A 72,089-nucleotide genomic window follows, 5' to 3' on the forward strand; every position below is an offset into this window, starting at 1 on the left:
ATAAAATAACAACTTTATTATTGCCTCTAGGTCATATTTCCTTCACCATTACCTCGCTCTTTGCGAAGTTTATTGTAAGCCCTAATATCTCCTGGAAACAAAGGAGCAAGAACTTGAGGTGTTAAATGTCCTCATCCGATCCCTCCACCATCATCAAGATCGTATCGTCCGCATACTACAGGTGTGTGAGCCCTCCATCTCTAGTGAGATGGGGACATATACCTCTAATGTGGCAAGCCTGCCTGGCCAAGTCCAAGATTGTAGCCAAGGCATCAACCACCAAATTAAAGAGGAAGGGGAGCGAGGGTCTCCCTGATGCACCCCCTGACCAGTAGGAATGTAAGGCCCCACCTATCCATTAATATTGATCGCCATGCATCCACTAGTCACTAGTTTCATCACGTGCGCAACCCAATGAGGGTCAAAGCCCCGCTTCAACATTACTTCCCGAAGGAAAGACCAGTGGACTGAATCATAGGCCTTGTGAAAGTCGATCATAAAGAAGACCGCACAGAGGCGTTTATGCCAAACTTCATGCGGGATTTCGTGAAGGACTAGGATCCCATCTAAGATAAATCTGTCCTTAGTGAAGGCCGATTGGTTGGGGTGATGGATCCTAGGGGCAATAAGGGCCGCCCTAGTGGTGTACCCCTTAGCCAAAATCAGAAAGATTATGTTGAGGACCGTAATCGGTTGAAATTGCCTAATATCCGAAGCCCCTCGGATTTTCGGGATCAAGGAGGTGATCCCATAATTAAGGCGGGCAACATCAAGGGTTCCTCTAGGAAAATCAAGGAACGGGACTAAGAGCAACTCCAACGGGGTGACCCATTTCGTCCGCTGGCATCCGTTTGGGTCGGCGCGGACACAAAAGGCGGCCCGACGTGCCGACCCAAACGGACGCATGTCCGCTTGGCATCCGCATGGCGACCCATTCCCGGCCCAATTTTGAGCCGAATTTGTGTCGGCGCGGATGATAACCCGCAAGTATAGGGGATCGCAACAGTTTTCGAGGGTAGAGTATTCAACCCAAATTTATTGATTCGACACAAGGGGAGCCAAAGAATATTCTCAAGTATTAGCAACTGAGTTGTCAATTCAACCACACCTGGATACTTAATATCTGCAGCAAAGTGTTTAGTAGCAAAGTAATATGATAGTAGTGGTAACGGTAGCAAAAGTTAATGATAGCAAAAGTAATATTTTTGGTATTTTGTAGTGATGATAGCAATAGCAAAGGAAAAGTAAATAAGCGAAGAACAATATATGGAAAGCTCGTAGGCAATGGATCGGTGATAGAGAATTATGCCGGATGCGGTTCATCATGTAACAGTCATAACCTAGGGTGACACAGAACAACTCCAATTCAACAATGTAATGTAGGCATGTATTCCGAATATAGTCATACGTGCTTATGGAAAAGAACTTGCATGACATCTTTTCTCCTACCCTCCCGTGGCAGCGGGGTCCTAGCGGAAACTAAGGGATATTAAGGCCTCCTTTTATTAGAGTACCGGACCAAAGCATTAACACATAGTGAATACATGAACTCCTCAAACTACGGTCATCACCGGTAAGTATCCTGATTATTGTCACTTCGGGGTTAACGGATCATAACACATAATAGGTGACTATATACTTGCAAGATAGGATCAAGAACTCCCATATATTGATGAAAACATAATAGGTTCAGATCTAAAATCATGGCACTCGGGCCTGAGGGAGTCCTGGATTAGGGGGTGTTCGGGTAGCCGAACTATACCTTCGGTCGGACTCCTGGACTATGAAGATAGAAGATTGAAGACTTCGTCCCGTGTCTGGATGGGACTTTCCTTGGCGTGGGATGCAAGCTTGGCGGCGCGGATATTCAAGATCTCCTACCATTGTAACCGACTCTATGTAACCCTAACCCTATTCGGTGTCTATATAAACCGGAGGGTTGTAGTCCGTAGGACATTAACTCCATATACAACAATCATACCATAGGCTAGCTTCTAGGGTTTAGCCTCCTTGATCTTGTGGTAGATCTACTCTTGTACTACCCATATCATCAATATTAATCAAGCAGGACGTAGGGTTTTACCTCCATCAAGAGGGCCCGAACCTGGGTAAAACATCGTGTTCCCTGCCTCCTGTTACCATCCGGCCTAGACGCACAGTTCGGGAACCCCTACCCGAGATCCGCCAGTTTTGACACCGACATTGGTGCTTTCATTGAGAGTTCCTCTATGTCGTCGCCTTTAGGCCCGATGGCTCCTTTGATCATCAACAACGATGCGGTCCAGGGTGAGACTTTTCTCCCCGGACAGATCTTTGTCTTCGGCGGCTTCGCTCTGCGGGCCAATTCGCTTGGCCACCTGGAGCAGATCGAAAGCTACGCCCCTGGCCAACAAGTCAGGTTTGGAAGCTTAAACTACACGGCTGACATCCGCGGAGACTTGATCTTCGACGGGTTCGAGCCACGGCCAAGCGCGCCGCACTATCTCGAGGGGCATGATCTAGCTCTGCCTCCGGACAGTGTCCTGGAGGCCGCACACGCATCGGTTCTAACCCCTAACTCGGAGCCTATTGCACCAATCGAGGACGAGCGGTTGGACGTCACCTCGGGGGCTGCGATCTCAAAGGCGATCGAGCCGAACGCTAGCCCCGCACTCTGCATGACCGTTGACTCCGAGGATCCGGACTCCTCCCCGGACTCCAAACCCCCCGCGCCCCTGCCAATCGAATCCGATTGGGCGCCGATAATGGAGTTCACCGTCGCAGACATCTTTCAGCACTCGCCTTTTGGCGACATCCAGAATTCTCTTAAGTCTCTCTCTTTATCAGGAGAGCCCTGGCCGGATTACGGTCAGCGAGGGTGGGATACGGACGATGAAGAAATTCAAAGCCCACCCACCACCCACTTTGTAGCCACTGTCGATGATTTAACCGACATGCTTGACTTCGGCTCCGAAGACATCGACGGTATGGACGACGATGTAGGAGACGAACAGGAACCAGCACCTGTAGGGCGCTGGAAGGCCACCTCGTCATATGACATATATATGGTGGATACTCTAAAAGATGGAGATGGCAATGGAACAGTGGGGGACGACACCCCCAAGAAACAGCCAAAGCGCCGGTGTCAGCGGCGCCGCTCTAAATTCCGCCAAAGCAAAAACGGTGATTCCGGCACGGGAGATAATACTACCCCGGATAGCACCGAAGAACACCCACCTCAGCAAGATTCGGCACAGGAAGATGGAGAAGCCAGCCCTCATGAGAGAGCGGCAGACCGAGAGGTCGAGGATGATAACTATACGCCTCCCTCCGAAGACGAGGCAAGCCTCGATGACAACGAATTCGTCATACCATCAGACCCCGCCGAACAAGAGCGTTTCAAACGCAGGCTTTTAGCCATGGCAAGCAGCCTCAAGAAAAAGCAGCAACAGCTTAGAGCTGCCCAAGATTTGCTAGCTGACACATGGACTAAAGTCCTTGCGGCCAAAGAGTATGAACTCGAACGCCCCTCCAAGAGTAACCCAAAGTGCAGGCCGCTACCCCGGTCAGAGGAGGAAGCACCTACATCACCAGCGCATGACATGGAAGACCGGCCACCTCGCGGCTGCGACAGAGAGGCCTCTCGGTCCTCCACCCAAGCCATGCCCCGACGCCGCTCAACTAAGGCACGGGAAAATGCGCCAGACCTGCGAGACGTACTGGAGGATAAGGCAAGACAAGCAAGATCGATCTACGGATCACGCAGGCGCCCTACGGCACGTAACGATGATCTTCACTCCGGATACAACAAATCCGGCCGGGCCGAACACAACAGACATAGCTCTTCCGAGCTGTGTCGTGATATAGCCCAGTACAGAGGCGCCGCACACCCGCTATGCTTCACGAATGAAGTAATGGATCATAAAATCCCAGAGGGTTTCAAACCTGTAAACATCGAATCATACGATGGCACAACAGATCTGGCGGTATGGATCGAGGATTATCTCCTTCACATCCACATGGCACGCGGCGATGATCTACACGCCATCAAATACCTCCCGCTCAAACTTAAAGGACCGGCCCGGCATTGGCTTAACAGCTTGCCAGCAGACTCAATCGGTTCTTGGGAGGACCTGGAAGCCGCATTCCTCGACAACTTCCAGGGCACTTACGTGCGACCACCGGATGCCGACGACTTAAGCCACATAATTCAGCAGCCATAGGAATCGGCTAGACAATTCTGGACACGGTTCCTAACAAAGAAAACCCATATAGTCGACTGTCCGGACGCAGAGGCCCTAGCAGCCTTCAAGCATAACATCCGCGACGAATGGCTTGCCCGGCACCTGGGACAGGAAAAGCCGAAATCTATGGCAGCCCTCACGACACTCATGACCCGCTTTTGCACAGGAGAAGACAGCTGGCTAGCTCGCAGTAACAACTTATCAAAGAACCCTGGTAATTCGGATACCAAGGACAAAAGTGGCAGGACACGTCGGAATAAGCAAAAACGCCGCGTTAGCAGCGACAGCAATGAAGACACAACAGTCAATGCTGGATTCAAAGGCTATAAATCCGGTCAGCGGAAAAAGCCGTTCAAAAAGAATACTCAGGGCCCGTCCAGTTTGGACCGAATACTCGATCGCTTGTGCCAGATACATGGCACCCCCGAAAGGCCAGCCAATCACACTAACAGGGATTGTTGGGTGTTCAAGCAGGCAGGCAAGTTAAGAGCTGAAAACAAAGACAAGGGGCTGCACAACGACGACAAGGAGGAGCCCAAGACGCCGAACAACAATGGACTGAAGGGCTTTCCCCCACAAGTGCAGAAGGTGAACATGATATACGCAACCCACATTCCCAAGAGGGAGCGGAAGCATGCGCTACGGGACGTATACGCGATGGAGCCAGTCACCCCAAAGTTCAACCCATGGTCCTCCTGCCCGATCACTTTTGATCGAAGGGACCATCCCACTAGCATCCGTCATGGAGGCTTCGCCGCATTGGTTCTCGACCCAATCATCGACGGATTTCATCTCACAAGAGTCCTCATGGACGGTGGCAGTAGCCTGAACCTGCTTTATCAGGATACAGTGCGGAAAATGGGCATAGATCCCTCAAGGATTAAGCCCACAAAAACGACCTTTAAAGGCATTATACCAGGTGTAGAAGCCAACTGCACAGGCTCAGTAACACTTGACTTGGTCTTCGGATCCTCGGACAATTTATGAAGCGAAGAGTTAATCTTCGATATAGTCCCGTTTCGCAGTGGCTATCACGCCCTGCTCGGACGAACCGCATTCGCAAAGTTCAATGCGGTGCCACACTACGCATATCTCAAGCTCAAGGTGCCAGGCCCTCGAGGAGTAATCACGGTCAATGGAAACACCGAACGCTCCCTCCGTACGGAGGAGCACACGGCGGCTCTCGCAGCGGAAGTACAAAGTAGCCTTCTTAGGCAATTCTCCAGTCCGGCCGTTAAAAAGCCAGACACTGCCAAGCGCGCCCGGAGTAACCCATAGCAGGACCGCCTGGCACACTCTGAGCAAGCATAGCAATGCGTCCCCAACCCCAGCTCTCGCGACATAGTGAAACCAGTACCTCGCGTACATAACTACGCCCTTGAAATACCATAGGCACAGGGGATGGGACACAATAATGGCATGCCCAAAATACGGCTTAAAACGTACTAGGGGCTGCCGGATTCTTTTTTTAATTTTTTCTTACTTTCAGGACTCCATACTTCGGACGACCTGTTCGGCAATTCGACTGCCGCACAAACGATGCAAGATCCAGGGAGGCAGACAAGCCATGCCGCATTATGGAACTCCCAGGTGGTCTCTGTTACGAGCGGTATACCTGTTTTAAATACAATTCCGCGGCCTACCCCTGGTCAGGACATACTAAATAGTCCAATATCTTTTGCTTACCGCACTATTTGTATCGTTCGGCTTTGATAAATAGCCTCTCTATAAACAATGCATAGCTTTCTGTCTATTTTTTGCATTATCTTCTTTTCACATATTAAATGACATGATTGCACCCGTACACCATGGTACGGCAAACACGCCAGGGGCTTGAGTACCCCTCATAATGGTGTGAGAAGTCCGTAAACTTTCACAAGTGCGGCACCCCGAACTTATAGCACTATATGCATCGGCTCTGAATCATGATTTGGGTCAATAGTTGGGTTTGCCCGGCTCCTATGTTTTGGTGCCTTACGTTCCGCTATATCGGCTAAGGTAGCACTAGGAGAACCACTGCGATTGTGCCCCGGTTCAGCTGGGTTAAGCACCTCAGTGGAGAAAGATAAAACTGACTGTCATGATGTGGCGAGAGACCGGTCGCTGTTCGAGAGGTTTTTCGAGTCCCTAAAGGCTTATGCCGCTTCGAGCGAGGAGCTGGCTTTGTCCGGCCAAGGCGTGGATAGCGCCCCGACCTCGGTCTTCCGAACAAGGGGCTTCACCGAAATTTAAAATTATAGAGTTCTATGGCTAAGTGAGAGTGTTCAAGAATTATAGTCCGATTGCGAAGGACCCAACTATGGGAAAAAGAGCGCTCAGGTTTATCCCGAACACCCCATCACTAGTGGCATGGGGGCAGAAGCCAGCGACTGGCCATCTCTCAATTTTTGATAAACGGCCGCACAGAAAGTAATATTTTAAATTCAATAAGCATTGCTTAGCGCATATGAACAAGTTTTTAGCGCACAGGATAAACACGAGCAAGTTCATTCAAAAATCGCATCCTTGGTACATTCATCCGCCACAAGGCGGGCACCTGCAAGAACATCCTTGTAGTAGTTCTCGGGCTTGCGATGCTCCTTCCTTGGCGGCGGCCCGTCCTTCACAAGCTTCTCACCGTCCAGCTTACCCCAGTGCACCTTTGCACGGGCAAGGGCCCGACGGCCACCTTCGATGCAGACGGAGCGCTTGATGACCTCGAGCCTCGGACAGGCCTCCACCAGCCGCCGCACCAGCCCGAAATAGCTCCTAGGCAGGGCCTCTCCAGGCCACAGTCGAACTATGAAGCCCTTCATGGCCTGCTCGGCCGCCTTGTGGAGCTCGACCAGCTGTTTCAGCTGGTCACTCAAGGGCACAGGGTGTCCGGCCTCAGAATACTGAGACCAGAACACCTTCTCCGTTGAGCTACCCTCTTCAGCTCGGTAGAATGCAGCAGCATCGAATACACTGCGGGGAAGATCTGCGAATGCCCCTGGAGAGCTCCGGATTCGGGTAAGTAACAGGTAGTTCACTTTTATATTTCTGCTTTGCATAAAGAATGCCTTACCCGCTGCTATCTTCCTCATCTCCTCCAACTCTTGGAGGGCCTTTTGGGCTTCGGCCTTGGCAGACTTGGCAGCCTCTAGGGCCGTTGCAAGCTCGGATGCCTGCGCCTTCGACTCCAGCTCCAAACTCTCATGTTTTTTCATGAGAGCCTGAAGCTCTTGCTGCACCTCGCCGACCTGAGCCCCAAGTCTGTCTCGCTCGGTGCGCTCCATGGCCGTTTTCTTTTCGGCCTCAGACAACGCCTGCTTAAGGGTCGCCACCTCAGTCGTGGCCCCTACAATAAGCAGTACAATCCTGTTACTCTTTTTGCAATCAAGCCTTTTTATAGGCACTTTTTCTGTAAGGTACTTCTTACCTTCTTCCTACCCAAGTCGCCGCTTGGCAAGGCCGAGCTCTTGCTCGGTCTGCTCGAGGTCCTGCTTCAGGACACCCACCTCCGCAGTCAGTGCGGCGGTGGATAGCAGCGAAGCCTGCATACGCATATTGACTCTTTTTTTAGACTCCTGCGAAATTTAATAGATCCTCTATTCGGCCTTTCTTTCCGAACGCCAAACAGAGCATCAAGGGCTACTGTCTATGCGGTAATATTTTTACATATTTTTACTTACCTCGAAGCTTGTTAGAAGGCTAGCGCAAGCTTCAGTCAGTTCGCTCTTGGCGGGCTGAACCTTCTGGATCACCGTACTCATAATAGTACGGTGCCCCTCGTCGATGGAGGCGTCGTCAAGCACCTCCAGCAGATTGTCCGGCACCTCCGGTTGGACGGAGGCCACCGGCTCAGAAGGCTTGCTCCTCTTGGAAGGAGTTCGCCTACCGCGGTCCGGAACTGATTCCAGCGCGGTGTCCGGCACAAAGCCGGACTTAGAGCCCTGGGGAGCATTATCCCCTTCACTCCTGGAGTTCGGGAGGTTGCCTTGCGGCTCCTCCGGGACCACCTCCCGCTGCCCTGGAGCTTGTCACCACGCCACTTCGGCGTCGTCTGCAGTGCAGGGGAGACAACGGGCGGAACTGAGTTCACGTCCGATGAGTCCAGGGAGCCGCCCGACGATTCGTCGAATTCGGCCCGGGGCGGACAACATAATTACATTCGACATTAGGGAAAGCTGTGCAACAAAGGAACATCATGAGTTACTCTGATATCTGAACTTACGATTTCGCCAGACGCTTGGCCCTATTTGGCCACTCCTCTTTGCCCTCTTCGGCATTGGGGGTGTAGTCCGGCGGAGGGGTCTTCCTTTTCCTAGACCCCTCGGCCTCCCCCGTTGGGGCGGCCTTCCTCTTCTCTCCTCCCTCCGCTGGGGGGAGAGTTTTCTTCTTCCTCCTCCTCATTTTCGCGGGAGGAGGGCGTCTCGGACTCGTCAGATGACGAGTCCGACACCACCACGTTGCGGGCACTCTTTCGAGTCCTCTGTTGGGGTACGTAGCAGAAATTCAAAATTTTCCTACGTGTCACCAAGATCTATCTATGGAGAGACCAGCAACGAGGGGAAGGAGAGTGCATCTACGTACCCTTGTAGATCGCTAAGCGTAAGCGTTCAAGTGAACGGGGTTGATGGAGTCGTACTCGTCGTGATTCCAGATCACCGATGATCCAAGTGCCGAACGGACGGCACCTCCGCGTTCAACACACGTACAGCCCGGTGACGTCTCCCACGCCTTGATCCAGCAAGAAGAGAGGGAGAGGTTGAGGAAGACTCCATCCAACAGCAGCACAACGGCGTGGTGGTGGTGGAGGAGCGTGGCAATCCTGCAGGGCTTCGCCAAGCACCGCAGGAAGAGGAGAAGGACTTAGGAGAGAGGAGGGGCTGCACCAAAGGCAAAAGGGGTGTCTCAAGAGGCCCTCCTACCCTCACTATATATAGGGAGCCCAAGGGGGGGGGTGCGCCAGCCCTAGGAGATCCACTCTCCTAGGGGGCGGCGGCCAGGGGAGGTTTCCCTCCCCCCAAGGCACCTAGGAGGTGCCTTCCCTCCTTGGGACTCTTCCTTAGGGTTCCCCCTTCACCCTAGGCGCATGGGCCATAAGGGAAGTGGCGCCCCAGCCCACTTTGGGCTGGATCCCTTCCCACTTCAGCCCATGGGACCCTCCGGGATAGGTGGCCCCACCCGGTGGGCCCCCGGGACCCTTTCGGTGGTCCCGGTACAATATCGATGACCCCGAAACTTGTCCCGATGGCTGAAATAGGACTTCCTATATATAAATCTTTACCTCCGGACCATTCCGGAACTCCTCGTGACGTTCGGGGTCTCATCCGGGACTCCGAACAACATTCGGTAACCACATACAAGCTTCCTTTATAACCCTAGCGTCATCGAACCTTAAGTGTGTAGACCCTACGGGTTCGGGAGACATGCAGACATGACCGAGACGTTCTCCGGTCAATAACCAACAGCGGGATCTGGATACCCATGTTGGCTCCCACATGTTCCATGATGATCTCATCGGATGAACCACGATGTCAAGGACTTAATCAATCCCGTATACAATTCCCTTTGTCTATCGGTATGTTACTTGCCCGAGATTCGATCGTCGGAATCCAATACCTAGTTCAATCTCGTTACCGGCAAGTCTCTTTAATCGTTCCGTAACACATCATCCCGTGATCAACTCCTTGGTCACATTGCGCATTATGATGATGTCCTACCGAGTGGGCCCAGAGATACCTCTCCGCTTACACGGAGTGACAAATCCCAGTCTCGATTCGTGCCAACCCAACAGACACTTTCAGAGATACCTGTAATGTACCTTTATAGCTACCCAGTTACGTTGTGACGTTTGGCACACCCAAAGCACTCCTACGGTATCCGGGAGTTGCACAATCTCATGGTCTAAGGAAATGATACTTGACATTAGAAAAGCTTTAGCATACGAACTACACGATCTAGTGCTATGCTTAGGATTGGGTCTTGTCCATCACATCATTCTCCTAATGATGTGATCCCGTTATCAACGACATCCAATGTCCATGGTTAGGAAACCATAACCATCTATTGATCAACGAGCTAGTCAACTAGAGGCTCACTAGGGACATGGTGTTGTCTATGTATCCACACATGTATTTGAGTTTCCTATCAATACAATTATAGCATGGATAATAAACGATTATCATGAAAAAGGAAATATAATAATAATCAATTTATTATTGCCTCTAGCGCATATTTCCAACAGTCTCCCACTTGCACTAGAGTCAATAATCTAGTTCACATCGCCATGTGATTAACACTCACAGGTCACATCGCCATGTGACTTACACCCAAAGAGTTCTGGGTTTGATCATGTTGCTTGTGAGAGAGGTTTTAGTCAACGGGTCTGAACCTTTCAGATCCGTGTGTGCTTCACAAATCTCTATGTCATCTCCTAGATGCAGCTACCACGTTCTATTTGGAGCTATTCCAAATAACTGTTCTACTATACGAATCCAGTTTACTACTCAGAATAATCTGGATTAGTGTCAAAGTTTGCATCGGCGTAACCCTTTACGACGAACTCTTTTACCACCTCCATAATCGATAAAATTCCTTAGTCCACTAGTTACTAAGGATAACTTTGACCACTGTCCTGTGATCCGTTCTTGGATCACTCTTGTACCCCTTGACTGACTCATGGCAAGGCACACTTCAGGTGCGGCACACAGCATAGCATACTGTAGAGCCTATGTCTTAAGCATAGGGGACGACCTTCGTCCTTTCTCTCTATTCTGCCGTGGTCGAGCTTTAAGTCTTAACTTCATACCTTACAACTCAGGCAAGAACTCCTTCTTTGACTGATCCATCTTGAACAACTTCAAGATCATGTCAAGGTATGTGCTCATTTGAAAGTACCATTAAGCGTTTTGATCTATCCTTATAGATCTTGATGCTCAATGCTCAAGTAGCTTAATCCAGGTTTTCCATTGAAAACACTTTCCAAATAACCCTATATGCTTTCCAGAAATTCTACGTCATTTCCGATCAACAATATGTTAAAACATATACTCATCAGAAATTCTATAGTGCTCCCACTCACTTCTTTGGAAATACAAGTTTCTCATAAACTTTGTATAAACCCAAAATCTTTGATCATCTCATCAAAGTGTACATTCCAACTCCGAGATGCTCACTCCAGTCCTCAGAAGGATTGTTGGAGCTTTGCATCCTTATTAGCATCTTTTCAGGATTGACAAAACCTTTCGGTTGTATCACATACAACCTTTCCTTAAGAAAATCGTCGAGGAAACAATGTTTTGACATCCTATCTGCAAGATTTCATAAATAATGCATTGACTGCTAATATAATTCCAACAGACTCTTAGCATCGCTACGAGTGAGAAAATCTCACCGTAGTCAACTCTTTGAACTTGTCAGAAAACATCTTAACGACAAGTCGAGCTTTCTTAATGGTGACATTTACCATCATTGTCCGTCTTCCTTTTAAAATCCATCTACGCTCAACAGCCTTACGACCATCAAGTAGTTCTTCCAAAGTCTACACTTTGTTTTCATACATGGATCCTCTCTCGGATTATATGGCCTCAAGCCATTTATCGGAATCCAGGCCCACCATCGCTTCTCCATAGCTCGTAGGTTCATTGTTGTCTAGCAACATGACTTCCAAGACAGGATTACGTACCACTCTGAAGTAGTACGCATCCTTGTCATCCCACGAGGTTTGGGAGTGACTTGATCCGAAGTCTCATGATCAATATCATAAGCTTCCACTTCAATTGGTGTAGGTGCCACAAGAACAACTTTTTGTGCCCTGCTATACACTAGCTGAAGTGATGGTTCAATAACCTCATCAAGTCTCCACCATCCTCCCACTCAATTCTTTCAAGAGAAACTTTTCCTCGAGAAAGGACCCGATTCTAGAAACAATCCTTTATTGCTTTCGGATCTGAGACAGGAGGTATACCCAACTGTTTTTGGGTTGTCCTATGAAGATGCATTTATCCGCTTTGGGTTCGAGCTTATCGGCCTGAAACTTTTCCACATAAGCGTCGCAGCCCCAAACTTTTAAGAAATGACAGCTTAGGTTTCTCTAAACCATAGTTCATACGGTGTCATCTCATCGGAATTACGTGGTGCCCTATTTAAAGTGAATGTGGTTGTCTCTAATGCTTAACCCATAAACTATTGTGGTAATTCGATAAGAGACATCATGGTATGCATCATATCCAATACGGTGCAGTTATGATGTTCGGACACACCATCACACTATGGTGTTCCAGGCTGTATTAGTTGTGAAACGATTTCCACAATGTCTTAATTTTGTGCCAAACTCATAATTCAGATATTCATCTCTATGATCATATCATAGATCTTTTATCCTCTTGTCACGACGATCTTTCAACTTCACACTGAAATTACTTGAACCTTTCAATAATTCAGACTCGTGATTCATCAAGTAAATGTACTCAACATCTATTCAAATCATCTGTGAAGAAAGAACATAACGATATCCACTACATGCCTCAGCACTCATTGGACTGCACACATCAAAATGTATTACTTCCAACAATTTGCTTTCTAGTTCCATTTTACTGAAACCGAGGCTTTCAGTCATCTTGCCCATGTGGTATGATTTGCATGCCTCAAGTGATTCAAAATCAAGTGAGTCCAAACGGTCCATTTGCATGGAGTTTCTTCATGCATACACACCAATAGACATGGTCTGCATGTCTCAAACTTTTCAAAAATGAGTGAGTCCAAAGATCCATCAACATGGAGCTTCTTCATGCGTTTTATACCGATATGACTTACGTGGCTGTGCCACAAGTAGGTGGTACTATCATTACTATCTTTTGGCATGAACATGTGTATCACTACGATCGAGATTCAATAAACCATTCATTTTAGGTGTAAGACCATTGAAGGTATTATTCAAATAAACAGAGTAACCATTATTCTCCTTAAATGAATAACCGTATTGCGATAGACATAATCCAATCACGTCTATGCTCAACGCAAACACCAATCTCGATGGTAGAGGGAGCATGCGATGCTTGATCATATCAATATTGGAAACACTTCCAACACATATCGTCAGCTCACCTTTAGCTAGTCCCCGTTTATTCCGTAGCTTTTATTTCGAGTTACTAACACTTAGCAACCGAACCGGTATCTAATACCCTGGTGCTACTAGGAGTACTAGTAAAGTACACATCAACACAATGTATATCCAATATACTTCTATCGACCTTGCCAGCCTTCTAATCTACCAAGTATCTAGGGTAATTCTACTCCAGTGGTTGTTCCCCTTATTACAGAAGCACTTAGTCTCGGGTTTGGGTTCAACCTTGGGTTTCTTCACTAGAGCAGCAGCTGAATTGCCGTTTCACGAAGTATCCCTTCTTGCCCTTGCCCTTCTTGAAACTAGCGGTTTCACAAACCATCAACAATTGATGCTCCTACTTGATTTCTACTATCGCGAATATCTCAAGGATCATCATATATGTCCCTGATATATTATAGTTCATCACGAAGCTCTAGCAGCTTGGTGGTAATGACTTCGGAGAAACATCACTATCTCATCTGGAAGATCAACTCCCACTTGATTCAAGCGATTGTTGTACTCAGACAATCTGAGCACAAGCTCAACAATTGAGCTTTTCTCCCTTAGTATGTAGGCTAGAAGAACCGTCGGAGGTCTTATACCTCTTGACCTGGGCACGAGCCTGAAATCCCAATTTCAGCCCTCGAAACATCTCATATGTTTCGCGACATTTCAAAAACCGTCTTCGGTGCCTCAACTCTAAACCTAGCATTTACCACTGAACTATCATGTAGTTATCAAAACGTGTATGTCAGATGTTCGCAACATCCACAGACGACGTTCGAGGTTCAGCACACTGAGCGGTGCATTAAGGACATAAGCCTTCTAAGAAGCAATGAGGACAATCCTCAGTTTATGGACCTAGTCCGCATAATTGCTACTATCAACTTTCAACTAAATTTTTTCTCTAGGAACATAACTAAACAGTAGAACTAAAGCGCGAGGTACGACATAATTTGCAAAATCCTTTTGACTATGTTCAGGATAATTAAGTTCATCTTATGAACTCCCACTTAGATAGACATCCCTCTAGTCATCTAAGTGATTACATGATCCGAGTCAACTAGGCCGTGTCCGATCATCACGTGAGACGGACTAGTCAACGTCGGTGAACATCTTCATGTTGATCGTATCTTCTATACGACTCATGCTCGACCTTTTGGTCTGCTGTGTTCCGAGGCCATGTCTGTACATGCTAGGCTCATCAAGTTAACCCTAAGTGTTTTGCATGTGTAAAACTGTTTTACACCCGTTGTATGTGAACGTAAGGATCTATCACACCCGATCATCACGGCGTGCTTCGAAACGACGAACTGTAGCAACGGTGCACAGTTAGGGGAGAACACTTCTTGAAATTTTAATGAGGGATCATCTTATTTACTACCGTCGTTCTAAGCAAATAAGATGTATAAACATGATAAACATCACATGCAATCAAATAGTGACATGATATGGCCAATATCATATTGCTCCTTTTGATCTCCATCTTCGGGGCTCCATGATCATCATGGTCACCGGCATGACACCATGATCTCCATCATCATGATCTCCATCATCGTGTCTTCATGAAGTTGTCACGTCATCTATTACTTCTACTACTACAGCTAACGGTTAGCAATAAAAGTAAAGTAATTACATGACGTTTAAGTTGACACGCAGGTCATAGATAAATTAAGACAACTCCTATGGCTCCTGCCGGTTGTCATACTCATCGACATGCAAGTCGTGATTCCTATTACAAGAACATGATCAATCTCATACATCACATATATCATTCATCACATCCTTTTGGCCATATCACATCACATAGCATACCCTGCAAAAACAAGTTAGACGTCCTCTAATTGTTGTTTGCATGTTTTACGTGGCTGCTATGGGTTTCTAGCAAGAACGTTTCTTACCTACGCAAAGACCACAACGTGATATGCCAATTGCTATTTACCCTTCATAAGGACCCTTTCATCGAATCCGATCCGACTAAAGTGGGAGAGACAGACACCCGCTAGCCACCTTATGCAACTAGTGCATGTCAGTCGGTGGAACCAGTCTCACGTAAGAGTACGTGTAAGGTCGGTCCGGGCCACTTCATCCCACGATGCCACCGAATCAAGATAAGACTAGTAACGGCAAGCATATTGAACAAAATCAACGCCCACAACTACTTTGTGTTCCACTCGTGCATAGAATCTACGCAATAGACCTAGCTCATGATGCCACTGTTGGGGAACGTAGCAGAAATTCAAAATTTTCCTACGTGTCACCAAGATATATCTATGAAGAGACTAGCAACGAGGGGAAGGAGAGTGCATCTACGTACCCTTGTAGATCGCTAAGCGGAAGCGTTCAAGTGAACGGGGTTGATGGAGTCGTACTCGTCGTGATTCAGATCACCGATGATCCTAGTGCCGAACGGACGGCACCTCCGCGTTCAACACACGTACAGCCCGGTGACGTCTCCCATGCCTTGATCCAGCAAGGAGAGAGGGAGAGGTTGAGGAAGACTCCATCCAACAGCAGCACAACGGCGTGGTGGTGATGGAGGAGCGTGGCAATCCTGCAGGGCTTCGCCAAGCACCACGAGAGAGGGGAAGGACTTGGGAGAGGATAGGGGCTGCACCAAAGGCAAAAGGTGTGTCTCAAGAGGCCCTCCTACCCTCACTATATATAGGGAGCCCAAGGGGGGGTGCGCCAGCCCTAGGAGATCCAATCTCCTAGGGGGCGGCGGCCAGGGGAGGTTTCCCTCCCCCCCCCCCAAGGCACCTAGGAGGTGCCTTCCCTCCTTGGGACTCTTCCTTAGGGTTCCCCCTTCACCCTAGGCGCATGGGCCATAAGGGAAGTGGCGCCCCAGCCCACTTTGGGCTGGATCCCTTCCCACTTCAGCCCATGGGACCCTCCGGGATAGGTGGCCCCACCCGGTGGGCCCCCGGGACCCTTCCGGTGGTCCCGGTACAATACCGATGACCCCGAAACTTGTCCCGATGGCCGAAATAGGACTTCCTATATATAAATCTTTACCTCCGGACCATTCCGGAACTCCTCGTGACGTCCGGGATCTCATCCGGGACTCCGAACAACATTCGGTAACCACATACAAGCTTCCTTTATAACCCTAGCGTCATCGAACCTTAAGTGTGTAGACCCTACGGGTTCGGGAGACATGCAGACATGACCGAGACGTTCTCCGGTCAATAACCAACAGCGGGATCTGGATACCCATGTTGGCTCCCACATGTTCCACGATGATCTCATCGGATGAACCACGATGTCAAGGACTTAATCAATCCCGTATACAATTCCCTTTGTCTATCGGTATGTTACTTGCCCGAGATTCGGTCGTCGATATCCTGATACCTAGTTCAATCTCGTTACCGGCAAGTCTCTTTACTCGTTCCGTAACACATCATCCCGTGATCAACTCCTTGATCACATTGTGCACATTATGATGATGTCCTACCGAGTGGGCCCAGAGATACCTCTCCGTTTACACGGAGTGACAAATCCCAGTCTCGATTCGTGCCAACCCAACAGACACTTTCGGAGATACCTGTAGTGCACCTTTATAGCCACCCAGTTACGTTGTGACGTTTGGCACACCCAAAGCACTCCTACGGTATCCGGGAGTTGCACAATCTCATGGTCTAAGGAAATGATACTTGACATTAGAAAAGCTTCAGCATACGAACTACACGATCTAGTGCTATGCTTAGGTTTGGGTCTTGTCCATCACATCATTCTCCTAATGATGTGATCCCGTTATCAACGACATCCAGTGTCCATAGTTAGGAAACCATAACCATCTATTGATCAACGAGCTAGTCAACTAGAGGCTTACTAGGGACATGGTGTTGTCTATGTATCCACACATGTATCTGAGTTTCCTATCAATACAATTATAGCATGGATAATAAACGATTATCATGAACAAGGAAATATAATAATAATCAATTTATTATTGCCTCTAGGGCATATTTCCAACATCCCCGTGGTCTTCTTCTTCTTGGCCTTCTTCTCCGGCACCACATAAGGCGCCGGAACCAGCAGCTTCACTAGTAGAGCTGGGGCTGGGTCTTCGGGCAGCGGAGCCGGACAGTTAATCGGTCCGGATATCGCCCGCCAAGCCTGTCAAAGGTAAGGGAGTTTAGATCCCGCATAGAGTCAAACTATGAAAAAAGCTTAACATCCTGTAAAAGGTGTAGATGGCTTACCTCGCTAGCGTGACGCTGCGAGTTGTATCCGCGGTCCTTAGAAGCGCATGCGGGAGCCTCGGCGCCCTTGAATAGCATCTTCTAGGCGTCTTCGTATGTCGTGTCGAAAAGCCTGCTGAGGGTTTGATGCTGCGCCGGGTCGAACTCCCACAGATTAAAATTCCGTTGTTGGCACGGAAGGATCCGGCGGACGAGCATAACCTGGATTACATTAACAAGCCAGACTGGCTTGTTCACCAGGGACTGGATGCATGTTTGCAATCCGGTCACCTCTTTTTCGTCACCCCATGAAATGCCCGTCTCTTTCCAGGACATAAGCCGCCTGGGGGGTCCGGATTGGAACTCGGGGGGCTGCGGTCCATTTCGGATCGCGCGGCTCGGTGATATAAAACCACCCAGATTGCCTGGTTCGTTGTGCTGAGCGCCTCCCTCGAAGGACCCAACTATGGGAAAAAGAGTGCTCAGGTTTATCCCGAACACCCCAGCACTAGTGGCATGGGGGCAGAAGCCGACGACTGGCCCTCTCTCAATTTTTGATAAATGGCCGCACAGAAAGTAATATTTTAAATTCAATAAGCATTGCTTAGCGCATATGAACAAGTTTTCAGCGCACAGGATAAACACGAGCGAGTTCATTCAAAAATCACATCCTTGGTACATTCATCCGCCACAAGGCGGGCACCTGCAAGAACATCCTTGTAGTAGTTCTCGGGCTTGCGATGCTCCTTCCCTGGCGGTGGCCCGTCCTTCACAAGCTTCTCACCGTCCAGCTTACCCCAGTGCACCTTTGCACGGGCAAGGGCCCGACGGCCACCTTCGATGCAGAGGGAGCGCTTGATGACCTCAAGCCTCGGACAGGCCTCCACCAGCCAGCGCAGCAGCCCGAAATAGCTCCCAGGCTGGGCCTCTCCGGGCCACAGCCGAACTATGAAGCCCTTCATGGCCTGTTCGGCCGCCTTGTGGAGCTCGACCACCTGTTTCAGCTGGTCGCTCAAGGGCACAGGGTGTCCGGCTTCAGAATACTGAGACCAGAACACCTTCTCCATCGAGCTACCCTCCTCAGCTTGGTAGAATGCGGCGGCATTGGATACGCTGCGGGGAAGATCTGCGAATGCCCTTGGAGAGCTCCGGATTCGGGTAAGTAACAACTAGTTCACTTTTATATTTCTGCTTTGCATAAAGAATGCCTTACCCGCTGTTATCTTCCTCATCTCCTCCAACTCTTGGAGGGCCTTTTGGGCTTCGGCCTTGGCAGACTTGGCAGCCTCTAGGGCCGTCGCAAGCTCGGATGCTTGCGCCTTCGACTCAAGCTCCAAACTCTCATGTTTTTTCATGAGAGCCTGAAGCTCTTGCTGCACCTCGCCGACCTGAGCCCCAAGTCTGTCTCGCTCGGTGCGCTCCGCGGCCGTTTTCTTTTCGGCCTCAGACAGCACCAACTTAAGGGTCACCACCTCAGTCGTGGCCCCTACAATAAGCAGTACAATCCTATTATTCTTTTTGCAATCATGCCTTTTTATAGGCACTTTTTCTGTAAGGTATTTCTTACCTTCTTTCTCCTCGGGCCGCCGCTTGGCAAGGCCGAGCTCTTGCTCGGTCCGCTCGAGGTCCTGCTTCAGGACACCCACCTCCGCAGTCAGTGCGGCGGTGGATAGCAGCGAAGCCTGCATACGCATATTGACTCTTTTTTTAGACTCCTGTGAAATTTAATAGATCCTCTATTCGGCTTTTCTTTCCGAACACCAAACAGAGCATCAGGGGCTACTGTCTATGCAGTAATATTTTTACATATTTTACTTACCTCGAAGCCTGTTAGAAGGCTAGCGCAAGCTTCAGTCAATCCGCTCTTGGCGGACTGAACCTTCTGGATCACCGTACTCATAATAGTACGGTGCCCCTCGTCGATGGAGGCGTCGTCAAGCACCTCCAGCAGATTGTCCGGCACCTCCAGTTGGACGGAGGCCGGCGGCTCAGAAGGCTTGCTCCTCTTGAAAGGAGTTCGCCTACCACGGTCCGGAACTGTGGAAGATTCCGGCGCGGTGTCCGGCACAAAGCCGGACTTGGAGCCCTGGGGAGCCTTATCCCCTTCACTCCTGGAGTCCGGGAGGTTGCCTTGCGGCTCCTCCGGGACCACCTCCTCCTGCCCCGGGGCTTGTCGTGACGCTGAGTTCACGTCCGGCTTTGTCTGCAGTGCGGGGGGAGACAGCGGGCGGAACTGAGTTCACGTCCGATGAGTCCAGGGAGCCGCTCGACGATTCGTCGAATTCGGCCCGGGGCGGACTGCATAATTACATTCGACATTAGGGAAATCTGTGCAACAAAGGAACATCATGAGTTACTCTGATATCCAAACTTACGATTTCGCCGGACGCTTGGCCCTGTTTGGACACTCCTCTTTGCCCTGTTCGGCGCCGGGGGCGTAGTCCGGCGGAGGGGTCTTCCTTTTCATAGACCCCTCGGCCTCCCCCGTTGGGGTGGCCTTCCTCTTCCCTCCTCCCTCCGCTGGGGGGGAGAGTTTTCTTCTTCCTCCTCCTCGTTTTCACGGGAGGAGGGCGTCTCGGACTCGTCAGATGACGAGTCCGACACCACCACGTTGCGGGCACTCTTTGGAGTCCTCGTGGTCTTCTTCTTCTTGGCCTTCTTCTCCGGCACCACATAAGGCGTCGGAACCAGCAGCTTCACTAGTAGAGCTGGGGCTGGGTCTTCGGGCAGCGGAGCCGGACAGTTAATTGGTCCGGATATCGCCCGCCAAGCCTGTCAAAGGTAAGGGAGTTTAGATCCCGCATAGAGTTAAACTATGAAAAAAGCTTAACATCCTGTAAAAGTTGTACATGGCTTACCTCACTAGCGTGACGCTGCGAGCTGTATCCGCGGTCCTTGGAAGCGGATGCGGGAGCCTCGGCACCCTTGAATAGCATCTTCCAGGCGTCTTCGTACGTCATGTAGAAGAGCCTGCTGAGGGTTTGATGCTGCGCCGGGTCGAACTCCCACAGATTAAAATCCCGTTGTTGGCACGGGAGGATCCGGCGGACGAGCATAACCTGGATTACATTAACACACTGGATTGGCTTGTTCACCAGGGACTGGATGCTTGTTTGCAATCCGGTTACATCTTTTTCGTCACCCCACGACAGGCCCGTCTCTTTCCAGGACATAAGCCGCGTGGGGTGTCCAGATCGGAACTCGCGGGCTGCGGTCCATTTCGGATCGCGCGGCTCGGTGATGTAAAACCACCCGGATTGCCATCCATTTAGGGTCTCCACAAAAGAGCCCTCGAACCATAGGACGTTGGCCATCTTGCCCGCCATGGCGCCTCCGCACTCCGCCTGGCTACCGCGCACCACCTTGGGCTTGACGTTGAAGGTCTTGAGCCAGAGGCCGAAATGAGGGCGGACGCGGAGAAAAGCCTCACACACGATGATAAACGCCGAGATGTTGAGGATGAAGTTCGGGGCCAGATCGTGGAATTCCAGGCCGTAGTAGAACATGAGCCCCCGGACAAATGGGTGGAGTGGAAAACCCAGTCCGCGGAGGAAGTGAGGAAGAAATACTACCCTCTCATGGGGCCTTGGGGTGGGGAGAAGCTGCCCCTTTTCGGGAAGCCGGTGCGCGATGTCCTTGGACAGGTATCCGGCCTTCCTTAGCTTCTTGACTTGGCCCTCCGTGGCGGAGGAGACCATCCACTTTCCTCCCGCTCCGGACATTGCTGGAGAAGGTTGAGGTGGGAAGTGCGGGCTTGGGCGCTGGAGCTCGAGTGCGCAGGAGATGGATAGGCAAAGGAGGAGGAAGGCGTAGGTAAAAAGGTGGATCCTTATCCCCTTATATGGGCGGATGCGGTTGTGCGTCCCCACCTGCCTAGTAAAACTCGCTTGCCTCCCAAGCACCGTGATAAGTGGCATGGTTGGGTTACCCACGTCCGTATTGATGAGAATCCCGCAAAAGGGGGGTACACGATCTCTGCTTTGACAAGACGTGCCAAGGAAACCGCCTCGCAAAATGTGCTGAGGTGGAAAAGTAAAAACGATTCGAGTAAAGGACTTGGCCGTAGTGTGATGACGCACTGCGGAATACGTCAGCAGATTTGATTTGTGTTAATATTATTCTCTCTATGGCAATATGTGGAAGCTTATTTTGCAGAGCCGGACACTACTCTTGGTGTTTACAATCTTCTATGAAGGACTTGGAGGAGGAACCCGCCTTGCAATGCCGAAGACAATTTGCACGCCAGAATCATCGTCATTGAAGCCTGGTTCAGGGGCTACTGAGGGAGTCCTGGATTAGGGGGTGTTCGGGTAGCCGGACTATACCTTCGGCCGGACTCCTGGACTATGAAGATACAAGATTCAAGACTTCGTCCCGTGTCCGGATGGGACTTTCCTTGGCGTGGGAGGCAAGCTTGGCGGCGCGGATATTCAAGATCTCCTACCTTTGTAACCGACTCTATGTAACCCTAACCCTATCCGGTGTCTATATAAACCGGAGGGTTGGAGTCCGTAGGACATCAACTCCATATACAACAATCATACCATAGGCTAGCTTCTAGGGTTTAGCATCCTTGATCTCGTGGTAGATCTACTCTTGTACTACCCATATCATCAATATTAATCAAGCAGGACGTAGGGTTTTACCTCCATCAAGAGGGCCCGAACCCGGGTAAAACATCATGTTCCCTGCCTCCTATTACCATCCGGCCTCGACGCACAGTTCGGGACCCCCTACCCGAGATCCGCCGGTTTTGACACCGACAGGGCCCTACTGACAAGCATTAAGCATAGCAAAGTCATAGCAACATCAATTTCACATAGTGGATACTTGGGATCAAACTCTAACAAAACTAACTCGATTACATGATAAATGTCATCCAACCCATCACCATCTAGCAAGCCTACGATGGAATTACTCATGCACGACGGTGAGCATCATGAAATTGGTGATTGAGGATGGTTGATGATGATGATGGCGACGGATTCCCCTCTCCGGAGCCCCGAACGGACTCCAGATCAGCCCTCCCGAGAGGTTTTAGGTCTTGGCGGTGGCTCTGTATCGTAAAACGTGATGAATCCTTCTCTCTGATTTTTTTTCTCCCCGGAAGAAAATATATAGAGTTGGAGTTGAGGTCGGAGGAGCTCCAGGAGGCCCACGAGGTAGGGGGCGCGCCCCCACCTTCGTGGCTAGGGTGTGGGCCCCTGGTCTTCATCTTTTGCAAGGATTTTCTTATTATTTCCAAAAAGATGTTCCGTCAAGTTTCGGGTCATTCCGAGAACTTTTGTTTCTGCACATAAATAACACCATGGTAATTCTGCTGAAAACAGCGTCAGTCCGGGTTAGTTCCATTCAAATCATGCAAGTTAGAGTCCAAAACAAGGGCAAAAGTGTTTGGAAAAGTAGATACGACGGAGATGTATCAACTCCCCCATGCTTAAACATTTGCTTGTCCTCAAGCAATTCAGTTGACAAACTAGAAGTGATAAAGAAAAACTTTTACAAACTCTGTTTGCTCTTGTTGTTGTAAATATGTAAACCCAGCATTCAAGTTTTCAGCAAAGATTATGAACTAACCATATTCACAATAATGCATAGGTCTCATGTTTACTCATATCAATGGCACAATCAACTAGCGAGCAATAATAATAAATCTCGGATGACAACACTTTCTCAAAACAATCATAATATGATATAACAAGATGGTATCTCGCTAGCCCTTTCTGAGACTGCAAAACATGAATGCAGAGCACCTTTAAAGATCAAGGACTGACTAGACATTGTAATTCATGGTAAAAGAGATCCAGTCAAGTCATACTCAATGTAAACTAACAGTAATGAATGCAAATGACAGTGGTGCTCTCCAACTGGTGCTTTTTAATAAGAGGATGATGACTCAACATGAAAGTAAATAAATAGGCCCTTCACAGAGGGAAGCAGGGATTTGTAGAGGTGCCAGAGCTCGGTTTTGAAATAGAGGTGAATAATATTTTGAGCGGTATACTTTCCATATCAACATAACAACCAAGAGATGGCAATAGCTTCCATGCTACACACATTATTGGCGGTTCCCAAACAGAATGTTAAAGTTTATACTCCCCCTCCACCAACAAGCATCAATCCATGGCTTGCTCGAAACAACGAGTGCCTCCAACTAACAAGAGTCCCAGGGGGAGTTTTGTTTGCAATTATTTTTATTTAGTTTGCATAAAGCATGGTACTGGGCATCCCGGTGACCAGCCATTTTCTCGTGAGTGAGGAGCGGAGTCCACTCCTCTTGAGAATAACCCGCCTAACATGGAAGATACGGACAGCCCTAGTTGATACATGAGCTATTAGAGCATACAAATTAGGATATTTATTTGAAGGTTTAGAGTTTGGCACATACAAATTTACTTGGAGCGGCAGGTAGATACCATATATAGGTAGGTATGGTGGACTCATATGGCATAACTTTGGGGTTTATGGAGTTGGATGCACAAGCAGTAATCCCGCTTAGTACAGGTGAAGGTTAGCAAAAGACTGGGAAGCGAACAGCTAGAGAGCGACAACAATCATGAACATGCATTAAAATTAATCAACACCGAATGCAAGCATGAGTAGGATATAATCCACCATGAACATAAATATCGTGAAGGCTATGTTGATTTTGTTTCAACTACATGCGTGAACATGTGCCAAGTCAAATCACTTAAATCATTCAGAGGAGGATACCACCCTATCATACCACATCACAACCATTTTAATAGCATGTTGGCTTGCAAGGTAAACCATTATAAGGTCCTAGCTAATCAAGCATGGCACAAGAAACTATGATCTCTAGTTGTCATTGCAAACATGTTTATTCATAAAAGGCTGAATCAGGAATGATGAAATAATCATATTTACAAAAACAAAAGAGGTCGAGTTCATACCAGCTTTTCTCATCTCAGTCAGTCCATCATATATCGTCATAATTGTCTTTCACTTGCACGACCGAACGATGTGGATAATAATAATAATAATAGTGCGTGTGCATTGGACTAAGTTGGAATCTGCAAGCATTCAATAAACAGGAGAAGACAAGGCAATATGGGATCTTTTGTCATATTAACAATAAGGCATATAAGAGCCACTTCAACAATTTAATTATGGTCTTCTCCTATCGACCCCCAAAGAAAAGAAAAGAAATAAAACTATTTACACGGGAAAGCTCCCAACAAGCAAAAGAAGAACAAGAAATCTTTTTGGGTTTTCTTTTTAATTACTACTACAAGCATGGAAATTAAAACTAGCTAAAAGCTACAACTAATTTTTTTGGTTTTTCTTAAGGTTTATTAAACACACAAGAAGAAAACATAAAAAGGAAAATAAACTAGCATGGATGATACAATGAAAAAGTATGAGCACCGACATCTAGCAATGAGTGTGTGAACATGAATATAATGACGGTGGGAAATACGTACTCCCCCAAGCTTAGGCTTTTGGCCTAAGTTGGTCTATGGTCATGGCTGGCCTGGCAGATATCCATGATAATAGTTGGGGGTCGTACTATGAAGAAGAAGACTCTGACTGCCACTGATTGGCAATCATTTCCGGATCACAATGGTAATTAGGCTGTCGTGGAGGATCAACTTGTGGTTTCGGCTCTGGCTCTATGGCTGATGTAGGGTTCCGGTAGGCGTGAATAGCCTCTAACGGAACAAGGTACTGGCCTGGAGATAAATCAAACAAGGAAGGAGTAGGCAGGGTGATAGTCTCAGGATGATGTTTATGAAAGAACAATTTGTATTTAAGCTCCCCTTCCCTATTCTTAACAATAAAATCGTGTGCCACCATACTTTTATAATCTAGATAAACAGTGGGCGGAAATTTTTTCTTCCTTCTCATAATGCCTAATAGGTATGTTAAAATGTGCAGCTAGACGTGAAGCATAGATGCCTCCAAAGATGGGGCCCTTTGTATGGTTCAGACTTAACCATTTAGCAATAATACCGCCCATACTAATAGAGTTATCACAGAATAAACCATGGAACAAAATAATAATATCAGGAACACTAAGGTTTCCACAGTTTCCGCGACCAATTAAGCAATGACTAGCAAATATTGCAAAGTAGCGTGAAACAGGAAAATGTATGCTAGTGATTCTTGCATCGGAAACCTTCCTCGTTTCCCCTACAGTGATTGTATCAATAAATCCATCCATGTCACCGCGATGTGGTTCCTCTATCGTGCCCTCGAAAGGGATCAAACAAACCCGACAAAAATCATAAAGTGACATCTCCTTATGCTCATTGTATAAATAAAATTCCATCATAGGTGGTGAGCTCCTAGCATGGAAATGAAAGTTGTGCACAAAGATATTGGTGTTTGTGGGAGGAAGAAGTGTGTGGGTGCAGGAATAAGTAGAGGAGGGCCACCGTGGGCCCACGAGGCAGGGGGCGCGCCCTCCACCCTCGTGGCCAGGTGGATGCCCCTCCTACTGTGTTCTCAGTGCCAAATATTTGCAAATATTCCAGAAAAAATCATATTTAAATTTCAGGGCATTTGGAGAACTTTTATTTTCAAGGTATTTTTATATTGTACTGATAATTCAGATAACACACAGAGAAATGCTATTTTTATTTTATTTAATATAAATAACAGAAAGTAAGAGGAGGGTACAGAAGGTTGTGCCTTCTAGTTTCATCCATCTCATGCCCATCAAAAGGAATCCACTAACAAGGTTGATCAAGTCTTGTTAACGAACTCATTCCAAATAACATGGAACCAGAGAAATTTCGAATAACACTATGTTACCTCAATGAGGATATGCACATCCCCAATAATAAGAATATCATATTTCTTCTTGACAGTAGGAAGAGGAAATTCAAAACCTCCAAATATAATCGATGGAATTTTTCCAATAGAGTTGATACTATGAACTTGAGATTGTTTTCTCGGAAAGTGTACCGTATGCTCATTACCATTAACATGAAAAGTCACATTGCCTTTAGTGCAATCAATAACAGCCCCTGCAGTATTCAAAAAGGGTCTTCCAAGAATAATAGACATACTATCGTCCTCGAGAATATCAAGAATAACAAAGTCCGTTAAAATAGTAACGTTTGCAAATACAACAGGCACATCCTCACAAATACCGACAGGTATAGAAGTTGATTTATCAGCCATTTGCAAAGATATTTCAGTAGGTGTCAACTTATTCAAATCAAGTCTACGATATAAAAAGAGAGGCATAACACTAACACCAGCTCCAAGATCACATAAAGCAGTTTTAACATAATTTCTTTTAATGGAGCATGGTATAGTGGGTACTCCTGGATCTCCAAGTTTCTTTGGTATTCCACCCTTAAAAGTATAATTAGCAAGCATGGTGGAAATTCCAGCTTTCGGTATCTTTCTTTTATAAGTAACAATTTCTTTCATGTACTTAGCATAAAGATTCATTTTAAGCATATCAGTTAATCGCATACGCAAAAAGATAGGTCTAATCATTTCAGCAAAGCGCTCAAAATCCTCATCATCCTTTTTCTTGGATGATTTGGGAGGAAAAGGAATGGGTTTATGAACCCATTGTTCTCTTTCTTTACCATGTTTCCTAGCGACAAAGTCTTTCTTATCATAGCGTTGATTCTTTGACTGTGGGTTATCAAGATCAACAGCAGGTTCAATTTCTATATCATTATCATTGCTAGGTTGAGCATCAACATGAACATTATCATTAACATTATCACTAGTTTCAGGTTCATTACCAGATTGTGTTTCATCATAAGAAATAGAAATATCATTTGGATTCTCAAGTGTATCAATAACAGGTTCATTAGAAGCATGCAAAGTCCTATCATTTTTCTTTTCCTTCCTTTTAGAAGGACTAGGTGCATCTATATTATTTCTCTGAGAATCTTGCTCAATTCTCTTAGGGTGGCCTTCAGGATACAGAGGTTCCTGAGTCATTCTACCAGTTCTAGTAGCCACTCTAACAGCATAATCATTATTCTACTATTCAATTCATTGAGCAAATCATTTTGAGCTTTAAGTACTTGTTCTACTTGAGTGGTAACCATAGAAGCATGCTTACTAATAAGTTTAAGTTCACCTTTTACATTAGCCATATAATCACCCAAGTGTTCAAGCATATTTGAATTGTATTTCAATTGTCTACCAAAATAAGCATTACAATCTTCTTGCTTAGCCATAAATTTATCAAACTCATCTAAGCATGGGCTAGCAAACTTAGTAAATGGGATTTCTGTTTTATCATATCTATAGAGAGAATTTACCTTTACTACCTGTGTCGGGTTATCAAGACCATGTACTTATTCAATAGGTAATGGCTTTAGATCATATGTTTCTTCAACAGGCAGTAAATTAAGACCGTGTATTTCTTCAATAGGAGGTAAATTCTTAACATCTTCAGCTTTAATACCTTTTTCTTTCATAGATTTCTTTGCCTCTTGCATATCTTCAGATCTGAGAAATAGAACACCTCTTTTCTTCGGAGTTGGTTTAGGAATAGGCTCAGGAGCTGGCTCAGGAAGTGTCCGATTATTTTCATTTTTCAACATATTATTCAATAGAATTTTAGCTTCGTCCGGTGTTCTTTCCCTAAAAACAGAACCAGCACAACTATCCAGGTAATCTCTGGAACCATCGGTTAGTCCATTATAAAAGATATCAAGTATTTCATTCTTCTTAAGAGGATGATCAGGCAAAGCATTAAGTAACTTGAGAAGCCTCACCCAAGCTTGTTGGAGACTCTCTTCTTCAATTTGCACAAAATTATATATATCCCTCAAAGCAGCTTGTTTCTTATGAGTAGGGAAATATTTAGCGGAGAAGTAATAAATCATATCCTGGGGACTACACACACAACCAGGATCAAGGAAATTAAACCATATCTTAGCATCACCCTTTAATGAGAACGGAAATATTTTAAGGATACAAAAGTAACGAGTTCTCTCATCATTAGTGAACAGGGTGGCTATATCATTTAGTTTAGTAAGATGTTCCACAACAGTTTTAGATTCATAGCCATGAAAAGGATCAGATTCAACCAAAGTAATTATATCAGGATCAACAGAGAATTCATAATCATTATCAGTAACACAGATAGGTGAAGTAGCAAAAGCAGGGTCAGGTTTCATTCTAGCATTAAGAGATTGCTGCTTCCATTTAGCTAATAACCTCTTGAGTTCGTATCTATCTTTGCAAGCTAAAATAGCTACAGCAGCTTCTTTTTCAAAAACATAACCCTCAGGAATAACAGGCGATTCATATTCATTAGAGGGAGAGTCTTCATCATCACTTTCATCAATATTATCATATTCAATATTTTCATTCTCTCTAACCCTAGCAAGTTGTTCATCAAGAAATTCACCAAGTAGCATAGTAGTATCAAGCCTAGAAGTAGTTTCATCATAAGTATGATGCATAGCTGAAGTGGCATCATCAATAACATGCGACATATCAGAACGAATAGCAGAAGCAGGTTTAGGTGTCGCAAGCTTACTCAAAACAGAAGGTGAATCAAGTGCAGAGCTAGATGGCAGTTCCTTACCTCCCCTCGTAGTTGATGGATAAATCTTGGTTTTTGGATCTCTTAAGTTCTTCATAATGATAAGCAGATATAAATCCCAACTGACTCAAAGAATAGAGCTATGCTCCCCGGCAACGGCGCCAGAAAATAGTCTTGATAAACCACAAGTATAGGAGATCGCAGCAGTTTTCGAGGGTAGAGTATTCAACCCAAATTTATTGATTCGACACAAGGGGAGCCAAAGAATATTCTCAAGTATTAGCAGCTGAGTTGTCAATTCAACCACACCTGGAAACTTAATATCTCCAGCAAAGTGTTTAGTAGCAAAGTAATATGATAGTAGTGGTAACGGTAACAAAAGGTAATGATAGCAAAAGTAATGTTTTTGGTATTTTGTAGTGATGATAGCAATAGCAACAGAAAAGTAAATAAGCGAATAACAATATATGGAAAGCTCGTAGGCAATGGATTGGTGATAGAGAATTATGCCGGATGCGGTTCATCATGTAACAGTCATAACCTAGGGTGACACAGAACTAGCTCCAATTCATCAATGTAATGTAGGCATGTATTCCGAATATAGTCATACGTGCTTATGGAAACGAACTTGTATGACATCTTTTGTCCTACCCTCCCGTGGCAGCGGGGTCCTAGCGGAAACAAAGGGATATTAAGGCCTCCTTTTAATAGAGTACCAGACCAAAGCATTAACACATAGTGAATACATGAACTCCTCAAACTACGGTCATCACCGGTAAGTATCTCGATTATTGTCACTTCGGGGTTAATGGATCATAACACAAAATAGGTGACTATAGAATTGCAAGATAGGATCAAGAACTCTCATATATTGATGAAAACATAATAGGTTCAGATCTGAAATCATGGCACTCGGGCCCTAGTGATAAGCATTAAGCATAGCAAAGTCATAGCAACATCAATCTCAAAACATAGTGGATACTAGGGATCAAACCCTAACAAAACTAACTCGATTACATGATAAATCTCATCCAACCCATCACCATCCAGCAAGCCTACGATGGAATTACTCACGCACGGCAGTGAGCATCATGAAATTGGTGATGGAAGATGGTTGATGATGACGATGGCGACGGATTCCCCTCTCCGGAGCCCCGAACGGACTCTAGATCAGCCCTCCCGAGAGGTTTTAGGGCTTGGCGGCGGCTCCGTATCGTAAAACATGATGAATCCTTCTCTCTGATTTTTTTTCTCCCCGAAAGCAAATATATAGAGTTGGAGTTGAGGTCGGAGGAGCTCCAGGGGGCCCACGAGGTAGGGGGCGCCCCCCACCCTCGTGGCTAGGGTGTGGCCCCCTGGTCTTCATCTTTTGCAAGGATTTTTTTATTATTTCCAAATAGACGTTCCATGAAGTTTCAGGTCATTCCGAGAACTTTTGTTTCTGCACATAAATAACACCATGGCAATTCTGCTGAAAACAGCGTCAGTCCGGGTTAGTTCCATTCAAATCATGCAAGTTAGAGTTCAAAACAAGGGCGAAAGTGTTTGGAAAAGTAGATACGATGGAGACGTATCAGTGGACACGAGACGGACGCGTGCGTGCGTACTCCACGAGACGGACGCAGGTCGGTGGCAGTTGTCGGTGTCAAAACCGACGGATCTCAGGTAGGGGGTCCCGAACTTTGTGTCTAAGGTCGATGGGAACAAGAGACAGGTGTCGGCATTCTGGGAACGGGGGTCCCCAGACTTGCCTGCCTGCGGCCTGCGGCGTGGCTCAAAGGGGGGGCCCAGCTCGGCCCATCTTCATCAACACAGACCCAAGACCCTCGCGAGGGGCCAAGCCTCGCGGGGCGGACGACACGGAGCTTCCTCAGGCATGGCCTCATCAGGCTGGCTCGCGAGGAGGCGGAGAGATCAAGGCGGGGTACCTCACGAGGTGCCCGTGACGCAAGCCATGACGACCAAGGGTGCCAGGCGGGCGCCAGCCCGCGCAGTGTCCTCCTTTCCTCTTTGGTGCAAAGGGAGCAAGCGCAGGCGAGAGCATCAAGCAAAGGCACCCGTTTCAGTGCAACGAGACCAAGACCAGTCCAACGGCAGGGAGGAAGTCATTGTGGAGCCCAAGCCAGCGTCACCACCAGAGCCTTTGGCGGGCGAGGACCAACTTTAGTCAGGATAAGTGTACCAGATGTTCCCCTTCAAAATGGCCAATTGTTGGCGCCCTTCCCGCTCAATATTTGGGAAGAGGCCCAGGGCCTTTGCCTATAAATAGGACTAGCCACCCACAGGGTAGAGGGAAGGAGGATCGAAATCGAGATGGGAGAGAGAATCGAGAAGAGAGAGAGAGAGAAGGGTGAATGAACTCCTCCTAGCAGTTCATCCCCTCAGCCAAGAACAGACCCTCGCGAGGCTGTTCTTCCTTGTATTGCTCATCATCATCAGCCCAAGAGGCAATCCACCACACCACACACTGGAGTACGGTATTACACCACAACGGTAGCCCGAACCAGTATAAACTCCGTGTCTCCTGTGCTATTCTTTCCATAGCTTAGATCTTAGCGAGGCGGAGGGGTGCAGGTAGGTAGAAGGCGAAATCTCCGCGCGCACCCCAGTGTTCGAACCTCAAGGGTCTGCCGGAACCCGAAATCCGACATTTGGCGCGCCGGGTAGGGGTGCGCTGGAATTCGTCTTCCACCACCCCGTTCTCCTCCGACCATCGCGTCCATGTCTGACGCTCGTCGGGCCCGCGCTGAGCGCCGGGCCGCTCTCGCTTCCCGCGTCGCCTTGACGGCTCCTGTTGGCGGGTGTCCTCGCCGTTCCCCGTCACCTGTCGTCAACGCCGCCACCAGCCCGGTGGGGAACGAGCAGCAAGCGTCGTCTCAGCATCCGTCCATGCGGCAAGACGGCCGCACCGCTACTCCCTCGCTCACCCCAGCTAGTTCTTTGTCCCGCGCGCTCTGCGCACCCATGGAGGCTCGAGCTGCGCTCATCGCGGCAAATGAGCTCCTGCGCTACCGTCCCGTCGATGACGTCTACGAAGAATGGCTCGACCGCGTCGCCGAGCTCATCCGCGCCATAGGGGGCTCCCCTGCGCCGTCCGTTCCGCTGCACTGCACCCTGCCCCGCGCGGGCAACGAAGCTCCGGGGGCGCCCCTGCCGCCTCCTCCTCAAGAAGGCGCCGTGGCTCCAAGGCGCGTGGCCCCTGGGCGGAACCCACTCTGTCAGGTGCCAGCTCGGCAAGAGAAGAGCTGCCAAGAAGTCCCTCGCCCGCAAGAAGCTGCCCAGGCACTCCCTGCTCCAGCATGTCGCGACCATGCTCCTCCTCCCGCACGTCAAGACCTCGCGCTGCTCCCAGCTGCAGCACGTGGGGACATGCAAGACCAAGCTCTCCGTCACCCAAGGCCTCCCGTGGCCACAGCAGGCTGTCGTGCCTTCACCACTGAGCTACGCAGTGTCGCGTGGCTCGGCAAGTTCAAGCCAGACCTGCCTCCTCGTTACGACGGCACGGCCGACCCTGCGGAGTTCCTCCAGCTCTATGAGCTGGGCATCGAAGCTGCCAACGGAGACGAGAAGGTCATGGCGAACTGGTTTCCCATGGCGCTCAAGGACGGGGCCCGCACCAGGCTCCTGAACCTGGCTCCAGGCACGATCTCCTCCTGGGACAAGATGCGCACCCGCTTCATCGCCAACTTCCAAGGTACTCGCGACCGGCCACCCTCCGTGAGCGACATGCGCCGCATCAAGCAATAACCCGGAGAGACCCTGCAAAAGTACATCCAGTGCTTCAACAACGCACGCCTCAAGATTCCCAAGGTGACCGAGGAGGCCATCATCTCAGCCTTCTCCGATGGCGTGCGTGATGTCAAGATGAAAGAGGAGCTGGCGATGCATGAAGACCTGTGCACTTCCTTGGAGTTGTTCAACTTGGCAACCAAGTGCGCCAGGGCTGAGGAAGGGCGTCTCTCCCTCCTCGAGCTGCCTGCCGCAGACCCAGAAGAGAAGAAGCCCAAGGCCAAGGATGTGAAGCGCAAGGGGGCTACCGTGCTCGCGGCAGAACCAGACACCAAGCGGGGCAGAGATCAGCCCGAATCTTCCAAGGGTAGTCGGTACTGTGTGTACCACGACCTCCACACCCACAACACCAACGAATGTCAAGAGCTCCGAGCCGTGCGAGAAGGAAGGATCGGCCGTCGCCCCGACCACGGTGACCGGGGCTACAATCGAGGATGAGGAAGGAACGCAGGACGCTGGGAAGACCGCTGCCCGCGCCAAGGGTGGCGCGATCGACCTCGCGAGGATCGATGGCAAGACCCGCCTCGCGAGGGAGACTGGAGGGATCAGCCTCGCGAGGATCGCCTGCAAGGCGACGCAGGCCTCCCTCTGCTGCCGCCGCAGCCAAGGAGAAACGAAGACCGCCATCAGGACGAGGGGGCTGGGGGCTTCCAGGAGCCATGCGCGATCGCCTGCATCCTGGGCGGGGCTCAAGCCCCAGCCTCTCAATGCATCTTCAAGCAGTTCGCATGCAAAGTGAATGCAGTCCTCCCCAAGCTCGAAGCCACACGCCCTCTCGGGTGGTCGGCGTGCGCCATCATGTTCAGCTCAGCAGATCATCTCAAGTGTGCGGCCACAGCCGGAGTCCACTCGATGCTTTGTTCCCCAATCATCAGCAACGTGGTGGTCACCAGGACCCTCATCGATGGCGGGGCGGGGCTCAACGTCCTGTCCGTGGAAACATTCAACAATCTCCAAGTGCCCTACAGCCAGCTTCAGCCAACCAAGCCTTTCTCTGGAGTCACCGACGGCTCCACGGTCCTGATTGGGCAGGTTCGCCCCCTGTCACCTTCGGGGCAAGCGACAACTACCGCACCGAGCTCATCGACTTCGACGTCGCTCACATTCGCCTGACGTACAACGCCATCCTTGGGTACCCAGCGCTGGCCAAGTTCATGGCCGTAACTCACCATGGCTACAACGTCCTCAAGATGCCAGGAAGTGGCGGAGTCATCACGGTGCCCTGTGAAGAGAAGGACGCGGTGTGTTCCCTGGAACGAGCCTTTCAGGCCGCATCACTGGAAGACCCGGATCGCGAAAGCAGGAGGCTTCCCAAGACCGCCCCCAAGAAGAAGAAGACATCGTCCGGCCCGGCCCCTGAGGAGGCAGGCCCCTCAGGGCACGCGCCTGCCCAGGGGGAACCTCCTTCCATCGCATAGGAAAGCGCGCCCAGCGCCCTCCTCAGGCAGGGCTCGGGGGCTCTCCCCTGGAGGGCCACCGACCTGGCTAAGGTCACGAGGGAGGCGCTTGGGCACCACATGGAGGCGTGTTTCGAAGCACATTTCCCTCAAGAAGGAGTAAGGCAAGAAGGGCCAGACCCTCAGGAGTTCATCAGCAAGGCCATTCAGGAGCTACAGGAGTCAAGAGTCATGAAAGGCGGCCGCCGCCTACCAGCTGTGGCTCCCCATCCAGGCGAGGATGGTGGGCTGCGCGTCTGCATCGACATACCAAGGCTCAGTCGAGTCGCCTCTCTGGAGCACCTCTGGCCCTCGTGAGTGGGGCGCTGCGAAGGTCCACCCCACAGCTACGTTCGCATGCCTTACGGCTTGCCGAACGCGGCTGCCGCGTACCAGCACCTCATGAGGGGAATCATGGAGGCTCAAGAGGCTAGGCGTTCCGCAGCCCTGGCGGAGATGGAGATGGTCCGCGAGGAGCCACCAGCGCCTCCGGAGCCTCCCGAGGCCCCTGGGCCTGGGGGCTCGTGAGGACCGGCTTCCGCAGCCCACCGAGTCTGCTACACCAACACTCCTTCGTCCTCAACATCATCAGGTGACATCTTTCAAGTTTCATTTCCAGCTGGGAGCGCCCCCCAGGGCTGCATTATTCCCAGGCTGCGTGGGTCCGTCCCTGCAGCATGTATCCCTTTTATTTCATGTTGCTAGCTTACTTTGTTGGAGGCGCCCCTCGGGCTGCATCATCCCCAAGTCGCTCGGGCCAGACCCAGCGGCATGTATCCCTTTTGCATTTATTTCCGGCTATGCATTCGACCCACCATGCTGGATTATTTGATGCCGGTCCACGGCACCTCTTCTTCTCCATGCCGACCACTTGCACGTTAAAGGGGGGTACCTGAGCATCGCGACTCAGGGCTCTTACTGGCTCTCCAGCCCTCACCCTCTGGCCTTGTCCACGGCATCGCGACCTGGCATACCAGCGACGGCTGAGACCAGCTCGAGGGCCGGGACCCGAGGACGTAGAGTGCCGGCATCTAACCAAATTTGCAGGTACACATCACAAGATAAGGCCCAGTGCCAGGCGCAACCCGCCTAGAGGTAGGGCCCCGTGAGTCCCACGCTGGCTCATGGGTGCCCAGATACACCTCGCCAGGCCCTACCATGCCAGCCACGTGTCAGGGCGGGGCTGTACATGCCCCGGGGGCTCCTCCCGGAGGGGAGCCCCCTCCCACGTACTAGTGGAAGCACCATGCTCCGCGCTGGCTGACGACACTGCCGAGGAGCGGCTATGCCCGTACACATACGGAAGCGCTATGCTCCGCGCTGGTAATAAACAACTGAGGGTGGCCCCCGGGCCGCATCAACCTCAGGGAGCCCAGAGCTCAGTGTCTAGCCTCATCGTAACGCCTCCCCTCGGGAGTGCCGCGTGAGGGGGCTGGGCACGGGGGCTGCGCCTGGGTCACGCCCAGACGCATGCCACCCAGCCAGGCCCCCCCCCCCGGGCCTGGTTCGTCGCGCGTCTCTCCCCGAGCGGAGCCAAGGTACAAAGGCCGTTTGAGCGTCAAGGGGGACTCCTGAGCATCGCGACTCAGGAGCCTAACTGGTCACGTAGCCCCTCACTCCTTAGTTCCGAAAGGCTAACGACGGTTGAGGTATGCGCGTGGCTGTGCTCTGCAGACGTAGAACGGTAGATCCACCCACATCACACCTCCCTACCGTCTGTTCGTGCACCAAGGGGGACTCCTGAGCATCGTGACTCAGGAGCCTAACTTGTCACGTAGCCCCTCACTCCTTGGTCCCGTCCTGGTTTCCGGTCGGGGCTAACGGCGGCTAAGGTATGCGCGGGGCTGGGCTCTGCCGGCGTAGAACATAAGCAAGTAGGAAGGAAAAGCGTAAATTTCCAGGAATTCCCTCAGCATCCACCCACATCACACCTCCCTACTTGTTGTTCGTGCACCAAGGAGGACTCCTGAGCATCGCGACTCAGGAGCCTAACTTGTCACGTAGCCCCTCACTCCTTGCTCCCGTCCTGGTTTCCGGTCGGGGCTAACGGCGGCTGACGTATGCGCGGGGCCGGGCTCTGCCGGCATAGAACATAAGCAAGTAGGAAGGAAAAGTGTAAATTTCAAGGAATTCAAAAGCAAATATTACAGTCCACACTGTTATCTCAATGCCAAACGAAAGTTTAAACGCCACCCCGAGGCATGATACATGTGCAGGAATTAAAGGCAGGACAGGAGCCACAACAGAATCACTTGTCGGTAGTGGAGCAGCGCGGAGTGGGTTCGCCTCATGGAGCAGCAGGGTCGGCAGCGCCTTGCTTTGGCTTGGTGCTGAAGGCCCGGAGCTTCCCCAGCAGAGCCTCCGCGCGACCCTTCACGACCTCGGCAGCGGCAGTAGCACGCTCGCCACTTACTGGCTCCAGCAGGCTGTCGAGGTCGATGCCGGGATCGCGAAGGTAGATGTGGGTGAGGACCCGCGTCAGTGCTGCAGAAGACAGGACACGCGCCACGGCCTCGGCCGTGGGGCCAAGGCCAAGGGCGACATCTTCAAGAGCGCGAACCAGGAAGGGAAGCAGCTTGGCGGGGCCGTCCTCGGTGCCAGCCAGCGGACTCTCCAGGCCGCTGTCGTAAAGCGTCCTCAGCGAGGAGCGAGCCTTCGCCTCTATCTCCGCGAAGGCCACGCGGTCCTCGGCAAGAACCTAGGCCTTGTCGTCCAGCTTCACCTTCCTCGCCCCCAACTCCTGCTCCAGCGCGCCTAGGAAGTCACGGCGCCTCCTGAGCTTGACCTCCCTCTCCTTGACGGCCGCCTCGCAAGCCTTCACGCCTTCTTCCTGCTCTTGGCGAAGGCGGGCCTCTTTCGCGAGCTGGTCCCGCAGGCCTTGCAGCTCGTCCTCCAGCGCCTTGCAGCGACCACGGACGTCGACCACCTCCCCCAGGGCTGCGTCACGAGCAGCCTTCGCCTCAAGGTCGGCCTGCCTCTCCTCATCGCAAGCCGTCGAGGCCTGGACCAGCGCCGCCCGAATCGAAGCGTCGGAGCGAATCCATCCTGAAGCCAGCTCCAAGCGCCCAGCCACCAAGCGAGGGTCGGCGCCAAGAAGATCCTGCCGCAGCCGGTCCAGCTCAGCAGCAGCACGATCCAGAATGGTAGGAGGTGTCAGAGAGACAACAGTCGGTGGAGTAGGAGGAGAAGGCGGCAGCGCAACCACAGCATCCTGAGGCGGAGCCTGCTGTGCCCCAATGGCTGTAGTGGCGGCAGCAGGCAAAGGCACCTCGGGAGTTACTTGGGCCATGTGGGCTGAGCTCGCCCCAGCCGGCTCAGCCAGGCCTCGCGAGGATGACCGGGAAGGAGAAGCCCGTGCGTCGCGGTCACCTTCCTTCGCGGGCGGAGGCGCTGCCACGGATGGAACCTCAGGAGCTCCCTTCGGCTTCTTTGCTGCGGGCGCCAGCCTGTCCAAGAGATGTGGACGTCAAGCCTCAGCAACAGAACAAGAAATAAAGACAAGAATCAAGCACTCACGTCCGATCAACCGCCACGCGGCGCCCAAGGCCGCAGGCTGTTAGGGCCCGCGGCGCTTTGCTCTTGCCCTTTCGCCTCCCTGCACGGCCAAGTCCGGGTGCGCCTTGGGCCCGGGGGCTACCGTCGGCGTTCTGGGAACGGGGGTCCCCAGACTTGCCTGCGGCCTACGGCGTGGCTCAAAGGGGGGGCCCAGCTCGGCCCATCTTCATCAACACAGACCCAAGACCCTTGCGAGGGGCCAAGCCTCGCGGGGCGGATGACACAGAGCTTCCTCAGGCACGACCTCATCAGGCTGGCTCGCGAGGAGGCGGAGAGATCAAGGCGGGGTACCTCACAAGGTGCCCGTGATGCAAGCCATGACGACCAAGGGTGCCAGGCGGGCGCCAGCCTGCGCAGTGTCCTCCTTTCCTCTTTGGTGCAAAGGGAGCAAGCACAGGCAAGAGCATCAAGCAAAGGCACCCGTTTCGGTGGAACGAGACCAAGACCAGTCCAACGGCAGGGAGGAAGTCATTGTGGAGCCCAAGCCAGCGTCACCACCAGAGCCTTTGGCAGGCGAGGACCAACTTTAGTCAGGATAAGTGTACCAGATGTTCCCCTTCAAAATGGCCAATTGTTGGCGCCCTTCCCGCTCAATATTAGGGAAGAGGCCCAGGGCCTTTGCCTATAAATAGGACTAGCCACCCACAGGGTAGAGGGAAGGAGGATGAAAATCGAGATGGGAGAGAGAATCGAGAAGAGAGAGAGAAGGGTGACTGAACTCCTCCTAGCAGTTCATCCCCTCAGCCAAGAACAGACCCTCGCGAGGCTGTTCTTCCTTGTATTGCTCATCATCATTAGCCCAAGAGGCAATCCACCACACCACACACTGGATTAGGGTATTACACCACAACGTGGCCCAAACCAGTATAAACTCCGTGTCTCTTGTGCTGTTCTTTCCATAGCTTAGATCTTAGCGAGGCGGAGGTGTGCAGGTAGGTAGAAGGAGAAATCTCCGTGCGCACCCCTGTGTTCGAACCTCAAGGGTCTGCCGGAACCCGAAATCCGACAACAGGGGACACAATGTTTACCCAGGTTTGGGCCCTCTCTATGGAGGTAATAACCCTACTTCCTGCTTGATTGATCTTGATGAATATGAGTATTACAAGAGTTGATCTACCACGAGATTGTAATGGCTAAACCCTAAAAGTCTAGCCTATCTGACTATGATTATGAGGATATATATCTACGTACCTAGCCCTCCGGTTTATATAGATATCGGAGGGATCTAGGGTTTCATAAGGTCGGTTACAGAGAAAGGAATCTTCATATTTGGACACCAAGCTTGCTTTCCACGTCAAGGAGAGTCCCATCCGGACACGGGTAGAGTCTTCGGTCTTTGTATCTTCACAGCCCATTAGTCCGGCCCATGTCTAATAGGTCGAACGCCCGAGGACCCCTTAGTCTAGGACTCCCTCAGTAGCCCCTGAACCAGGCTTCAATGACAAGGTGTCCGGCACGCAAATTGTCTTCGGCATTGCAAGGAGAGTTCTCCTTTCCGAATACTCCAAAATAGTGTCCGGGCGTAATGAATGTGTCCGGATCTGCAACACAAGCACCACACACAAATGCAGAGAATATAGTATTGCACGAGTTCAATCCGCTGATAACTTTTAGTAATGTGACATCACGTCTGCTTCGTCATCATTTCGAACCGTTTTCCATCTGCCGTTCCATGTTTCGAGACGCGGTTTCATAGGCATGTCTTGTCAAAGCAGAGATCGTGTCCCCTTATTGCACGATTCTCATTAATACGGGTGTGGGTAATCTAACCATGCCGTTTACACAGCTCTTGGGAATAGGCAAGTTTTAAGGCGAGTGGGGAGGCGCTTGATATTCACTATCATTATAAGGAGATAAGGATTCCCTTTTCTTCACCAACGCCTTCTCTCTTTCTCTGCCCTTCCATTCTCGAGCTCCAGCGCCCAAGTTCTCGTTCTTTCCGCCTCAAGGAAGCACTCAACCAAGTCCGGATCTGGAGGGCAAGGCAAGTGGATGGCCTCCTCTGTCAGGGAGAAGGACATCACTAGGCTTCGGGAGGCCGGGTATCTGGCAAAAGAAATCGACCACCGGCTTCCAGCCAAGGGGCAAATCGTCCCCACCCCGAAGCCCAACGAGAGGGTGGTGTTCATCCCTCATTTCGTCTGCGGGTTAGGGTTTCCCTTCCACTCTTTCGTCCGCGGGCTTATGTTCTATTATGGGCTAGACTTCCATGACCTAGCCCCGAATTATTTCCTCAACATCTCGGCATTCATTGTTGTGTGTGAGGCCTTCCTCCGCATCCAACCCCACTTCGGACTGTGGCTCAAGATTTTCAACGTGAAGCTGAAGGTTGTGGATGGCCAGCACGGGAAGTGTGGAGGCGCCATGGTGACAAGCTGCCCAATGTCACATGTCCCAAGGGTACCTATATGGAGACCATCAAGGAGTGGCAGAAACTGTGGTTCTATATCACAGAGCCCCGCGACGCCACCTGCGCCATGGCTTCCGAATTCAATTCCGGAGCTCCAATACGGCTCACCTCCTGGATAGAGAAGGGCCCAAATTGGTCTTCGTCGAATGAGCTGATAATGCTGCAAACGTGCATTCAAAGCATGGTGGATAAAGACATCAAGCTCGTCGACGTAATCCAGGTGATGCTGGTTCGCCGGATCCTCCCATGCCAAAGCCGAAGCTGCCCCTTATGGGATTTCGACCCGAACAAGCACCGAACCTTGGAAAGGCTCTTCGGAACCACTCACGAAGATGCCTGGAAGTTGCTCTTTAAGGGAAACGAGACGCCGTCGGCCATAGACTCGGACCGCGGGCACGCTATTACCCATTCTGCTAAGGCGGTAAGCCTTTCACATCTCTAGACGCATCCTCTACTTGCATGTTTCAAGGATGATATCTAAATTTTTATTATATTTTTTTCAGGTATGGACGGAGAGGGTGGAGCAAATTTAATGTTCAGCTCCGCTGCCCAAGGAACCAGTCATCCCGCTCCTAGCGAAGATGCTGGTGTCGGCGCCCTATAAGGCATCGGAGAGGAAGGCCAAGGGGTTCCGGAGTGGCCCCCACTGCAAGAGGGCTTCGGACGTGTCGTTCAAAGACAACACTCTCTCCTCCGCTGCCAAAGACGACGAGGAGGAGGAGGAAGAAAGCACCTCTCCCCTGATGGGGGGAGGAAGAAGAGGGCGGCCTCCACAAATCTGGAGGAAGAGGCGCCCAAGAGGGGGAAGGGTCCCCCTGCGGATAATTCCGCGTGGGACGTCGACAGCAGCCCAGAGCGTCGCCCCCAAAACAAGCCCCTGGCTACATCGTAAGTACTAAAAACCCGCATATGTCCGTGTATCCAGCCTCTCTTGCTTCAAAATATAATATGTTAATTTATGCCATTGTAGTCCGGCCCACGACAACTCCCTGCGATCCTCATCAAGAGGTTCATTGGATTCGAAGGCGATAGCCAGCGGGTCACCGCCGGCCGATCACTCTCCCACGGCCAAGGGCGACGATGAGGTGTTGTCCCAAAGGACCTTCCCCGGCCAAGGAGAGGTTCAGGAGGCTGCTGGGGTGACGCCAGAGGGCAAAACCTCGGCTACCGGACACATGGGGGAGCAGACCCCCATGGCAACTAAGGATGGGGGCTTTGCTCAGTTCTGCCCCCGACTGAATACAAGTCGGGACACCTATACGGCTCCGGAATCTGGCGAGCAACCTCCTTCGAAAGAAGGAGGTGTGCCTATTCCACCGGTGACCTCTGTCCAACCAGAGGCACCGGATAATCTGCTGGAAGCGCTACGAGGCGCTTCCATTGTGGATGAACACCGTATCCTTATGGGTACGGTGATTGAGAGGGTTCAGTCCGTCAAGAGCGGACTAACCAAAGCCCGCGATAGCCTGCTGACAGGTTTTGAGGTAAGCGACGCAAAAAAGAAAATCCCAATATAGACAGTAGCCGCTGAGACACTGTCCGGTGTTTGGAAAGTAGAGTCGGACAGTGGATCAATTTATTTTTGCAGAAAACTAACTAAATATGTCTTATATGAATGAGCAGGCGTTGTTCCTAGCCGCGACCTCACACACTACCGAAGTCTCCGGACTAAAGCAGAGACTGGAGCGGGCCGAGGAGGAGCTCGGCCAAGCCAGGAAGCAGCTAGAAGACAAGCAAGGTATCTACTGACTAGCTGTATATTCAGAAAGAATAAATAATGCATATTGACTGTGGTGCCATGATATGTGTAGGAGCGGCGACCGAGGTCGAGGTCCTTAAATAGGCCCTGGCCGAGGCTGAGGAGAAAGCTGCCGAGGAAAAAGCCACCCGTGAGAAGCACGAGGCCAGGCTTGATGAGGTCCAGCAAGAGCTCCAGGATGCAGTGAAGAAATGTGAATCCTTGGAGCGCGACGTTTTGGCTCGAGAGACCGAACTCGCTAAGGCCCACCAAAGCATGGAAGAGGCCCGGGTTGAGGCCCAGGGCACCCTCCAGGAGATCCAGGAGGACAAGAAAATCTTGGCGGGTAAGGCGTTTAGTATGAAAAGCAAGTATGTGAAGAAGAAGTATCTCTTACTAACCCAGATTCGGAGTTCTCCAGGGGTGTTTGCAGATGTGCCACGCAGTGTGTCTGGCGCTACGGAGTTCTTCTGAGCCGAAGAAGGGAGCTCAATAGAGAAGCTGTTCTGGTCGCAATATCTTGCGCCAAAACATCCAGTGCCCTTTAGCGATCAGCTAAAACACCTGGTCGAGCTGCATAGGGTGGCCGAAGTGGCCAAGAAGGATGTAATAATCTGGCTGTGGCCTGCCGAAGCTATACCCGGCAGCGGCTGATGAATGCCTGCCCTCGGCTGGACGTCGTCAAGCGGTCGGTCTGCATTGAGGGCGCTCGCATGGCCTTCGCACACGTCAAGGTGTGGTGGGCGAAGATGGACGTCGTCAAGCTTACGACCGGGGGACCATCGGAGGGCAAGGAGCACCACACGCCCGAGCGGTATTTTGAGGATGCCCCGAAGGGGTCTCGTATTGTGGCGACGCAATGTGTGCAAGACATTATTTTCAAATGAATGCATTCATGTTATCTCTGCCTTGTATGATGAAACAAAGTCGTTATGTAATATAATGTTTGTTATTTAAAAAATGTCACCTCCTGTGCGGCCGTGTTGTGTGAAATCTGAGAGTTGGCCAGTCGTCGGCTTCTGCCCCCACGTAGGTAGTACGGGGGTGTTCGGGATGTAATCTAAACACTCTTGATCCAATTGTTTGGTCCTTGAAGGAGGTGTTTAGCGCGATGAACCAAGCAACTGGACTATGCGGCTTTAGCACCCTCACTTAGCCATAGGAGTTTGACAATAAAAATATAGGTGCGGCCCCTAGTATCCGAACTAGGATGCTGTAAACACCTGATCAGGTAAGTACCGATCCCTCGCGTAATGCGAAAAAATCTCTAAAGATTTGAGACCTCCGAAGAGCTGAGCGGCTCTCGCCGCATCATGACAGTCAGTTTTTGGCTTTCTCTACTGAGGTGCTCATCCGGGTAAACCAGGCCACAATCGCAGTAGTTATCCCTTTACTACCCTAGCCGATATAGCGGAACATAAGGTAGCAAGCACAGCAGCCGGGCAACCCAACTATTGACCAAAGACATGATTCGGAGTCAATGCATATAGTGCTAAATTCGGGGTGCCGAACTATACTGTAAAAGGTGTTCTGACTTTGTTGCCACGTTGTGGGGCGCTATGAAGCCCCTGGCAAATTGAAACGTACCAAAGTGTACGGGTGCTATTTGATAAAGTTATCAAAAAAGAAAAAGAAGAAAGGGTAGTAAGCTAGAGCCGTAGTATTTGAGCTGCAAACTGTTTCCATGATAATTTCATTAGTGCGTCAAAGCGCATTTATACAAGTAGTGCAATAAGCAAAAGGCTATTTAATATGCCTTAACCAAGGGAGAGCTGCGTGTGGGTCCTGAAAACAGGTAGATGGATTGTTAAAGAAACCACCTAAAAATTCCCCCGTACGTCCATGCTTCTTGCCTTCTTGGTGTGTTTATCCTACGAAAAGGACCGATGGTCAGGCCGTCAGAGAAGGCCTGTGGAAAAGAAACCTGAAAAGGAGAAAGAAGAAAATGTGAAAGTACGTGTGTCCGGGGGCGGTCGAGCCATATTGTGGATCACAAGCTAGTTATGCTTCCATCCATGCCCATGGTATTTTGAGTGCGTAATTATGTACGCGTGGTAGAATTGCCGCCACTTGGTCGGGATTGGGACGGAGGCTGAATTGCTAGTAGAGCTCTTGATGAGCCGAGCTGTCCTGCTGCAGAATAGTACGGACTCTCTTGACAGTGTCCGGGAGCTCGGCCGCCGAATTAAGGTTCTACTTGAAAAGGCCGCTTTGTACTTCTGCTGCTAGGGCAGCGGTGTGCTCCTCGATGCGGAGGGAGCGTTCTGTGTTTCCATTAACTGTTATGACGCCGCGTGGTCCGGGCATCTTGAGCTTGAGATAAGCGTAGTGTGGCACTGCGTTGAATCAAGCAAATGCGGTTCGTCCAAGCAGTGCTTGATAGCCGCTGCGAAAGGGGACGATATCGAAGATTAACTCCTCGCTTCGGAAATTATCCGGAGATCCGAAGACAACCTCTAGTGTGATTGAGCCCGGACAGCGGGCCTCCACACCTGGTATGACTCCTTTAAAGGTAGTCTTTGTGGGCTTGATCCGTGATGATTTAATGCCCATTTTGCGCACCGTATCCTGATAGAGCAGGTTGAGGCTGCTGCCACCGTCCATCAGGACTCGCGTCAAGTGGAACCCATCAATTATCAGGTCCAGGACCTGTGCAGCTGAACCGCTATGACGGATACTGGTCGGATGATCCCGGTGATCAAAAGTGATCGGGCATGACGACCATGGATTAAATTTTGGGGCGACTGGCTCTATCGCGTAGAAGTCCCTGAGCGCACTTGCACTCCTTCTTGGGGATGTGGGTAGCGTATATCATGTTCATAGTTTTGACCTGAGGGGGAAACTTCTTCTGTCCCCCTGTGTTCGGTGGCCGGGGCTCGTCGTCGTCGTCCTCGCTTTGTGATCCCTTCTCCTTGCTTTCGGCATTTAACTTGCCTGCCTATTTAAAACCCCAATAATATATGTTGGTATGATTGGGTGGTTTTTCTGGGGTGCCATGGATCTGGCACGGATGATCGAGTATGCGGTCCAGGTTGGATGAGCCCGAATTGTTCTTTTTGAACGGCTTATTCCACTGACCGGACTTAGAGCCACTGAATCCGGCATTGACCGTCGAATCATCGGTGTTGTCATTGTTGTTTCGACACTTGTGTCTGTTGCGTCAGGACTTGTCATTGCTATTTATGGCTTTAGAGGTGCCGGCGTTCCTTGCATTTTTTTTTTGCTACAGGCCAGCCAACTATCTTCACCCGCACAAAAGTGGGTCATGAGTGCCGTGAGGGCTGCCATGGACTTTGGCTTTTCTTGGCCGAGTTGGCAAGCGAGCCATTCGTCGCGGATGCTGTGTTTAAAGGCCGCTAGCCCGCTAGGGCTTCGGCATCCGGACAGTCAACGATCTGGTTCTTTTTGGTTAGGAACCTAGTCCAGAATTTCTTGGCTGACTCTCTGGGCTATTGAACTATATGGCTTAAGTCATCGGCATCTGGTGGCCGGACATATGTACCTTGGAAGTTGTCATGGAAGGCGTCTTCCAAATCCTCCCAACTGCCAATAGAGTTTTTGGGCAGACTGTTTAACCATTGTCGAGCTGGCCCTTTGAGTTTTAACGGGAGGTATTTGATGGCGTGGAGGTCATCTCCGCAGGCCATATGGATATGGAGAAGAAAATCCTCAATCCACACCGCGGGATCAGTTGTTCCATCGTATGATTCAATATTCATAGGTTTAAACCCTTCTGGGAATTCATGCTCCATTACTTCGTTAGTGAAGCAAAGAGGGTGTGCGGCGCCTCTATATCGGGCCACATCGCGACGTAGCTCCGATGGAGTCCGTCTACGGTTTTCGGCCCACGCATGACTAGGCTTGTCATGCTCGGATTGATAGTGATACGTCTCCAACGTATCTATAATTTTTTATTGCTCCATGCTATATTATCTACTGTTTTGGACATTATTGGGCTTTATTATCCACTTTTATATTATTTTTGGGACTAACCTATTAACCGAAGGCCCAGCCCAGAATTGTTGTTTTTGCCTATTTTAGGGTTTCGAAGAAAAGGAATATCAAACGGAGTCCAAACGGAATGAAACCTTTGGGAACGTGATTCTTGGAACAAACAAGATCCAGGAGACTTGGACCCTACGTCAAGCAACCAATAGGGAAGCCACGAGGTAGGGGGCGCGCCTACCCCCCCCCCCCCCGGCACGCCCTCCACCCTCATGGGCCCCCTGTTGCTCCACTGACGTATTCCTTCCTCCTATATATACCTACGTACCCCCAAACGATCAGATACGGAGCCAAAAACCTAATTCCACCGCCGCAACCTTCTGTATCCACGAGATCCCATCTTGGGGCCTGTTCCGGAGCTCCGTCGGAGGGGGCATCCATCACGGAGGGCTTCTACATCAACACCATAGCCTCTCCGTTGAAGTGTGAGTAGTTTACCTCAGACCTTCGGGTCCATAGTTATTAGCTAGATGGCTTCTTCTGTCTTTTGGATCTCAATACAATGTTCTCCCCCTCTCTTGTGGAGATATATTCGATGTGATCTTCTTTTTGCGGTGTGTTTGTTGAGACCAATGAATTGTGGGTTTATGATCAAGATTATCTATGAACAATATTTGAATCTTCTCTGAATTATTTTATGTATGATTGGTTATCTTTCCAAGTCTCTTTGAATTATTAGTTTGGTTTGGCCTACTAGATTGATCTTTCTTGCAATGGGATAAGTGCTTAGCTTTGGGTTCAATCTTGCGGTGTCCTTTCACAGTGACAGTAGGGGCAGCAAGGCACGTGTTGTATTGTTGCCATCGAGGATAACAAGATGGGTTTTTTTATCATATTGCATGAATTTATCCCTCTACACCATGTCATCTTGCTTAAGGCGTTACTCTGTTTTCATGAACTTAATACTCTAGATGCATACTAGATAGTGGTCGATGAGTGGATTAATAGTAGTAGATGCAGGCAGGAGTCAGTCTACTTGTCTCGGACGTGATGCCTATACACATTATCATACCTAGATATTCTCATAACTATGCTCAATTCTGTCAATTCTCAACAGCAATTCGTTCACCCACCATAAAATACTTATGCTCTTGAGAGAAGCCACTAGTGAAACCTATGGCCCCCGGGTCTATCTTCATCATATTAATCTTCCAATACTTAGTTATGTCCTTTGCTTTTATTTTACTTTGCATATTTATCACAAAAAATACCAAAAATATTATTCTATCATATCTATCAGATCTCACTCTCGTAAGTGACCGTGAAGGGATTGACAACCCCTAATCGCGTTGGTTGCAAGGAGTTATTTTTTTGTGCAGGTACGAGGGACTCGCGCGTAGCCTCCTACTGGATTGATACCTTGGTTCTCAAAAACTGAGGGAAATACTTACGCTACTTTGCTGCATCATCCTTTCCTCTTCAAGGAAATCCAACGCAGTGCTCAAGAGGTAGCAAGAAGATTTCTAGCGCCGTTGCCGGGGAGTCTACGCAAAAGTCAACATACCAAGTACCCATCACAACCCTTATCTCCCGCATTACATTATTTGCCATTTGCCTCTCGTTTTCCTCTCCCCCACTTCACCGTTGCCATTTTATTCGCCCTCTCTCTCTCTCTATCCTCCCTATCTTTCTCTATTTGCCTCTTTTTGCCCGCTTGCTTTTTGTTTGCTTGTGTGTTGGATTGCTTGTTTGTCACAATGGCCCTACCTAGATTTGGTGATCTTCACCTTAAAAGGTTAGAAGAGATCGAAAGCAATGTCAGGAGCTTTATGGTTTTGCAATTTGAGCATAATAATTTCTTCAGAAATGAGCATAGGGAACAGAAAAGTTTTATGAGTTTTATGAATAAAGAACTCGATGATATGTCTAAAGAATTTGATGGTTTAAGATCCAAAATTGCTCGTCTTGAGAAATTGACTGCTGAAATTTCAGATAAGCAGGCTACCTTAGTTAATAGGATGGCTGCTAAACCGGGTTTTTATGAAAATAAAGATTAAGATCTAAAAGTTATTGATGTGTCCCCTATTAAATCTTTGTTTTGCAATATGAATCTTGATAATGATGGGACTGAATATGATCCACCTTTACCTAGAAGGCATTCCAAAAATTCGGAGTTTTTACATCTTGATGCTAAATTTGATGAAAGTGGGATTGAAGAAATTAAAACCCTAGATGTTGATAAACCCACTATTTTGGATTTCAAGGAATTTAATTATGAAAATTGCTCTTTGATTGATTTTATTTCCTTGTTGCAATCCGTGCTGCAATCTTATGAAGAAAAACTTGAGTTGGAAGTTTCTATCCCTAGAAAACTTTATGATGAGTGGGAACCAACTATTAAAATTAAGATTAAAGATCATGAGTTATATGCTTTATGTGATTTGGGTGCTAGTGTTTCCACGATTCCAAAGACTTTGTGTGATTTATTAGGTTTCCATGATTTTGATGACTGCTCTTTAAACTTGCACCTTGCGGATTCCACTATTAAGAAACCAATGGGAAGAATCAATGATGTTCTTGTTGTCGCAAATAGGAATTATGTGCCCATAGATTTTATTGTTCTTGACATAGATTGCAATCCTTCATGTCCTATTATTCTTGGTAGACCTTTCCTTAGAACGATTGGTGCAATTATTGATATGAAGGAACGAAATATTAGATTCCAATTTGCGTTAAGGAAAGGCATGGAACACTTTCCTAGAAAGAAAATTAAATTACCTTATGAATCTATTATGAGAGCCACTTATGGATTGCCTACCAAAGATGGCAATACCTAGATCTATCCTTCCTTTTTATGCCGAGCTAGGGGCGTTAAACGATAGCGCTTGTTGGGAGGCAACCCAATTTTATTTTTATTCCTTGCTTTTTGCTACTGTTTAGTAATAAATAATTTACCTAGCCTCTGTTTTGGTTGTGTTTTTTGTGTTTAATTAGTGTTTGTGCCAAGTAGAACCATTGGGAAGACTTGGGGAAAGTCTTGTTATCTTGCTGTAAAAAACAGAAACTTTAGCGCTCACAAGAACTGCTGCCATTTTTATTTGTAAAGTGATATTTAGTTAATTAGTTTTGAAGATGATTAATAGATAAATTCCTCACGTCCAGAAATTTATTTTAGAATTTTTGGGGTTCCAGATCTTGCGCTAGCTACAGATTACTACAGACTGTTCTGTTTTTGACAGATTCTGTTTTTCGTGAGTTGTTTGCTTATTTTGATGAATCTATGGCTAGTAAAATAGTTTATAAACCATAGAGAAGTTGGAATACAGTAGTTTTAACACCAATATAAACAAATAATTAGTTAATTACAGTACCTTGAAGTGGTCTTTTGTTTTCTTTCGCTAACGGAGCTCACGAGATTTCTACTTTAAGTTTTGTGTTGTGAAGTTTTCAAGTTTTGGGTAAAGATTTGATGGATTATGGAACAAGGAGTGGCAAGAGCCTAAGATTGGGGATGCCAATGGCACCCCCAAGATAATCTAAGGACACCTAAAAGCCAAAGCTTGGGGATGCCCGGAAGGCATCCCCTCTTTCGTCTACTTCTATCTGTAACTTTACTTGGAGCTATATTTTTATTCACCACATGATATGTGTTTTGCTTGGAGCATCTTGTATGATTTGAGTCTTTGCTTTTTAGTTTACCACAATCATCCTTGCTGTACACACCTTTTGATAGAGCCATACATGATTTGGAATTTGTTAGAATACTCTATGTGCTTCACTTATATCATTTGAGTTATATAGTTTTGCTCTAGTACTTCACTTGTATTTTTTTAGAGCACGGTGGTGGAATTGTTTTATAGAAACTATTGATCTCTCATGCTTCACTTAGATTATATTGAGAGTCTTAAATAGCATGGTAATTTGCTTAAATAATCCTAATACGCTTGGTATTCAAGAATAGTAAAAACTTTCTTATGAGTGTATTGAATGCTATGAGAAGTTTGATGCTTGATAATTGTTTTGAGATATGAAAATGGTGATATTAAAGTTGTGCTAGTTGAGTAGTTGTGAATTTGAGAAATACTTGTGTTAAAGTTTGTGAATGTCATAGCATGCACGTATGGTGAACTGTTATGTGATGAAGTCGGAGCATCATCTATTTTTTGATTGTCTTCCTTATGAGTGGCGGTCGGGGACGAGCGATGGTCTTTTCCTACCAATCTATCCCCCTAGGAGCATGCGCGTAATACTTTTCTTTGATAAATTGTAGATTTTTGCAAAAAGTATATGATTTCTTTATGACTAATGTTGAGTCCATGGATTATACGCACTTTTCTTCCTTCCACCATTGCTAGCCTCTCTAATACCGCGCACCTTTCGCCGATATCATACACCCACCATATACCTTCCTCAAAACAGCCACCATACCTACCTATTATGGCATTTCCATAGCCATTCCGAGATATATTGCCATGCAACTTTCCACCGTTCCGTTTATTATGACACACTCCATCATTGTCATATTGCTTAGCATGATCATGTAGTTGACATCGTATTTGTGGCAAAGCCACCATTCATAATTCTTTCATACAAGTCACTCTTGATTCGTTGCATATCCCGGTACACCGCCGGAGGCATTCATATAGAGTCATATTTTGTTCTAAGTATCAAGTTGTAATTGTTGAGTTGTTAGAAAATAGAAGCGTGATGATCATCATTATTAGAGCATTGTCCCAGTGAGGAAAGGATGATGGAGACTATGATTCCCCCACAAGTCGGGATGAGACTCCGGACAAAAAATAAAAAAAGGAAAGAAAAGAAGCCATAAAAAAAGAGAAAAGGCCCAAATAAAAAAATGAGAGAAAAATAGAGAAGGGATAATGTTACTATCCTTTACCACACTTGTGCTTCAAAGTAGCACCATGATATTCATGATAGAGAGTCTCTCATTTCGTCACTTTCATATACTAGTGGGAATTTTTCATTATAGAAATTGGCTTGTATATTCCAATGATGGGCTTCCTCAAAATGCCCTAGGTCTTCATGAGCAAGCAAGTTGGATGCACACCCACTTAGTTTCTTTTGTTGAGCTTTCATATACTTATAGCTCTAGTGCATCCGTTGCATGGCAATCCCTACTCACTCACATTGATATCTATTGATGGGCATCTCCATAGCCCGTTGATACACCTAGTTGATGTGAGACTATCTTCTCCCTTTTTTGTCTTCTCCACAACCACCATTCTATAGTGCTATATCCATGGCTCGCGCTCATGTATTGCGTGAAGATTGAAAAAGTTTGAGAATGTCAAAAGTATGAAACAATTGCTTGGCTTGTCATCAGGGTTGTGCATGATTTAAATACTTTGTGTGGTGAATATAGAGCATAGCCAGACTATATGATTTTGTAGGGATAACTTTCTTTGGCCATGTTATTTTGAGAAGAATTGATTGCTTTGTTAGTATGCTTGAAGTATTATTATTTTTATGTCAATATTTAACTTTTATCTTGAATCTTTCGGATTTAAATATTCATACCACAATTTAGAAGAATTACATTAAAATTATGCCAAGTAGCACTTCGCATCAAAAAATATCCTTTTTTATCATTTACCTACTCGAGGACGAGCAGGAATTAAGCTTGGGGATGCTTGATAGGTCTCCACCGTATCTATAATTTTTTATTGCTCCATGCTATATTATCTACTGTTTTGGACATTATTGGGCTTTATTATCCACTTTTATATTATTTTTGGGACTAACCTATTAATCGGAGGCCCAGCCCAGAATTGTTGTTTTTGCCTATTTTAGGGTTTCAAAGAAAAGGAATATCAAACGGAGTCCAAACGGAATGAAACCTTCGGGAACGTGATTTTTGGAACAAATAAGATCCAGGAGACTTGGACCCTACGTCAAGAAACCAACAGGGAAGCCACGAGGTAGGGGCGCGCCTACCCCCCCAGGCGTGCCCTCCACCCTTGTGGGCCCCCTGTTGCTCCACCAACGTACTCCTTCCTCCTATATATACCTACGTACCCCCAAACGATTAGATACAGAGCCAAAAACCTAATTCCACCGCCGCAGCCTTCTGTATCCACGAGATCCCATCCTGGGGCCTGTTACGGAGCTCCGCCGGAGGGGGCATCCATCACGGAGGGCTTCTACATCAACACCATAGCCTCTCCGATGAAGTGTGAGTAGTTTACCTCAGACCTTCGGGTCCATAGTTATTAGCTAGATGGCTTCTTCTCTCTTTTTGGATCTCAATACAATGTTCTCCCCCTCTCTTGTGGAGATCTATTCGATGTAATCTTCTTTTTGCGGTGTGTTTGTTGAGACCGATGAATTGTGGGTTTATGATCAAGATTATCTATGAACAATATTTGAATCTTCTCTGAATTCTTTTATGTATGATTGGTTATCTTTGCAAGTCTCTTCGAATTATCAGTTTGGTTTGGCCTACTAGATTGATCTTTCTTGCAATGGGAGAAGTGCTTAGCTTTGGGTTCAATCTTGCGGTGTCCTTTCCCAGTGATAGTAGGGGCAGCAAGGCACGTATTGTATTGTTCCATCGAGGATAACAAGATGGGTTTTTTATCATATTGCATGAATTTATCCCTCTACATCATGTCATCTTGCTTAAGGCGTTACTCTGTTTTCATGAACTTAATACTCTAGATGCATGCTGGATAGCGGTCGATGAGTGGAGTAATAGTAGTAGATGCAGGCAGGAGTCGGTCTACTTGTCTCGGACGTGATGCCTATACACATGATCATACCTAGATATTCTCATAACTATGCTCAATTCTGTCAATTGCTCAACAGTAATTCGTTCAGCCACTATAAAATACTTATGCTCTTGAGATAAGCCACTAGTGAAACCTATGGCCCCCGGGGTCTATCTTCATCATATTAATCTTCCAATACTTAGTTATTTCCTTTGCTTTTTTACTTTGCTTTTTATTTTACTTTACATCTTTATCACAAAAATACCAAAAATATTATTCTATCATATCTATCAGATCTCACTCTCGTAAGTGACCATGAAGGGATTGGCAACCCCTTATCGCGTTGGTTGCGAGGAGTTATTTGTTTTGTGCAGGTACGAGGGACTCGCGTGTAGCCTCCTACTGGATTGATACCTTGGTTCTCAAAAACTGAGGGAAATAGTTACGCTACTTTGCTGCATCATCCTTTCCTCTTCAAGGAAATCCAACGCAGTGCTCAAGAGGTAGCAGATAGCCTTCGTCGCGTGTCGAGGCACGCCCCCGTGATCCGTAGATCGATCTGGTCGGGCATGTTTTATTCTTCAGGCCCTGCCGGAGATCATACGTGTATCCCTGAGAAGTTTTGTCTCTGCCTTTATGGCGAGGTAAGGCGGGCTGGTGTCAGATCATCGGTTCCGGAAGACCCTAAAGGTTCGAACACTGGGGTGCGCGCGAAGGTTTTCTCCCTATCGATCCATGCCCTAGCTCTCTAAGATCTCGCAGACGAACATGGCAAACTCACAACACAGAAAGACACAAGATTTATACTGGTGTGGTGTAATACCCTACTCTAGTGTGGTGGTGGTGGATTGCCTCTTGGGCTGATGAAGAACAGCTACAAGGGGAAGAACCGCCTCTTGAGGTTGAGGTGTTCTTGTTCTTGGCGAACTTGTGTGTGGCCTTGGTGGGGTGGATCCGGTCCAAGATCATCTCTCCCCGGTGGTGGCTAGTCCTACTAATAGAGGCCCTGGTCCTCTCCGCAAATATTGAGCGGGAAGGGAGCCAACAACGGCCAATTTAAAAGGGGATAGCTAGTACAAGTTGTCCTGACAAAAGGTGTTCTTCGCCTGCAAAAGGCTATGGTGATGACGCCGTCTTGGGCTCCATGGTGACCTCCGTCCTGCCGTCCTTCAGGTCATGGTCTTGTTGCACCAATTTGGTAATGTTTGCTTGATGCCTCGGTACTCCGCGCCTGTGCTTGCCCCTTGGCACCAAAGAGGAAACAAGGACACTGCGCGCGCTGGCGCCCGCCTGGCGCCCGCCTGGTCTCGATCGTCATGGCTCACGTCACACAGAACTCGTGAGGTTTGCCTTGCCTTGATCTATCCGCCCCTCGTGAGCCTGCCTGGCGAGGCCGCTCCTGAGGAGGTCTTGCGTCGTCCGCCTCGCGAGGCTTGGCCCCTCGCGAGGGTCTTGAATGCCTTGTCGATGAAGATGGGCCGTACAAACCTGCCAGCCCAGCCATGCCATGGGCCGCATGCAGGCAAGTCTGGCGACCTCCTTTCCCAGGACACCGACAGCTGGTGTTCGGCTTGTGTTGCCTCTTTGTCCCGACCACATGGTGGTCGGTCAACCGCATTGTGTACTGACGGACTGGGTTCCAATGCCTCGTCATCGAATTGAGGTAGCAATTTGCGCTTCGGGTAACTTTTGAGTGGTTGCTTGATGTCGTGCTCCTCGGCTGCCAGGACATCAGTCCATCTATCATTGAGCAGATCTTGATCAGCATGAAGCTGCTGTTGTTTCTTTTTCAGGCTCCTTGCAGTGGCTATTAGCTGGCGCTTGAAGCGCTCCTGTTCGAGAGGTTCCTCAGGCACGATAAAATCCTCGGTGCCGAGGTTTTCCTCGTCCTTGGAGAGCGGAAGATAATTACTATCCTCCGAGTCTTCGTGTGTGGCCTGTTTACCAGGGATGACTTGCCCATCTTCCCGTTCATCCTATTCGGAAGTTGGCTGAACAGGGTCTTCATTGTCTTCGGCACCGTCCGGAGTGTTGTCTTCTCCTGTGCCGGTGTTGTTGCCTTTGTTGCAGCGTGACTTAGAGCGGCGCCCTTGACGCCGGCACTTTGGTTGTATCTCGGGAGGTTTATTCTCAACCGGATCTTCCTTGTCATCGCCGCTATTCTCTTTTGGTGCATCCACCATGTATACGTCATATGAGGATGTGGTCGTCCATCGTCCAGTGAACGGCGGGTTTTGGGCCTCCTCTTCTCTTGCATTGTCGTCCACACCATCGATGTCTTCGGAGCCGTAATCAAGCATGTCGGTTAAGTCCTCGATAGTGGCTATGAAGTGGGCGGTGGGTGGGAAACGAAATTCTCAGTCATCAGCCTCCAGTTCGAACCGGATATAATTCGGCTGAGAGCCCCCCACCAGGGATAGATTTTTTAATGAGTTTGGCACGTCGCCCAAAGGCGAGTGCCGGAAGATGTCTGCGGAGCTGAATTCGATGATCGATGACCGATCAAGCTCGACGTACACGGATGCACAAGTTTCGGAACCTATAGCCGGAGACGAGTCCATGGTTCCAGTGACGTAGATGTTACTTGAAGTTAGGTCTGTGTGCGGATCCAACGCCGCTGAGTCTGTGGCTCCTGTGGCGGGGTTGACTTCCCGTCCTCAGAAGGCGCAATCTGCTATGGATCTAAGGCCAGAGCAGCTACAGGTACTATCTCCTGGGTATGGTCCGATGACAGATTTACGTCATGTTCACCGTGGTGGCTGGGAGCGGCTGCCGTGGTCTCGAATCCTTTGAAGATCAAGTCTCCATGGATATCCGCAACGTAGTTCAAGCTTCCAAAATCTGACATGATGGCCAGGGGCGTAGCTTTCGATCTGCTCCAGATGGCTAAGCGAGTTGGCCCGCAGTGCGAAGCCACCGAACACGAAGATATGTCTAGGGAGGAAGACTTTCCCTTGGACAGCATCGTTGTAGATGATTGAAGGAGCCATCAAACCTTTTGACGATGGCACAGCGGAACTCTCAATGAAAGCACCACTGTCAGTGTCAAAACCGGCGGATCTCGGGTAGGGGGTCCCGAACTGTGCGTCTAAGGTCGATGGTAACAGGAGACAGGGACACAATGTTTACCCAGGTTCGGGCCCTCTCTATGGAGGTAATACCCTACTTCCTGCTTGATTGATCTTGATGAATATGAGTATTACAAGAGTTGATCTACCACGAGATCGTAATGGCCAAACCCTAAAAGTCTAGCCTATCTGACTATGATTATGAGGATATATATCTAAGGACCTAGCCCTCCGGTTTATATAGACACTAGAGGGATCTAGGGTTACATAAGGTCGGTTACAGAGAAAGGAATCTTCATATTCGGACGCCAAGCTTGCTTTCCACGTCAAGGAGAGTCCCATCCGAACACGGGTAGAGTCTTCGGTCTTTTTATCTTCACAGCCCATCAGTCCGGCCCATGTCTAATAGGTCGGACGCCCGAGGACCCCTTAGTCCAGGACTTCCTCAGCAGCCACCACCATTTCCCCCAAAAACCCTCCCGCCCGCGCGCGCGCTCCCGACCCACACCTTCCATGGACGACGCCCTCGACCTCGACGCCGCCGCCGGCCTCACCTCCCTCGCCTCGTCAGACATGATGACCGCCCCCTCCGGCAAAGGCAATTGTCGGTGTCAAAACCGGCGGATCTCGGGTAGGGGGTCCCGAACTATGCGTCTAGGCGGATGGTAACATGAGGCAGAGGACACGAAGTTTTACCCAGGTTCGGGCCCTCTTGATGGAGGTAAAACCCTACGTCCTGCTTGATTAATATTGATGAAATGGGTAGTACAAGAGTTATGGTATGATTGTATGTTATTGTTGTGTCCCACGGACTAAAACCCTCCAGTTTATATAGACACCGGAGAGGGCTAGGGTTACACAAGGTCGGTTACAAAGGAGGAGATATCCATATCCGTACTGCCTAGCTTGCCTTCCACGCCAAGTAGAGTCCCATCCGGACACGAGACGAAGTCTTCAATCTTGTACCTTCATAGTCCAACAGTCCGGCCAAAGGTTATAGTCCGGCTTTCCGGAGACCCCCTAATCTAGGACTCCCTCAGTAGCCCCTGAACCAGGCTTCAATGACGACGAGTCCGGTGCGCAGTATTGTCTTCGGCATTGCAACGCGGGTTCCTCCTCCGAATACATCACAGAAGAATTTGAATACAAGGATAGTGTCCGACCCTGCAAAATAAGTTCCACATACCACCGTAGAGAGAATAATATTTCTGTAAATCTAATCTGCTGACTTGTTTTGGCAACACGACATTATGTCATGGCCCGGTGATTATTCGAACCGTTTCCTTTAACTAGCCCCGCACATAACGCGAGGCAGTTTTTTGACATGTCTTGTCAAAGCAGAGATCGTGTCCCCTTATCACGGGATTCTCATCAATACGGGCATGGGTAACCCAATCGCGCCATCGATTATGGCGCTTGGGGGATAAGCGAGTTTTACCAGGCTAGTGGGGATGCATAGTTTCGTCCGCCCGTATAAAGGGATAAGGATTCACCTTTTCATCCATACCTTCTTCCTCCTTTGCTCATCCATTTTCGCACACTCGAGCTCTAGCGCCCAAGTCCGCACTTCCCACCTCAACCTTCTCCAACCATGTCCGGAGCGGGAGGCAGGTGGATGGTCTCCTCCGTCACGGAGGGAAACATCAAGAAGCTGAGGAGAGCCGGATACCTGCCCGACGACATCGCACACCGGCTCCCAGATGAGGGGCAGCTCACCCCCACCCCCAGGCCCCATGAGAGGGTAGTGTTCCTTACCCATTTCCTCCGCGGACTGGGATTCCCTCTCCACCCATTCGTCCGGGGGCTCATGTTCTACTACGGCCTGGATTTCCACGATCTGGCCCCGAACTTCATCCTCAACATCTCGGCGTTTATCGTCGTGTGCGAGGCCTTCCTCCGCATCAAGCCCCACTTCGGCTTATGGCTGAAGACCTTCAATGTCAAGCCTAAGGTAGTGGGCGGCCGCCAGGCAGAGTGCGGAGGCGCCATGGTAGGCAAGATGCCCAACGTTACATGGCTCGAGGGCTCCTTTGTGGAGACCATAAAGGGGTGGCAATCGGGGTGGTTCTACATCACCGAGCCGCGTGACCCTGCATGGGCAGCGGCCCCTAAGTTCCGATCTGGCATCCCCATGCGGCTCACCTCCTGGAAAGAGAAGAGCCTGTCTTGGGGTAGTTCGAGAGAGCTGACCAGACTCCAAACATGTATTCAGAACATGGTGAACAAGAAGCTCAAACTCGTCAACATAGTCCAGGTCATGCTCATCCGCCGGATCCTCCCGTGTCAACAACGGGCCTTCAACTTGTGGGAGTTCGACCCGGCCCGGCACCAAACTCTGAACAGGCTCTTCGATACAACACACGAGGATGCCTGGAAGGTGCTATTCAAGGGCACCGAGGTTCCCCCTCCTACTACCGAGGATCGCGGATTCTGCGCGAAGCGCCAAGCCGGCGCGGTAAGCTGTTTTACCTCTTATAGGATACATGTTTTTCATAGTTTGACTCTATGCGGGATCTAAGCTCCCGTTCCTTTGACAGGACTGGCAGGAAACGGCCGGACAGATCGACTGTCCGGCTCCCTTGCCCGAAGGCCAAGCAAACGATCTCCTGATGGAGATGCTGACTCCGGCTCCTTACAAGGTGCCAGAGAAGACCAAGAAGGCCAAGGGAACCCGAAAGAGTTCCCGACGCCAGGTGTCGTCGGACTCATCGTCCGATGACTCTGCGGCACACTCCTCCCCCGAAGACGAGGAGGAAGAAGAAGATGCTCCCCCTTCAGTTGGGGGAGACAAGAAAAGGAAGGCCGCCCCAACCGGGGGGCGAAGGGTCCAAGAAGGGAAGGACTCTCCTTCCGGACAGCTCCACCGCCGCCGCTGAAGGTGAAGACAAGTGGTTGCCCAGGGCCAAGCCCCTGGGGAGGTCGTAAGTATTCAGATACTAGAGTAACTCGTAGCATTCCTTTGTCGCACTGCTTTCCATAACACCGAATATGATTATGCAGGCCCCCACGAGCCCGTATCGATGTATCGTCGGACGGCTCCTTGGGCTCGTCAGATATGGATAGCGATCCACTTCCGACCACCACCTCCCCTTGCCCTGATGATGACGCCAGGGTGCTGTCTCAAGAGGCACCGGGTCGAGGGGAGACAGTCCTGGAGGCGCCTCAACGCGACCTTCCGGACTCCAGGAGCCGAGGGGACAAGGCCCCTGAGGGCCCCGAGTTCGGCCCTCAGCCGAACACCGCGCCGGAACCTCCAGTGGTTCCGGACTCGGGCAGGCGGCCTTCTTCTAAGAGGGGCAAGACGCCTGTGCCGGTGACCTCTGTCCATCCAGAGGCGCTGGACAATCTGCTGGAAGTGCTTCGCAGCGCTTCCATCGACGAGGAGCACCATACTATTATGAGTGTGGTGGTCCAGAAGGTTCAATCCGCTCAGAGCGGATTGATTGAAGCCTGTGCCAGCCTTCTGACAGGCTTTGACGTAAGTGTTAAAATATAGGAAAAATATTACCGCATAGACAGTAGCCCCTGATGCTCTGTTCGGTGTTCACGTAGAAAAGCTGAACAGAGGATCAAACAATATTGCAGGAGTCTAATGTGAGTATGTCAATATGCGTATGCGGGCTTCGCTGCTGGAATCTGCCGCACTGACTGCGGAGGTTGCCGCACTGAAGTAGGACCTCGAGGGGTCCAAGAAAGAGCTCGGCCTTGCCAAGAGGCAGCTCGAGGAGAACAAGGGTAAGTAATACCCTGTCTATAGATATGTATATATAAAAGAAGACGCGATTGCAAAATGACAGGATCATCTTATATTTGCCAGGGGCCACGGCCGAGGTGGCGTCCCTAAAGCAAGCGCTATCCGAGGCCGAAGACAAAGCGGCCAAGGAGCGCACCGAGCGGGAAAGGCAAGAGGCACGGGTGGGCGAGGTGCAGCAAGAGCTCCAGGCTCTCGTGACGAAGCACCAGGCGTTGGATCTTGACTCGAAGACGCGAGAGTCTGAGCTTGCCACGGCACTCGAGAGCGCGAAGAGTGCCAAGGCCGAGGCCCAAAAGGCCCTCCAGGAGATTGACCTGATGAAGAAAATAGTGGCGGGTAAGGCATTCTATATGCAAAGCAAGCATGTGAAAGTAAATTACCTATTACTTACCCGGATCCGGAGCTCTCCATGAGCATTCGCAGATTTACCTCACAGCGTGTCGGATGCCGCACAGTTTTACCAGGCCGAGGAGGGAAGCTCAACGGAGAAGCCGTTCTGGTCTCAGTACTCTGGGACCGAACACCCGGTGCCTATGAGTGACCAACTGAAGCAGCTGGTCGAGCTACACAAGGCGGCCGAATAGGCCATGAAGGGCCTTATAGTCCGGCTGTGGCCTGGCGACGCCCTTCCGAACAGCTACTTCGGCCAGGTGAGGTGGCTAGTGGATGCCTGCCCACGGCTGGAAGTCGTCAAGCGGTCTGTCTGCATTGAAGGTGCACGCCGGGCTTTCGCCTGTGTGAAGGTGCAATGGGCCAAGCTAGATGCCATGAAGCTAATCAAGGAAGGACTGCCGCAGGGCAAGGAGCATCGCACCCCCGAAATTTATTATGAGGGTGTCCTGAAGGGTGCCCGTCTTGTAGCGGACAAATGTTCCAAGGATGTAATATTTGAGTAAACTTGCTCGTGTGATCATGTATGATGAAAACTTGTTTCATAAGCGCTATGCAATGCTTGTTTGAATTTAAAATATTACCTTCTGTTTGGCTGTTCATCCAATCTGAGAGATGGCTAGTCCTCGGCTTCTGCCCCCATGCCACGAGTGCTGGGGTGTTCGGGATAAACCTGAGCACTCTTGTTCCCATTTTTGGGTCCTTTGAGGGAGGTGCTCAGCACAGCAAACAAGGCAACCGGACTAATAATGCTTTATCACTCTCACTTAGCCCTAGAATTCTATAATTTTAAATTTCGGCGAAGCCCCTGGTAGTTGGAAGGCCGAATTCGGGCGCGATACACGCCTTTAAGCCAGACAGGATCGGCTCCTTGCTCTAAGCGGCATAAGTCTTTAGGGACTCGAAACCTCGCCGAACAGCGACCAGTCTCTCGCCTTATCATGACAGTCAGTTTTAGCTTTCTCTACTGAGGTGCTTAGCCCAGCAGAACCGGGGCACAATCGCAGTAGTTCTCCTAGCGCTACCTTAGCCGATAGAGCGGAACGTAAGGTACCAAAACATAGGAGCCGGGCAAACCCAACATTTGACCAAAGACATGATTCGGAGCTGATGCATATAATGCTATAAATTCGGGGTGCCGCACTTGTGAAAGTGTTCGGACTTCTCACACCGCATTGTGGGGTACTTAAGCCCCTGGTGTATTGGCCGTACCAAGTGTACGGTTGCAAGGCGTCATTAATGAACACATATATATAAAACAGAAGAATGCAATAATAGTATTAACGCTATGCATTGTTTATTCAAATAGATGCGTTAAAGTAGAATCATACAGATAGTGCGATAAGCAAAAAGTAGGATTATGTCCCTTCCAAGGGCAAGCTGAGGAATAGTATTAAAGCAAATATTTCACTCGTTATCGTAATCCACCTGGGAGTTTCGTGGTGTGATGTAGCTTTTTGCCTCCTTGGTTGCTGCATCATGTGTTCGGCAATCATGTTGTCGGACAGGGTTTCCAGAGATTAAAGTCCTGAAAGAGAAAAAATAACAAAGCGGGAAGCCCCTAGTGCGGTTTAAGCCGTGTATCGGGGCGTGTCTTAGTTGTGCCCCCCTCCCTGCCTGTGCCCATGGTATTTTTAATGCGTAATTATGTACGCATGGCAGGAATTTCGCCGTTTGGCTGGGACTGGGGTAGGGGCCGCATTGCTACGTGAGCTCAGATTGTGCCAAGCGGTCTAGTTGCCGATTACTCCAAGCGCACTTGAAGGTGTCCGGGTCTTGAAACGGCGAACTGGTGGATTGCCTTGAGAGGTTGCTTTGCGCTTCTGCTGCGAGGGCCGTAGTGTGCTCCTCCGTTCAGAGAGAGCGCTCTGTGTTTCCATTAACTGTAATAACCCCACGAGGTCCTGGCATCTTGAGCTTGAGGTATGCATAATGTGGTACCGCATTGAATCTCGCAAATGTGGTTCGCCCGAGCAGTGCATGATAACCACTGCGGAACGGGACTATATTGAAGATTAATTCTTTGCTTCGGAAGTTATCCGGGGATCCAAAGACCACTTCCAGTGTAATTGAGCCTGTGCAATGGGCCTCTACACCTGGAATGACGCCTTTTAAGGTCGTTTTTGTGGGTTTGATCCTTGACGGGTCTATACCCATTTTGTGCACTGTGTCTTGATAAAGCAGGTTCAGGCTGCTGCCGCCATCCATAAGGACTCGAGTGAGGTGAAATCCGTCAATGATTGGGTCTAAGACCAGTGCGGCGAATCCGCCATGACGGATACTAGTGGGGTGGTCCCTGCGATCGAAGGTGATCGGGCAGGAGGACCATGGGTTGAACTTTGGGGCGACTGGCTCCAATGCATATACGTCCCTGAGCGCACGCTTCCGCTCCCTCTTGGGGATGTGGGTTGCGTATATCATGGTCACCGTCCGCACTTGTCGGGGGAACCTCTTCTGTCCTCCGGTGTTCAGCTGCCCGGGCTCCTCTTCGTCATCATTGTCTGACCCTTTATCTTTATCTTCGGTAATTAACTTGCCAGCCTGCTTGAACACCCAGCATTCCCTGTTGGTGTGGTTGGCTGGCTTGTCAGGGGTACCGTGTATTTGACATGAGCGATCGAGTATGCGTCCAAACTGGACGGGCCCGGAGTGCTTCTTTTGAATGGCTTTTTCCGCTGACCGGGTTTAGAGCCTTTGAATCCAGCATTGACTGTCGTATCCTTAGTATAATTGCTATTAATGCGGCGCTTATGTTTGTTGTGACATGACCTGCTATTGCCGTCCTTGGTATCCGAAGTACCATGGTTTTTTGATATGTTGTTACTGCGAGCCAGCCAGCTGTCTTCTCCCGCACAAAAGTGGGTCATGAGTGTCGTGAGGGCTGCCATAGATTTCGGCTTTTCCTGACCAAGGTGCCGGGCAAGCCACTCGTCGAGGATGTTATGCTTGAAGGCTACTAGGGCCTCTGCATCCGGACAGTCGATGATTTGATTTTTCTTTGTCAGGAACCGTGTCTAGAATTGCCTGGCCGATTCTTCTGGCTGCTGAATTATGTGGCTCAAGTCATCGGCGTCTGGTGGTCGCACATAAGTGCCCTGAAAGTTGTCGAGGAATGCGGCTTCCAGATCTTCCCAACAGCTAATGGACTCTGCTGGCAAGCTGTTAAGCCAATGTCGCGCTGGCCCTTTGAGCTTTAGTGGGAGGTATTTGATGGCGTGTAAGTCATCGCCGCGGGCCATGTGGATGTGGAGGAGGAAATCCTCGATCCATACCGTAGGATCTGTTGTGTCGTCGTATGATTCAATATTTACGGGTTTGAAACCCTCTGGGATTTGATGATCCATTACTCCGTCTGTGAAGCATAGGGGGTGTGCGGCGCCTCTGTATTGGGCTATATCGCGACGCAGCTCAAATGGGTCTTGCCTGCTGTGTTCGGCCCAGCCGGATTGACTTTTACTGTATCCGCGTGACGTTTATCATCTCGCATAGTGGCGCGCCCTCGTGATCCGTAGATCGATCTTGCATGTTTTGCTTTGTCCTCCAATACGTCTCGCAGGTCTGGCATGTTTCCCCATGCTTTTTTATTTGAATGGCGTCGGGGTGCAGGCTGAGCTTTTGGCTGGAATGCCTCTCTATCACGGCCACGAGGTGGCCGATCAGCCGCGTCATACGCTTCTTCCTCCAGTCGAGGTAGCAACCTGCATTTTGGGTAACTCTTGGAGGGGCGCTCGAGTTTATATTCCTTGGCCATGAGGACTTCAGTCCATCTGTCAGCTAGCAGATCTTGATCAGCTTGAAGCTGCTGCTGCTTTTTCTTAAGGCTATTTGCTGTGGCCAGAAGCCGGCGCTTCAAGCGCTCTTATTCGACGGGATCCTCTGGCACGGCGAATTTGTCATCACCGAGGCTTGCCTCGTCTTCGGAGGGGGGCATGTAATTATCATCCTCCTCTTCTCCATCTGCCGCTCTCTCAAGAGGGCTGGCTCCTCCATCCTCCTCCTGTAAATCTTGTTGGGGGGATTGTTGTTATCTTCGGCACTATCCGGAGTGTTATTATCTCCTATGCCGGTATCACCACTTTTGCTTTGGCGGGACTTAGAGCGGCGCCGCTGACGTCGGCGCCTGGGTTGCTTTTTGGAGGGGTCATCCTCTGTTGTCTCATCGCCATTGCCTTCTTTGGGTGTGTCCACCATGTATATATCATATGATGAGGTGGCTGTCCAGTGCCCTGTGGGCAGTGGTTCATCGTCGCCTCCCGCATCGTCGTCCATGCCATCGATGTCTTCGGAGTCGAAGTCGAGCATGTCGGTTAAGTCATCGATAGTGGCTACTAAGTGGGTGGTGGGTGGGCCGCGAGTTTCTTCATCGTCCACATCCCAGTCCTGCCGGACATAGTTCGGCCAGGATCCTCCTGACAAGGAGAGAGACCTTAATGAGTTCAGTATGTCACCGAAGGGCGAGTGCTGAAAGATATCCACGGAGGTAAACTCCATGATCGGCGCCCAATCGGATTCGATAGGAATGGGCGCAGGCGGTTCAGAGTCCGTGGCCGGAGAGAGATCCGGCAGTTTGTCAATACGGCTCTCGTGTAGAGTAAGGTCGATGTTCGGCTCGATCGCCGATGAGGGTAAGGCCTCCGTGGCGGGGTCCATCCACCCGTCCAAGGATGCCGCAATTGGCTCCGAATTGAGGGTCGGAGCGGCTGCCGGTGCGATCTCCTGAACACTGTCGGATGGTAGAGCTACATCGTACTCATCATGACCGCATGACGCACAAGGCAGAGGCTCGAATCCGTCGAAGATCAAGTCTCCATGGATATCGGCCGTGTAGTTCAAGCTTCCAAACTTGACCTGATGGCTAGGGGCGTAGCTTTCAATCTGCTCCAGATGGCCAAGCGAATTGGCCCGCAGTGCAAAGCCGCCGAATACAAAAATCTGTCCGGGGAGAAAAGTCTCACCCTGGACTGCATCGCTAACGATGATAAAAGGAGCCATCAAGCCTAACGGCAACGACACAGAGGAACTCTCAATGAAAGCACCAATGTCGGTGTCAAAACCGGCGGATCTCGGGTAGGGGGTCCCGAACTGTGCGTCTAGGCGGATGGTAACAGGAGGCAGGGGACACGAAGTTTTACCCGTGTTTGGGCCCTCTTGATGGAGGTAAAACCCTACGTCCTGCTCGATTAATATTGATGATATGGGTAGTACAAGAGTAGATCTACCACGAGATCAGAGAGGCTAAACCCTAGAAGCTAGCCTATGGTATGATTGTATGTTATTGTTGTGTCCTACGGACTAAAACCCTCCGGTTTATATAGACACCGGAGAGGGCTAGGGTTACACAAGGTCGGTTACAAAGGAGGAGATATCCATATCCGTACTGCCTAGCTTGCCTTCCACGCCAAGTAGAGTCCCATCCGGACACGAGACGAAGTCTTCAATCTTGTATCTTCATAGTCCAACAGTCCGGCCAATGGTTATAGTCCGGCTGTCCGGAGACCCCCTAATCCAGGACTCCCTCAGCAAGCCTCGTGCCCCGCGCAAGACCGCCGCGGCGCCCAAGCCAAAGAAGGCACTGACGCCCGAACAGCGGGCAAGGCAGTCGGCCAAGAGGAAGGGTTGGAGGCATGCCGCAGACGCGTGGGGTGAAGCCGTCACCGCTGCCGCCGTCGCCGCCGCCGCGCTGGAGGAGGTCACCAACGCCCGTGTCGCAGCGGCAATGAGGGAGGCGCTCTACATGCTAGGGTTAAACCCTAGCTAGCACAACCTCGTCAACGCCGCCGTTGCCGCAGCCAGCACTGGCTCATTGGCGTTCCCTCGGATGGTGCTGCCCGACTCACCCAGTGCGTCGGCTTGCACCCCGATGCCCGGCTTCCACATGTACCCGCAGGCATCCCACCTCTCCGGGGAGTGCTCGCCCAACATGAGTGTGGTGGCCCCTTCCACACCCGCGCCCGCGCCCATCGACCTCAATGCCACACCGGAGGCCGGTGGCTGGTCATCCGGAGGCGCGAGGAAACGCACGCGGCAGATGCCGGCCGGCGTGCTCCCGGACACCCGTAACCTGTTCGAGGGAATGCCGTCGGCCGTCGATGAGGACTACACAGGCAGAACCTCATCTTCGAGGGCGGTGCACCAGCCGCTGGCTACGATCCTGACGAGACACATAGCCAGGACGGCCGCGAGGCATTCACGTCGGCCACTAGCTATGATCCCGATTAGGCGGCCTTCATGCGTGATCAGGTCGGCATGGACCTAGACAGCTTGCCACTTAACCTCGAGTTTCTGGATGACTACGGGCAAGAGGAAGAGGATGGGTGCGACATCAAAGTGGAGCCTTTGTTCGAGGACGAGCTCACCAACGAAGTCGCTGGTCCGAAGCCGAAGCGCAAGACCAAGCGCACGAAGGCGTACACGGCGGCCGAGCAGAAGCTTCTTTGTGAGTGTTGGCGAGACATTGGACAAGACCCCAAGACAGGCGCCGAACAAAAGCATTCAACCTTTTGCATTCGTGTCCACCAGGAGTTTCATGAGCACAAGAAGTTTCCGCCTTACCAAATTGTGAGCACGCGCGGGTGGGTGTCCATTTCAAAGCGATGGAGGATGATCCAACAAGAGTGCAACAAGTTTTGTGCCACTCTTGAGAGTGTCAAGGCCCGCCCCGTGAGGGGCATCGGCATGCAAGACATGGTATGCTAGCAAGTTGCCCTCTTTTTTCAGCAAGTTCATGCTTGCGTGTTCATTTGCATACCATTTGCCAATATGCTTGCATGGAAACATTTTGTAGGCATTTCAAGCTGTGGAGGCATTCAAGGTCCAACACAATGGCAAGTGCTTAAACCTCTAACATTGCTTTCGGGTCATCAAGGACGAGGAGAAGTTCAAGGCGCAATATGCCACCATCAAGTTGCGTGGGAGGAAGCAAGCCGTGGATGAGGTTGGGGACGGCGAGCCGGCACGGACGCGGGGGAAGACCAACTCCAAGAAGGAGGACAAGCGGGATGCGGCATCCAACGCCTGATACGTCTCCAACATATCTACTTTTCCTAACGCTTTTCCTCGTGTTTTGGATGATTTGAATGAAACTAACCCCGGACTGGCGATGTTTTCAGCAGAACTACCATCGTGTTGTTTTCATGCAGAAATAAAAGTTCTCGGAATGGAATGGAACTTTGTGAGGATTTTTTATATCAATAATAAGAATTTCTGGAGCCAAGACCTGCCGGAGAGGGGCGCCTGGTGGGCACAACCCACCAGGGCACGCCCCCCTCTCCTGGCGTGCCCAGGTGGGTTGTCCCCACTTGGTGGCCCGCTGATCCTGAAACCGACGCTATAAAATCCTATTTTCGGAGAAAAAAATAAGGAAGAAAGAATTATCACGATCCATGAGACGGAGCCGCCACCAAGCCCTGTTCTTCCTCGGGAGGGCAGATCTAGAGTCTGTATGGGGCTCCGGAGAGGGGGATATCTGTTCTTCGTCATCACCAACCCTTCTTCATTGCCAATTCCATGATGCTCCCCACTGGGAGTGAGTAATTCCTTCATAGGCTTGCTGGTCGGTGAGGAGTTGGATGAGATTCATCATGTAATCGAGTTAGTTTTGTTAGGGTTTGATCCCTAGTATCCACTATGTTCCTAAATTGATGTTGCTATGACTTTGCTACGCTTAATGCTTGTCACTTTGGACCTGGGTGCCATGATTTCAGATCTGAACCGTTTATGTTATCACCATTATATTTATGTTCTAGATCCGATCTTGCAAGTTATAGTCACCTAATATGTGTTATGATCCGGCAACCCAGGAGTGACAACAACCGGGCCCACTCCCAGTGATGGCCGTAGTTTGAGGAGTTCATGTATTCACTATGTGTTAATGCTTTATTCCGGTTCTCTATTAAAAGGAGGCCTTAATATCCCTTAGTTTCCAATATGGACCGCGCTGCCATGGGAGGGTAGGACAAAAGATGTCATGCAAGTTCTTTTAATAAAGCAAGTATGACTATTTACGGAATACATGCCTACATTATATCGATGAAGTGGAGCTAGTGTCATATCGCCTGCTACCTCTTGAGCATGCATTGGTTTTCCCTTGGAGAGGAAAGGATGATGCAGAAAAGTAGCATAAGTATTTCTCTCAGTTTTGAGAACCAAGGTATCAATCCAGTAGGAGACTACACGCAAGTCCCGCGTACCTGCACAAACAAATAAGAACCTCGACGGATTCGAGCCCTTGCCGAGTGCGCCACACGGTCACGATGAGCATGACTTAGCTCCACCATCGGACAGTGTTCGGGAGATTGCACCGGCGACCGCTCCGACCCTCAAATCGGAGCCAATTGCGCCATCCAGTGACGGGTGGATAGACCCTGCTGCGGAGGCTGCAATCTCATCGGCGATCGAGCCGAGTATCGACCTTACCCTTCACGAGAGCCGTGCCGCCAAACTGTCGGATTCTTCCCCGGCCACAGACTTTGCATGCGCCCGTGCCCATTGAATCCGACTGGGCGCCGATCATGCAGTTCACCTCCGCGGATATCTTTCAGCACTCGCCCTTCGGCGACATACTGAACTCATTAAAGTCTCTCTCCTTGTCAGCAGAGTCCTGGCCGAACTATGTCCGGCAGGATTGGGATGCGGATGATGAAGAAATTCGCCACCCACCTACCACCCACTTAGTAGCCACTGTCGACGATTTGACCGACATGCTCGACTTCGACTCTGAAGACATCAATGGCATGGACGACAATGCAGGAGACGAACAGGAACCACTGCCCACAGGGCACTAGACACCCACTTCATCATATGACGTATACATGGTGGACGCACCCAAAGAAAACGACGATGAAGAACGGAAGGACGCAGAGAAGGGTTGTTCCCTCGAGAAGCAGTCAAAGCGGCGGCGTAAGTGCCGCTCCAAATCCCGCCTCGGCAGAAACAGCGATCATATAGACCCACAGATAGAGCAAGGTGAGCTAGCGGACGACAAACACGGCATTGAACCATCGTCCGACCACAGCAACACGGAGAATCAAACCGAACAACCCAACTCCGTCGAAGATAACAGTCCGGATGACATCAGACCGGACAGGCGCCCGGAGCAACAGAATACTCGTCAAAGGCTTGTTGCCACAGCGAGGAGTTTGAAAAAGCAGAAGCAAAGGCTCGGGGCTGCACAAGACACACACGTCAAGAAACAAAGGAGGAGGCCACGAGGTAGGGGGCGCGCCTGCCCCCCCCCCCCCAGGCGCGCCCTCCACCCTCGTGGGCCCCCTATTGCTCCACCGACGTACTCCTTCCTCCTATATATACCTACGTACCCCCAAACAATTAGAGATGGAGCCAAAACCCTAATTCCATCGTCGTAACTTTCTGTATCCACGAGATCCCATCTTGGGGCCTGTTCCGGAGCTCCGCCGAAGGGGGCATCCATCATGGAGGGCTTCTACATCAACACCATAGCCCCTCCGATGAAGTGTGAGTAGTTTACCTCAGACCTTCGGTTCCATAGTTATTAGCTAGATGGCTTCTTCTCTCTTTTTGGATCTCAATACAATGTTCTCCCCCTCTCTTGTGGAGATCTATTCGATGTAATCTTCTTTTTGCGGTGTGTTTGTTGAGATCGATGAATTGTGGGTTTATGATCAAGTCTATCTATGAACAATATTTGAATCTTCTCTGAATTCTTTTATGTATGATTGGTTATCTTTGCAAATCTCTTCTAATTATCAGTTTGGTTTGGCCTACTAGATTGATCTTTCTTGCAATGGGAGAAGTGCTTAGCTTTGGGTTCAATCTTGCGGTGTCCTTTCCTAGTGACAGTAGGGGCAGCAAGGCACGTATTGTATTGTTGCCATCGAGGATAACAAGATGAGGTTTTCATCATATTGCATGAGTTTATCCCTCTACATCATGTCATCTTGCTTAAGGCGTTACTCTGTTTTCATGAACTTAATACTCTAGATGCATGCTGGATAGCGGTCGATGAGTGGAGTAATAGTAGTAGATGCAGGCAGGAGTCGGTCTACTTGTCTCGGACGTGATGCCTATATACATGATCATACCTAGATATTCTCATAACTATGCTCAATTCTGTCAATTGCTCAACAGTAATTTGTTCATCCACCGTAAAATACTTATGCTCTTGAGAGAAGCCACTAGTGAAACCTATGGCCCCGGGGTCTATCTTCATCATATTAATCTTCCAATACTTAGTTATTTCCTTTGCTTTTTACTTTGCTTTTATTTTACTTTGCATATTTATCACAAAAATACCAAAAATATTATCTTATCATATCTATCAGATCTCACTCTCGTAAGTGACCGTGAAGGGATTGACAACCCCTTATCGCGTTGGTTGCGAGGAGTTATTTACTTTGTGCGGGTACGAGGGACTCGCGCGTAGCGTCCTACTAGATTGATACCTTGGTTCTCAAAAACTGAGGGAAATACTTACGCTACTTTGTTGCATCATCCTTTCCTCTTCAAGGAAATCCAACGCAGTGCTCAAGAGGTAGCAGGGCGTGCCCTCCTGCCTCGTGGCCTCCTCGCTTCTTTCTTGACGTCCACTCTAAGTCCCCTAGATCACGTTTGTTCCAAAAATAACTCTCCCGAAGGTTTCATTCTGTTTAGATTCTGTTTGATATTCCTTTTCTACGAAACATTGAAATAGGCAAAAAACAGCAATTTGCATTGGGCCTTTGGTTAGTAGGTTAGTCCCAAAAATAATATAAAAGTGTATAAAAAAGCCCATTAAACATCCAAAACAGATAATATAATAGCATGGAACAATCAAAAATTGTAGATACGTTGGAGAAGTATCAAGCATCCCCAAGCTTAATTCCTGCTCATCCTCGAGTAGGTAAATGATAAAAACAGAATTTTTGATGTGTAATGCTACCTAGCATAATTCTCAATGTAATTTTCTTTATTGCGGCATGAATGTTCAGATCCGAAAGATTCAAGTTAAAAGTTTAATATTGACATAAAAATAATAATACTTCAAGCATACTAACAAAGCAATCATGTCTTCTCAAAATAACATGGCCAAAGAAAGTTATCCCTACAAAATCATATAGTCTGTCTATGCTCTATCTTCATCACACAAAGTATTTAATCATGCACAACCACGATGGCAAGCCAAGAAATTGTTTCATACTTTTGATGTTCTCAAACCTTTTCAATCCTCACGCAATATATGACCGTGAGCCATGGACATAGCACTATAGGTGGAATAGAATAGTGGTTGTGGAGAAGACAAAAAGGAGAAGATAGTCTCACATCAACTAGGCGTATCAACGGGCAATGGAGATTCCCATCAATAGATATCAATGAGAGTGAGTAGGAATTGCCATGCAATAGATGCACTAGAGCTATAAGTGTATGAAAGCTCAACAAAAGAAACTAAGTGGGTGTGCATACAACTCGCTTGCTCACGAAGACCTAGGGCATTTTGAGGAAGCCCATCATTGGAATATACAAGCCAAGTTCTATAATGAAAGATTCCCACTAGTATATGAAAGTGAAAACATAAGAGACTCTCTATCATGAAGATTATGGTGCTACTTTGAAGCACAAGTGTGGTAAAAGGATAGAAACATTGTCCCTTCTCTCTTTTTCTCTCATTTTTTTTGTTCGGGCCTTTTCTCTCTTTTTTATGGCATCTTTTTATTTTTTTTATTTTTCATCCGGAGTCTCATCCCAACTTGTGGGGGAATCATAGTCTCCATCATCCTTTCCTCACTTGGGACAATGCTATAATAATGATGATCATCACACTTTTCTTTACTTACAACTCAAAAATTACAACTCGGTACTAGAACAAAATATGACTCTATGTGAATGCCTCCAGCGGTGTACCGAGATGTGCAATGAATCAAGAGTGACATGTATAAAAGAATTATAAAGGTGGATTTTCCACAAATACGATGTCAACTACATGATCATGCAAAGCAATATGACAATGATGTAACATGTCATAACAAACAGAACGGTGCTAAGTTGCATGGCAATATATCTCGGAATGGCTATGGAAATGCCATAATAGGTAGGTATGGTGGCTGTTTTGAGGAAGGTATATGGTTGGTTTATGGTACCGGCGAAAGTTGCGCGGAACTAGAGAGGCTAGCAATGGTGGAAGGGTGAGTGCGTATAATCCATGGACTCGGCATTAGTCATAAAGAACTCACATACTTATTGCAAAAATCTATTAGTTATCGAAACAAAGTACTACGTGCATGCTCCTAGGGGGATATATTGGTAGGAAAAGACCATCGCTCGTCCCCGACCGGCACTCATAAGGAAGACAA

Source organism: Triticum aestivum, chromosome 5A, assembly GCF_018294505.1.
Source record: "Triticum aestivum cultivar Chinese Spring chromosome 5A, IWGSC CS RefSeq v2.1, whole genome shotgun sequence".
Taxonomy (NCBI): Eukaryota; Viridiplantae; Streptophyta; class Magnoliopsida; order Poales; family Poaceae; genus Triticum; species Triticum aestivum.